We start from the raw sequence: 70027 nt of genomic DNA on the forward strand, positions 1-70027 counted from the left end.
TGGCTGAAAATTTTCAAAGTCCCATGCTGGCCAGAATTTTTTCAAAGTCTGACGCCTGGCCGAAAATTTTCAAAGTCCCTTGCTGGCCAGAATTTTTTCTAAGTCCGACCCCTGGCTGAAAATGTTCAAAGTCCCATGCTATCCAGAATTTTTTCTAAGTCCCATGCTGGCCAGAATTTTTTCAAAGTCTGACGCCTGGCCGAAAATTTTCAAAGTCCCATGCTGGCCAGAATTTTTTCTAAGTCTGACGCCTGGCCGAAAATTTTCAAAGTCCCATGCTGGCCAGAATTTTTTCAAAGTCTGATGCCTGGCTGAAAATTTTCAAAGTCCCATGCTGGCCAGAATTTTTTCAAAGTCTGACGCCTGGCCGAAAATTATCAAAGTCTCACGCCTGCTTGAAATATTTCAAAGTCCCATGCTGGCCAGAATTTTTTCAAAGTCTGACGCCTGGCCGAAAATTTTCAAAGTCCCATGCTGGCCAGAATTTTTTCTAAGTCTGACGCCTGGCCGAAAATTTTCAAAGTCCCATGCTGGCCAGAATTTTTTCAAAGTCTGACGCCTGGCCGAAAATTTTCAAAGTCCCATGCTGGCCAGAATTTTTTCTAAGTCTGACGCCTGGCCGAAAATTTTCAGTCTGACGCCTACCTGAAATATTTCAAAGTCCCATGCTGGCCAGAATTTTTTCAAAGTCTGACGCCTACCTGAAATATTTCAAAGTCCCATGCTGGCCAGAATTTTTTCTAAGTCTGATGCCTGGCTGAAAATTTTCAAAGTCCTATGCTGGCCAGAATTATTTTCTAAGTCTGATGCCTGGCCGAAAATTTTCAAAGTCCCATGCTAGCCAGAATTTTTTCAAAGTCTGACGCCTGGCCGAAAATTTTCAAAGTTCCATGCTGGCCAGAATTTTTTCAAAGTCCCATGCTGGCCAGAAATTTTTCAAAGTCTGACGCCTAGCCGAAAATTTTCAAAGTCCCATGCTGGCCAGAATTTTTTTCAAAGTCTGACGCCTGGCCGAAAATTTTCAAAGTCCCATGCTGGACAGAATTTTTTCTAAGTCCGACGCCTGGCTGAAAATTTTCAAAGTCCCTTGCTGGCCAGAATTTTTTCTAAGTCTGACGCCTACCTGAAAATTTTCAAAGTCCCTTGCTGGCCAGAATTTTTTCTAAGTCCGACCCCTGGCTGAAAATGTTAAAAGTCCCATGCTATCCAGAATTTTTTCTAAGTCCCATGCTGGCCAGAATTTTTTCAAAGTCTGACGCCTGGCCGAAAATTTTCAAAGTCCCATGCTGGCCAGAATTTTTTCTAAGTCTGACGCCTGGCCGAAAATTTTCAAAGTCCCATGCTGGCCAGAATTTTTTCAAAGTCTGACGCCTGGCCGAAAATTTTCAAAGTCCCATGCTGGCCAGAATTTTTTCTAAGTCTGACGCCTGGCCGAAAATTTTCAGTCTGACGCCTACCTGAAATATTTCAAAGTCCCATGCTGGCCAGAATTTTTTCAAAGTCTGACGCCTACCTGAAATATTTCAAAGTCCCATGCTGGCCAGAATTTTTTCTAAGTCTGATGCCTGGCTGAAAATTTTCAAAGTCCTATGCAGGCCAGAATTATTTTCTAAGTCTGATGCCTGGCCGAAAATTTTCAAAGTCCCATGCTAGCCAGAATTTTTTCAAAGTCTGACGCCTGGCCGAAAATTTTCAAAGTCCCTTGCTGGCCAGAATTTTTTCTAAGTCCGACCCCTGGCTGAAAATGTTCAAAGTCCCATGCTATCCAGAATTTTTTCTAAGTCCCATGCTGGCCAGAATTTTTTCAAAGTCTGACGCCTGGCCGAAAATTTTCAAAGTCCCATGCTGGCCAGAATTTTTTCTAAGTCTGACGCCTGGCCGAAAATTTTCAAAGTCCCATGCTGGGCAGAATTTTTTCAAAGTCTGACGCCTGGCCGAAAATTTTCAAAGTCCCATGCTGGCCAGAATTTTTTCTAAGTCTGACGCCTGGCCGAAAATTTTCAAAGTCCCTTGCTGGCCAGAATTTTTTCTAAGTCCGACCCCTGGCTGAAAATGTTCAAAGTCCCATGCTATCCAGAATTTTTTCTAAGTCCCATGCTGGCCAGAATTTTTTCAAAGTCTGACGCCTGGCCGAAAATTTTCAAAGTCCCATGCTGGCCAGAATTTTTTCAAAGTCTGACGCCTGGCCGAAAATTTTCAAAGTTCCATGCTGGCCAGAATTTTTTCAAAGTCCCATGCTGGCCAGAATTTTTTCAAAGTCTGACGCCTGGCCGAAAATTTTCAAAGTCCCATGCTGGCCAGAATTTTTTCTAAGTCTGACGCCTGGCTGAAAATTTTCAAAGTCCCATGCTGGCCAGAAGTCTGACGCCTGGCCGAAAATTTTCAAAGTCTAACACCTGCCTGAAATATTTCAAAGTCCCATGCTGGCCAGAATTTTTTAAAAGTCTGACGCCTGGCCGAAAATTTTCAAAGTCCCATGCTGGCCAGAATTTTTTCTAAGTCTGACGCCTACCTGAAATATTTCAAAGTCCCATGCTGGCCAGAATTTTTTCTAAGTCTGATGCCTGGCCGAAAATTTTAAAAGTCCCATGCTGGCCAGAATTTTTTCAAAGTCCCATGCTGGCCAGAATTGTTTCTAAGTCTGACGCCTGGCCGAAAATTTTCAAAGTCCCATGCTGGCCAGAATTTTTTCAAAGTCTGATGCCTGGCTGAAAATTTTCAAAGTCCCATGCTAGCCAGAATTTTTTCAAAGTCCCATGCTGGCCAGAAGTCTGACGCCTGGCCGAAAATTTTCAAAGTCTGACGCCTACCTGAAATATTTCAAAGTCCCATGCTGGCCAGAATTTTTTCTAAGTCTGACGCCTACCTGAAATATTTCAAAGTCCCATGCTGGCCAGAATTTTTTCAAAGTCTGATGCCTGGCTGAAAATTTTCAAAGTCCCATGCTGGCCAGAAGTCTGACGCCTGGCCGAAAATTTTAAAAGTCCCATGCTGGCCAGAATTTTTTCAAAGTCTGATGCCTGGCTGAAAATTTTCAAAGTCCCATGCTAGCCAGAATTTTTTCAAAGTCCCATGCTGGCCAGAAGTCTGACGCCTGGCCGAAAATTTTCAAAGTCTGACGCCTACCTGAAATATTTCAAAGTCCCATGCTGGCCAGAATTTTTTCTAAGTCCGACGCCTGGCTGAAAATTTTCAAAGTCCCATGCTGGCCAGAATTTTTTCTAAGTCTGACGCTTGGCCGAAAATTTTCAAAGTCCCATGCTGGCCAGAATTTTTTCAAAGTCTGATGCCTGGTTGAAAATTTTCAAAGTCCCATGCTGGCCAGAATTTTTTCTAAGTCTGACGCCTGGCCGAAAATATTCAAAGTCCCATGCTGGCTAGAATTTTTTCAAAGTCTGATGCCTAGCTGAAAATTTTCAAAGTCCCATGCTAGCCAGAATTTTTTCAAAGTCTGACGCCTGGCCGAAAATTTTCAAAGTTCCATGCTGGCCAGAATTTTTTCAAAGTCCCATGCTGACCAGAAATTTTTCAAAGTCTGACGCCTGGCCGAAAATTTTCAAAGTCTCACGCCTGCTTGAAATATTTCAAAGTTCCATGCTGGCCAGAATTTTTTCAAAGTCTGACGCCTGGCCGAAAATTTTCAAAGTCCCATGCTGGCCAGAAATTTTTCTAAGTCTGACGCCTGGCCGAAAATTTTCAAAGTCCCTTGCTGGCCAGAATTTTTTCTAAGTCTGACGCCTACCTGAAATATTTCAAAGTCCCATGCTGGCCAGAATTTTTTCTAAGTCCGACCCCTGGCTGAAAATGTTCAAAGTCCCATGCTATCCAGAATTTTTTCCAAGTCCCATGCTGGCCAGAATTTTTTCAAAGTCTGACGCCTGGCCGAAAATTTTCAAAGTCCCATGCTGGCCAGAATTTTTTCTAAGTCTGACGCCTGGCCGAAAATTTTCAAAGTCCCATGCTGGCCAGAATTTTTTCAAAGTCTGATGCCTGGCTGAAAATTTTCAGAGTCCCATGCTGGCCAGAATTTTTTCAAAGTCTGACGCCTGGCCGAAAATTTTCAGTCTGACGCCTACCTGAAATATTTCAAAGTCCCATGCTGGCCAGAATTTTTTCAAAGTCTGACGCCTACCTGAAATATTTCAAAGTCCCATGCTGGCCAGAATTTTTTCTAAGTCTGATGCCTGGCTGAAAATTTTCAAAGTCCCATGCTGGCCAGAATTATTTTCAAAGTCTGACGCCTGGCCGAAAATTTTCAGTCTGACGCCTACCTGAAATATTTCAAAGTCCCATGCTGGCCAGAATTTTTTCAAAGTCTGACGCCTACCTGAAATATTTCAAAGTCCCATGCTGGCCAGAATTTTTTCTAAGTCTGACGCCTGGCCGAAAATTTTCAAAGTCTAACGCCTACCTGAAATATTTCAAAGTCTCATGCTGGCCAGAATTTTTTCTAAGTCTGATGCCTGGCCGAAAATTTTCAAAGTCCCATGCTGGCCAGAATTTTTTCTAAGTCCGACCCCTGGCTGAAAATTTTCAAAGTCCCATGCTAGCCAGAATTTTTTCTAAGTCCCATGCTGGCCAGAATTTTTTCAAAGTCTGACGCCTACCTGAAATATTTCAAAGTCCCATGCTGGCCAGAATTTTTTCTAAGTCTGATGCCTGGCTGAAAATTTTCAAAGTCCCATGCTGGCCAGAATTATTTTCTAAGTCTGATGCCTGGCCGAAAATTTTCAAAGTCCCATGCTAGCCAGAATTTTTTCAAAGTCTGACGCCTGGCCGAAAAATTTTTAAGTTCCATGCTGGCCAGAATTTTTTCAAAGTCCCATGCTGGCCAGAAATTTTTCAAAGTCTGACGCCTAGCCGAAAATTTTCAAAGTCCCATGCTGGCCAGAATTTTTTTAAAAGTCTGACGCCTGGCCGAAAATTTTCAAGTCCCATGCTGGACAGAATTTTTTCTAAGTCCGACGCCTGGCTGAAAATTTTCAAAGTCCCTTGCTGGCCAGAATTTTTTCTAAGTCTGACGCCTACCTGAAATATTTCAAAGTCCCATGCTGGCCAGAATTTTTTCTAAGTCCGACCCCTGGCGGAAAATGTTCAAAGTCCCATGCTATCCAGAATTTTTTCTAAGTCCCATGCTGGCCAGAATTTTTTCAAAGTCTGACGCCTGGCCGAAAATTTTCAAAGTCCCATGCTGGCCAGAATTTTTTCAAAGTCTGACGCCTACCTGAAATATTTCAAAGTCCCATGCTGGCCAGAATTTTTTCTAAGTCTGATGCCTGGCTGAAAATTTTCAAAGTCCCATGCTGGCCAGAATTTTTTCAAAGTCTGACGCCTGGCCGAAAATTTTCAAAGTCCCATGCTGGCCAGAATTTTTTCTAAGTCTGACGCCTGGCCGAAAATTTTCAAAGTCCCTTGCTGGCCAGAATTTTTTCTAAGTCTGACGCCTACCTGAAATATTTCAAAGTCCCATGCTGGCCAGAATTTTTTCTAAGTCTGACGCCTGGCCGAAAATATTCAAAGTCTGACGCCTACCTGAAATATTTCAAAGTCCCATGCTGGCCAGAATTTTTTCTAAGTCTGACGCCTGGCCGAAAATATTCAAAGTCCCATGCTGGCCAGAATTTTTTCAAAGTCTGATGCCTAGCTGAAAATTTTCAAAGTCCCATGCTAGCCAGAATTTTTTCAAAGTCCCATGCTGGCCAGAATTATTTTCTAAGTCTGATGCCTGGCCGAAAATTTTCAAAGTCCCATGCTAGCCAGAATTTTTTCAAAGTCTGACGCCTGGCCGAAAATTTTCAAAGTTCCATGCTGGCCAGAATTTTTTCAAAGTCCCATGCTGACCAGAAATTTTTCAAAGTCTGACGCCTGGCCGAAAATTTTCAAAGTCTCACGCCTGCTTGAAATATTTCAAAGTTCCATGCTGGCCAGAATTTTTTAAAAGTCTGACGCCTGGCCGAAAATTTTCAGTCTGACGCCTACCTGAAATATTTCAAAGTCCCATGCTGGCCAGAATTTTTTCAAAGTCTGACGCCTGGCCGAAAATTTTCAAAGTCCCATGCTGGCCAGAATTTTTTCTAAGTCTGACGCCTGGCCGAAAATTTTCAGTCTGACGCCTACCTGAAATATTTCAAAGTCCCATGCTGGCCAGAATTTTTTCAAAGTCTGATGCCTGGCTGAAAATTTTCAAAGTCCCATGCTGGCCAGAAGTCTGACGCCTGGCCGAAAATTTTAAAAGTCCCATGCTGGCCAGAATTTTTTCAAAGTCTGATGCCTGGCTGAAAATTTTCAAAGTCCCATGCTAGCCAGAATTTTTTCAAAGTCCCATGCTGGCCAGAATTTTTTCTAAGTCCGACGCCTGGCTGAAAATTTTCAAAGTCCCATGCTGGCCAGAATTTTTTCTAAGTCTGACGCTTGGCCGAAAATTTTCAAAGTCCCATGCTGGCCAGAATTTTTTCAAAGTCTGATGCCTGGCTGAAAATTTTCAAAGTCCCATGCTGGCCAGAATTTTTTCTAAGTCTGACGCCTGGCCGAAAATATTCAAAGTCCCATGCTGGCCAGAATTTTTTCAAAGTCTGATGCCTAGCTGAAAATTTTCAAAGTCCCATGCTAGCCAGAATTTTTTCAAAGTCTGACGCCTGGCCGAAAATTTTCAAAGTTCCATGCTGGCCAGAATTTTTTCAAAGTCCCATGCTGACCAGAAATTTTTCAAAGTCTGACGCCTGGCCGAAAATTTTCAAAGTCTCACGCCTGCTTGAAATATTTCAAAGTTCCATGCTGGCCAGAATTTTTTCTAAGTCTGACGCCTGGCCGAAAATATTCAAAGTCCCATGCTGGCCAGAATTTTTTCAAAGTCTGATGCCTAGCTGAAAATTTTCAAAGTCCCATGCTAGCCAGAATTTTTTCAAAGTCTGACGCCTGGCCGAAAATTTTCAAAGTCCCATGCTAGCCAGAATTTTTTCAAAGTCTGACGCCTGGCCGAAAATTTTCAAAGTTCCATGCTGGCCAGAATTTTTTCAAAGTCCCATGCTGGCCAGAATTTTTTCAAAGTCTGACGCCTGGCCGAAAATTTTCAAAGTCCCATGCTGGCCAGAATTTTTTCTAAGTCTGACGCCTACCTGAAATATTTCAAAGTCCCATGCTGGCCAGAATTTTTTCAAAGTCTGACGCCTGGCCGAAAATTTTCAAAGTCCCATGCTAGCCAGAATTTTTTCAAAGTCTGACGCCTGGCCGAAAATTTTCAAAGTTCCATGCTGGCCAGAATTTTTTCAAAGTCCCATGCTGGCCAGAAATTTTTCAAAGTCTGACGCCTAGCCGAAAATTTTCAAAGTCCCATGCTGGCCAGAATTTTTTTAAAAGTCTGACGCCTGGCCGAAAATTTTCAAAGTCCCATGCTGGACAGAATTTTTTCTAAGTCCGACGCCTGGCTGAAAATTTTCAAAGTCCCTTGCTGGCCAGAATTTTTTCTAAGTCTGACGCCTACCTGAAATATTTCAAAGTCCCATGCTGGCCAGAATTTTTTCTAAGTCCGACCCCTGGCGGAAAATGTTCAAAGTCCCATGCTATCCAGAATTTTTTCTAAGTCCCATGCTGGCCAGAATTTTTTCAAAGTCTGACGCCTGGCCGAAAATTTTCAAAGTCCCATGCTGGCCAGAATTTTTTCAAAGTCTGACGCCTGGCCGAAAATTTTCAAAGTCCCATGCTGGCCAGAATTTTTTCTAAGTCTGACGCCTACCTGAAATATTTCAAAGTCCCATGCTGGCCAGAATTTTTTCTAAGTCTGATGCCTGGCTGAAAATTTTCAAAGTCCCATGCTGGCCAGAATTTTTTCAAAGTCTGACGCCTGGCCGAAAATTTTCAAAGTCCCATGCTGGCCAGAATTTTTTCTAAGTCTGACGCCTGGCCGAAAATTTTCAAAGTCCCTTGCTGGCCAGAATTTTTTCTAAGTCTGACGCCTACCTGAAATATTTCAAAGTCCCATGCTGGCCAGAATTTTTTCTAAGTCCGACCCCTGGCTAAAAATGTTCAAAGTCCCATGCTATCCAGAATTTTTTCAAAGTCCCATGCTGGCCAGAATTTTTTCAAAGTCTGACGCCTGGCCGAAAATTTTCAAAGTCCCTTGCTGGCCAGAATTTTTTCTAAGTCTGACGCCTACCTGAAATATTTCAAAGTCCCATGATATCCAGAATTTTTTCTAAGTCCCATGCTGGCCAGAATTTTTTCAAAGTCTGATGCCTGGCTGAAAATTTTCAAAGTCCCATGCTGGCCAGAATTTTTTCTAAGTCTGACGCCTGGCCGAAAATATTCAAAGTCTGACGCCTACCTGAAATACTTCAAAGTCCCATGCTGGCCAGAATTTTTTCTAAGTCTGACGCCTGGCCGAAAATATTCAAAGTCCCATGCTGGCCAGAATTTTTTCAAAGTCTGATGCCTAGCTGAAAATTTTCAAAGTCCCATGCTAGCCAGAATTTTTTCAAAGTCCCATGCTGGCCAGAAGTCTGACGCATGGCCGAAAATTTTCAAAGTCTGACACCTCCCTGAAATATTTCAAAGTCCCATGCTGGCCAGAATTTTTTCTAAGTCCGACGCCTGGCTGAAAATTTTCAAAGTCCCATGCTGGCCAGAATTTTTTCTAAGTCTGACGCCTGGCCGAAAATTTTCAAAGTCCCATGCTGGCCAGAATTATTTTCTAAGTCTGATGCCTGGCCGAAAATTTTCAAAGTCCCATGCTAGCCAGAATTTTTTCAAAGTCTGACGCCTGGCCGAAAATTTTCAAAGTTCCATGCTGGCCAGAATTTTTTCAAAGTCCCATGCTGACCAGAAATTTTTCAAAGTCTGACGCCTGGCCGAAAATTTTCAAAGTCTCACGCCTGCTTGAAATATTTCAAAGTTCCATGCTGGCCAGAATTTTTTCAAAGTCTGACGCCTGGCCGAAAATTTTCAGTCTGACGCCTACCTGAAATATTTCAAAGTCCCATGCTGGCCAGAATTTTTTCAAAGTCTGACGCCTGGCCGAAAATTTTCAAAGTCCCATGCTGGCCAGAATTTTTTCTAAGTCTGACGCCTGGCCGAAAATTTTCAGTCTGACGCCTACCTGAAATATTTCAAAGTCCCATGCTGGCCAGAATTTTTTCAAAGTCTGACGCCTGGCCGAAAATTTTCAAAGTCCCTTGCTGGCCAGAATTTTTTCTAAGTCTGACGCCTACCTGAAATATTTCAAAGTCCCATGCTGGCCAGAATTTTTTCTAAGTCCGACCCCTGGCTAAAAATGTTCAAAGTCCCATGCTATCCAGAATTTTTTCAAAGTCCCATGCTGGCCAGAATTTTTTCAAAGTCTGACGCCTGGCCGAAAATTTTCAAAGTCCCTTGCTGGCCAGAATTTTTTCTAAGTCTGACGCCTACCTGAAATATTTCAAAGTCCCATGATATCCAGAATTTTTTCTAAGTCCCATGCTGGCCAGAATTTTTTCAAAGTCTGATGCCTGGCTGAAAATTTTCAAAGTCCCATGCTGGCCAGAATTTTTTCTAAGTCTGACGCCTGGCCGAAAATATTCAAAGTCTGACGCCTACCTGAAATATTTCAAAGTCCCATGCTGGCCAGAATTTTTTCTAAGTCTGACGCCTGGCCGAAAATATTCAAAGTCCCATGCTGGCCAGAATTTTTTCAAAGTCTGATGCCTAGCTGAAAATTTTCAAAGTCCCATGCTAGCCAGAATTTTTTCAAAGTCCCATGCTGGCCAGAAGTCTGACGCCTGGCCGAAAATTTTCAAAGTCTGACACCTCCCTGAAATATTTCAAAGTCCCATGCTGGCCAGAATTTTTTCTAAGTCCGACGCCTGGCTGAAAATTTTCAAAGTCCCATGCTGGCCAGAATTTTTTCTAAGTCTGACGCCTGGCCGAAAATTTTCAAAGTCCCATGCTGGCCAGAATTATTTTCTAAGTCTGATGCCTGGCCGAAAATTTTCAAAGTCCCATGCTAGCCAGAATTTTTTCAAAGTCTGACGCCTGGCCGAAAATTTTCAAAGTTCCATGCTGGCCAGAATTTTTTCAAAGTCCCATGCTGACCAGAAATTTTTCAAAGTCTGACGCCTGGCCGAAAATTTTCAAAGTCTCACGCCTGCTTGAAATATTTCAAAGTTCCATGCTGGCCAGAATTTTTTCAAAGTCTGACGCCTGGCCGAAAATTTTCAGTCTGACGCCTACCTGAAATATTTCAAAGTCCCATGCTGGCCAGAATTTTTTCAAAGTCTGACGCCTGGCCGAAAATTTTCAAAGTCCCATGCTGGCCAGAATTTTTTCTAAGTCTGACGCCTGGCCGAAAATTTTCAAAGTCCCTTGCTGGCCAGAATTTTTTCTAAGTCTGACGCCTACCTGAAATATTTCAAAGTCCCATGCTGGCCAGAATTTTTTCTAAGTCCGACCCCTGGCTGAAAATGTTCAAAGTCCCATGCTATCCAGAATTTTTTCAAAGTCCCATGCTGGCCAGAATTTTTTCTAAGTCTGACGCCTGGCCGAAAATATTCAAAGTCTGATGCCTGGCTGAAAATTTACAGTCCCATGCTGGCCAGAATTTTTTCTAAGTCTGACGCCTGCCTGAAATATTTCAAAGTCCCATGCAGGCCAGAATTTTTTCTAAGTCTGACTCCTGGCCGAAAATTTTCAAAGTCCCATGCTGGCCAGAATTTTTTCTAAGTCTGGCGCCTGGCTGAAGATTTTCAAAGTCCCATGCTGTCCAGAATTTTTTCTAAGTCCCATGCTGTCCAGAATTTTTTCTAAGTCCCATGCTGTCCAGAATTTTTTCAAAGTCCCATGCAGGCCAGAATTTTTTCTAAGTCTGATGCCTGGCTGAAAATTTTCGAAGTCCCATGCTGGCCAGAATTTTTTCTAAGTCCCATGCTGGCCAGAATTTTTTCTAAGTCTGATGCCTGGCTGAAAATTTTCGAAGTCCCATGCTGGCCAGAATATTTTCTAAGTCTGACGCCTGCCTGAAATATTTAAAAGTCCCATGCAGGCCAGATTTTTTTCTAAGTCTGACACCTGGCCGAAAATTTTCAAAGTCCCATGCTGGCCAGAATTTTTTCAAAGTCCCATGCTGGCCAGAATTTTTTCAAAGTCCCATGCTGGCCAGAATTTTTTCAAAGTCCCATGCTGTCCAGAAAATTTTCTAAGTCTGACGCCTGGCCGAAAATTTTCAAAGTCCCATGCTGTCCTGAATTTTTTCAAAGTCCCATGCTGGCCAGAATTTTTTCTAAGTGATGCCTGGCCGAAAATTTTCAAAGTCCCATGCAGGCCAGAATTTTTTCTAAGGCTGACGCCTGGCCGAAAATTTTCAAAGTCCCATGCTGTCCAGAATTTTTTCAAAGTCCCATGCTGGCCAGAATTTTTTCTAAGTCTGATGCCTGGCTGAAAATTTACAAAGTCCCATGCTGTCCAGAATTTTTTCAAAGTCCCATGGTGGCCAGAATTTTTTCTAAGTCTGACGCCTGGCCGAAAATTTTCAAAGTCCCATGCTGTCCAGAATTTTTTCAAAGTCTGACACCTGGCCGAAAATTTTCAAAGTCCCATGCTGTCCAGAATTTTTTCAAAGTCCCATGCTGGCCAGAATTTTTTCTAAGTCTGATGCCTGGCTGAAAATTTTCAAAGTCCCATGCTGGCCAGAATTTTTTCTAAGTCTGATGACTGGCCGAAAATTTTCAAAGTCCCATGCTGTCCAGAATTTTTTCAAAGTCCCATGCTGGCCAGAATTTTTTCTAAGTCTGATGCCTGGCTGAAAATTTTCAAAGTCCCATGCAGGCCAGAATTTTTTCAAAGTCCCATGCTGGCCAGAATTTTGTCAAAGTCCCATGCTGGCCAGAATTTTTTCTAAGTCTGACGCCTGCCTGAAATATTTCAAAGTCCCATGCTGTCCAGAATTTTTTCTAAGTCTGACGCCTGGCCGAAAATTTTCAAAGTCCCATGCTGTACTGAATTTTTTCAAAGTCCCATGCTGGCCAGAATTTTTTCTAAGTCCCATGCTGGCCAGAATTTTTTCTAAGTCCCATGCAGGCCAGAATTTTTTCTAAGTCTGACACCTGCCTGAAATATTTCAAAGTCCCATGCAGGCCAGAATTTTTTCTAAGTCCCATGCTGGCCAGAATTTTTTCAAAGTCCCATGCTGGCCAAAATTTTTTCAAAGTCTGACGCAGGCCCAAACATTTTCAGTCTGACGCCTCTCCGAAAATTTTCAAAGTCCCACGCCTGCCCGAAAATTTTCAAAGTCTGACGCAGGCCCAAAATAATTTTAAGTCCACGCCTGTCTTAAAATTTTCAAAGTCCCACACTTGTCCGAAAATTTTCAAAGTCTGATGCAGGCCCAAACATTTTAAAAGTCCCACGCCTGCCCGACAATTTTCAGTCCCACGCCTGTCTGAAAATTTGCAAAGTCCCACACTTGTCCAAACATTTTCAAAGTCTGACGCCTCTCCAAAAATTTTCAGTCCCACGCCTGTCTGAAAATTTGCAAAGTCCGACGCAGGCCCAAACATTTTCAAAGTCTGACGCAGGCCCAAACATTTTCAAAGTCCCACACTTGTCCAAAAATTTTCAAAGTCCCACGCCTGACCGAAAATTTTCAAAGTCCCATGCAGGCCAGAATTTTTTCTAAGTCTGACGCCTGGCCGAAAATTTTCAAAGTCCCATGCTGGCCAGAATTTTTTCTAAGTCTGATGCCTGGCTGAAAATTTACAAAGTCCCATGCTGTCCAGAATTTTTTCAAAGTCCCATGGTGGCCAAAATTTTTTCTAAGTCTGACGCCTGGCCGAAAATTTTCAAAGTCCCATGCTGTCCAGAATTTTTTCAAAGTCTGACACCTGGCCGAAAATTTTCTAAGTCTGACGCAGGCCCAAACATTTTCAAAGTCCCATGCTGGCCAGAATTTTTTCTAAGTCTGATACCTGCCTGAAATATTTCAAAGTCCCATGCAGGCCAGAATTTTTTCTAAGTCTGATGCCTGGCCGAAAATTTTCAAAGTCCCATGCTGGCCAGAATTTTTTCAAAGTCCCATGCTGGCCAGAATTTTTTCAAAGTCCCATGCTGTCCAGAAAATTTTCTAAGTCTGACGCCTGGCCGAAAATTTTCAAAGTCCCATGCTGTCCTGAATTTTTTCAAAGTCCCATGCTGGCCAGAATTTTTTCTAAGTGATGCCTGGCCGAAAATTTTCAAAGTCCCATGCAGGCCAGAATTTTTTCTAAGGCTGACGCCTGGCCGAAAATTTTCAAAGTCCCATGCTGTCCAGAATTTTTTCAAAGTCCCATGCTGGCCAGAATTTTTTCTAAGTCTGATGCCTGGCTGAAAATTTACAAAGTCCCATGCTGTCCAGAATTTTTTCAAAGTCCCATGGTGGCCAGAATTTTTTCTAAGTCTGACGCCTGGCCGAAAATTTTCAAAGTCCCATGCTGGCCAGAATTTTGTCAAAGTCCCATGCTGGCCAGAATTTTTTCTAAGTCTGACGCCTGCCTGAAATATTTCAAAGTCCCATGCTGTCCAGAATTTTTTCTAAGTCTGACGCCTGGCCGAAAATTTTCAAAGTCCCATGCTGTACTGAATTTTTTCAAAGTCCCATGCTGGCCAGAATTTTTTCTAAGTCCCATGCAGGCCAGAATTTTTTCTAAGTCTGACACCTGCCTGAAATATTTCAAAGTCCCATGCAGGCCAGAATTTTTTCTAAGTCCCATGCTGGCCAGAATTTTTTCAAAGTCCCATGCTGGCCAGAATTTTTTCAAAGTCTGACGCAGGCCCAAACATTTTCAGTCTGACGCCTCTCCGAAAATTTTCAAAGTCCCACGCCTGCCCGAAAATTTTCAAAGTCTGACGCAGGCCCAAAATAATTTTAAGTCCACGCCTGTCTTAAAATTTTCAAAGTCCCACACTTGTCCGAAAATTTTCAAAGTCTGATGCAGGCCCAAACATTTTAAAAGTCCCACGCCTGCCCGAAAATTTTCAGTCCCACGCCTGTCTGAAAATTTGCAAAGTCCCACACTTGTCCAAAAATTTTCAAAGTCTGACGCCTCTCCGAAAATTTTCAAAGTCTGACTCAGGCCCAAACATTTTCAGTCTGATGCAGGCCCAAACATTTTCAAAGTCTGACGCCTCTCCAAAAATTTTCAGTCCCACGCCTGTCTGAAAATTTGCAAAGTCCGACGCAGGCCCAAACATTTTCAAAGTCTGACGCAGGCCCAAACATTTTCAAAGTCCCACACTTGTCCAAAAATTTTCAAAGTCCCACGCCTGGCCGAAAATTTTCAAAGTCCCATGCAGGCCAGAATTTTTTCTAAGTCTGACGCCTGGCCGAAAATTTTCAAAGTCCCATGCTGGCCAGAATTTTTTCTAAGTCTGATGCCTGGCTGAAAATTTACAAAGTCCCATGCTGTCCAGAATTTTTTCAAAGTCCCATGGTGGCCAAAATTTTTTCTAAGTCTGACGCCTGGCCGAAAATTTTCAAAGTCCCATGCTGTCCAGAATTTTTTCAAAGTCTGACACCTGGCCGAAAATTTTCTAAGTCTGACGCAGGCCCAAACATTTTCAAAGTCCCATGCTGGCCAGAATTTTTTCTAAGTCTGATACCTGCCTGAAATAATTCAAAGTCCCATGCAGGCCAGAATTTTTTCTAAGTCTGATGCCTGGCCGAAAATTTTCAAAGTCCCATGCTGGCCAGAATTTTTTCAAAGTCCCATGCTGGCCAGAATTTTTTCAAAGTCCCATGCTGGCCAGAATTTTTTCAAAGTCCCATGCTGTCCAGAATTTTTTCAAAGTCCCATGCTGGCCAGAATTTTTTCTAAGTCTGATGCCTGGCTGAAAATTTACAAAGTCCCATGCTGTCCAGAATTTTTTCAAAGTCCCATGCAGGCCAGAATTTTTTCTAAGTCTGACACCTGCCTGAAATATTTCAAAGTCCCATGCAGGCCAGAATTTTTTCTAAGTCCCATGCTGGCCAGAATTTTTTCTAAGTCCCATGCTGGCCAGAATTTTTTCAAAGTCCCATGCTGGCCAGAATTTTTTCTAAGTCTGACGCCTGCCTGAAATATTTCAAAGTCCCATGCTGTCCAGAATTTTTTCTAAGTCTGACGCCTGGCCGAAAATTTTCAAAGTCCCATGCTGTACTGAATTTTTTCAAAGTCCCATGCTGGCCAGAATTTTTTCTAAGTCCCATGCAGGCCAGAATTTTTTCTAAGTCTGACACCTGCCTGAAATATTTCAAAGTCCCATGCAGGCCAGAATTTTTTCTAAGTCCCATGCTGGCCAGAATTTTTTCAAAGTCCCATGCTGGCCAGAATTTTTTCAAAGTCTGACGCAGGCCCAAACATTTTCAGTCTGACGCCTCTCCGAAAATTTTCAAAGTCCCACGCCTGCCCGAAAATTTTCAAAGTCTGACGCAGGCCCAAAATAATTTTAAGTCCACGCCTGTCTTAAAATTTTCAAAGTCCCACACTTGTCCGAAAATTTTCAAAGTCTGATGCAGGCCCAAACATTTTAAAAGTCCCACGCCTGCCCGAAAATTTTCAGTCCCACGCCTGTCTGAAAATTTGCAAAGTCCCACACTTGTCCAAAAATTTTCAAAGTCTGACGCCTCTCCGAAAATTTTCAAAGTCTGACTCAGGCCCAAACATTTTCAGTCTGATGCAGGCCCAAACATTTTCAAAGTCTGACGCCTCTCCAAAAATTTTCAGTCCCACGCCTGTCTGAAAATTTGCAAAGTCCGACGCAGGCCCAAACATTTTCAAAGTCTGACGCAGGCCCAAACATTTTCAAAGTCCCACACTTGTCCAAAAATTTTCAAAGTCCCACGCCTGGCCGAAAATTTTCAAAGTCCCATGCAGGCCAGAATTTTTTCTAAGTCTGACGCCTGGCCGAAAATTTTCAAAGTCCCATGCTGGCCAGAATTTTTTCTAAGTCTGATGCCTGGCTGAAAATTTACAAAGTCCCATGCTGTCCAGAATTTTTTCAAAGTCCCATGGTGGCCAAAATTTTTTCTAAGTCTGACGCCTGGCCGAAAATTTTCAAAGTCCCATGCTGTCCAGAATTTTTTCAAAGTCTGACACCTGGCCGAAAATTTTCTAAGTCTGACGCAGGCCCAAACATTTTCAAAGTCCCATGCTGGCCAGAATTTTTTCTAAGTCTGATACCTGCCTGAAATAATTCAAAGTCCCATGCAGGCCAGAATTTTTTCTAAGTCTGATGCCTGGCCGAAAATTTTCAAAGTCCCATGCTGGCCAGAATTTTTTCAAAGTCCCATGCTGGCCAGAATTTTTTCAAAGTCCCATGCTGGCCAGAATTTTTTCAAAGTCCCATGCTGTCCAGAATTTTTTCAAAGTCCCATGCTGGCCAGAATTTTTTCTAAGTCTGATGCCTGGCTGAAAATTTACAAAGTCCCATGCTGTCCAGAATTTTTTCAAAGTCCCATGCAGGCCAGAATTTTTTCTAAGTCTGACACCTGCCTGAAATATTTCAAAGTCCCATGCAGGCCAGAATTTTTTCTAAGTCCCATGCTGGCCAGAATTTTTTCAAAGTCCCATGCTGGCCAGAATTTTTTCAAAGTCTGACGCAGGCCCAAACATTTTCAGTCTGACGCCTCTCCGAAAATTTTCAAAGTCCCACGCCTGCCCGAAAATTTTCAAAGTCTGACGCAGGCCCAAAATAATTTTAAGTCCACGCCTGTCTTAAAATTTTCAAAGTCCCACACTTGACCGAAAATTTTCAAAGTCTGATGCAGGCCCAAACATTTTAAAAGTCCCACGCCTGCCCGAAAATTTTCAGTCCCACGCCTGTCTGAAAATTTGCAAAGTCCCACACTTGTCCAAAAATTTTCAAAGTCTGACGCCTCTCCGAAAATTTTCAAAGTCTGACTCAGGCCCAAACATTTTCAGTCTGATGCAGGCCCAAACATTTTCAAAGTCTGACGCCTCTCCAAAAATTTTCAGTCCCACGCCTGTCTGAAAATTTGCAAAGTCCGACGCAGGCCCAAACATTTTCAAAGTCTGACGCAGGCCCAAACATTTTCAAAGTCCCACACTTGTCCAAAAATTTTCAAAGTCCCACGCCTGGCCGAAAATTTTCAAAGTCCCATGCAGGCCAGAATTTTTTCTAAGTCTGACGCCTGGCCGAAAATTTTCAAAGTCCCATGCTGGCCAGAATTTTTTCTAAGTCTGATGCCTGGCTGAAAATTTACAAAGTCCCATGCTGTCCAGAATTTTTTCAAAGTCCCATGGTGGCCAAAATTTTTTCTAAGTCTGACGCCTGGCCGAAAATTTTCAAAGTCCCATGCTGTCCAGAATTTTTTCAAAGTCTGACACCTGGCCGAAAATTTTCTAAGTCTGACGCAGGCCCAAACATTTTCAAAGTCCCATGCTGGCCAGAATTTTTTCTAAGTCTGATACCTGCCTGAAATAATTCAAAGTCCCATGCAGGCCAGAATTTTTTCTAAGTCTGATGCCTGGCCGAAAATTTTCAAAGTCCCATGCTGGCCAGAATTTTTTCAAAGTCCCATGCTGGCCAGAATTTTTTCAAAGTCCCATGCTGGCCAGAATTTTTTCAAAGTCCCATGCTGTCCAGAATTTTTTCAAAGTCCCATGCTGGCCAGAATTTTTTCTAAGTCTGATGCCTGGCTGAAAATTTACAAAGTCCCATGCTGTCCAGAATTTTTTCAAAGTCCCATGGTGGCCAGAATTTTTTCTAAGTCTGACGCCTGGCCGAAAATTTTCAAAGTCCCATGCTGTCCAGAATTTTTTCAAAGTCTGACACCTGGCCGAAAATTTTCAAAGTCCCATGCTGTCCAGAATTTTTTCAAAGTCCCATGCTGGCCAGAATTTTTTCTAAGTCTGATGCCTGGCTGAAAATTTTCAAAGTCCCATGCTGGCCAGAATTTTTTCTAAGTCTGATGACTGGCCGAAAATTTTCAAAGTCCCATGCTGTCCAGAATTTTTTCAAAGTCCCATGCTGGCCAGAATTTTTTCTAAGTCTGATGCCTGGCTGAAAATTTTCAAAGTCCCATGCTGGCCAGAATTTTTTCTAAGTCTGACGCCTGGCTGAAAATTTTCAAAGTCCCATGCTGGCCAGAATTTTTTCTAAGTCTGATGCCTGGCTGAAAATTTTCAAAGTCCCATGCTGGCCAGAATTTTTTCAAAGTCCCATGCTGGCCAGAATTTTTTCAAAGTCCCATGCTGTCCAGAATTTTTTCAAAGTCCCATGCTGGCCAGAATTTTTTCTAAGTCTGATGCCTGGCTGAAAATTTACAAAGTCCCATGCTGTCCAGAATTTTTTCAAAGTCCCATGGTGGCCAGAATTTTTTCTAAGTCTGACGCCTGGCCGAAAATTTTCAAAGTCCCATGCTGTCCAGAATTTTTTCAAAGTCTGACACCTGGCCGAAAATTTTCAAAGTCCCATGCTGTCCAGAATTTTTTCAAAGTCCCATGCTGGCCAGAATTTTTTCTAAGTCTGATGCCTGGCTGAAAATTTTCAAAGTCCCATGCTGGCCAGAATTTTTTCTAAGTCTGATGACTGGCCGAAAATTTTCAAAGTCCCATGCTGTCCAGAATTTTTTCAAAGTCCCATGCTGGCCAGAATTTTTTCTAAGTCTGATGCCTGGCTGAAAATTTTCAAAGTCCCATGCTGGCCAGAATTTTTTCTAAGTCTGACGCCTGGCTGAAAATTTTCAAAGTCCCATGTAGGCCAGAATTTTTTCAAAGTCCCATGCTGGCCAGAATTTTGTCACAGTCCCATGCTGGCCAGAATTTTTTCTAAGTCTGACGCCTGCCTGAAATATTTCAAAGTCCCATGCTGTCCAGAATTTTTTCTAAGTCTGACGCCTGGCCGAAAATTTTCAAAGTCCCATGCTGTACTGAATTTTTTCAAAGTCCCATGCTGGCCAGAATTTTTTCTAAGTCCCATGCTGGCCAGAATTTTTTCTAAGTCCCATGCAGGCCAGAATTTTTTCTAAGTCTGACACCTGCCTGAAATATTTCAAAGTCCCATGCAGGCCAGAATTTTTTCTAAGTCCCATGCTGGCTAGAATTTTTTCAAAGTCCCATGCTGGCCAGAATTTTTTCAAAGTCTGACGCAGGCCCAAACATTTTCAGTCTGACGCCTCTCCGAAAATTTTCAAAGTCTGACGCAGGCCCAAAATAATTTTAAGTCCATGCCTGTCTTAAAATTTTCAAAGTCCCACACTTGTCCGAAAATTTTCAAAGTCTGATGCAGGCCCAAACATTTTAAAAGTCCCACGCCTGCCCGAAAATTTTCAGTCCCACGCCTGTCTGAAAATTTGCAAAGTCCCACACTTGTCCAAAAATTTTCAAAGTCTGACGCCTCTCCGAAAATTTTCAAAGTCTGACTCAGGCCCAAACATTTTCAGTCTGATGCAGGCCCAAACATTTTCAAAGTCTGACGCCTCTCCAAAAATTTTCAGTCCCACGCCTGTCTGAAAATTTGCAAAGTCCGACGCAGGCCCAAACATTTTCAAAGTCTGACGCAGGCCCAAACATTTTCAAAGTCCCACACTTGTCCAAAAATTTTCAAAGTCCCACGCCTGGCCGAAAATTTTCAAAGTCCCATGCAGGCCAGAATTTTTTCTAAGTCTGACGCCTGGCCGAAAATTTTCAAAGTCCCATGCTGGCCAGAATTTTTTCTAAGTCTGATGCCTGGCTGAAAATTTACAAAGTCCCATGCTGTCCAGAATTTTTTCAAAGTCTGACACCTGGCCGAAAATTTTCTAAGTCTGACGCAGGCCCAAACATTTTCAAAGTCCCATGCTGGCCAGAATTTTTTCTAAGTCTGATACCTGCCTGAAATATTTCAAAGTCCCATGCAGGCCAGAATTTTTTCTAAGTCTGATGCCTGGCCGAAAATTTTCAAAGTCCCATGCTGGCCAGAATTTTTTCAAAGTCCCATGCTGGCCAGAATTTTTTCAAAGTCCCATGCTGTCCAGAAAATTTTCTAAGTCTGACGCCTGGCCGAAAATTTTCAAAGTCCCATGCTGTCCAGAATTTTTTCAAAGTCCCATGGTGGCCAAAATTTTTTCTAAGTCTGACGCCTGGCCGAAAATTTTCAAAGTCCCATGCTGTCCAGAATTTTTTCAAAGTCTGACACCTGGCCGAAAATTTTCTAAGTCTGACGCAGGCCCAAACATTTTCAAAGTCCCATGCTGGCCAGAATTTTTTCTAAGTCTGATACCTGCCTGAAATATTTCAAAGTCCCATGCAGGCCAGAATTTTTTCTAAGTCTGATGCCTGGCCGAAAATTTTCAAAGTCCCATGCTGGCCAGAATTTTTTCAAAGTCCCATGCTGGCCAGAATTTTTTCAAAGTCCCATGCTGGCCAGAATTTTTTCAAAGTCCCATGCTGTCCAGAAAATTTTCTAAGTCTGACGCCTGGCCGAAAATTTTCAAAGTCCCATGCTGTCCTGAATTTTTTCAAAGTCCCATGCTGGCCAGAATTTTTTCTAAGTGATGCCTGGCCGAAAATTTTCAAAGTCCCATGCAGGCCAGAATTTTTTCTAAGGCTGACGCCTGGCCGAACATTTTCAAAGTCCCATGCTGTCCAGAATTTTTTCAAAGTCCCATGCTGGCCAGAATTTTTTCTAAGTCTGATGCCTGGCTGAAAATTTACAAAGTCCCATGCTGTCCAGAATTTTTTCAAAGTCCCATGGTGGCCAGAATTTTTTCTAAGTCTGACGCCTGGCCGAAAATTTTCAAAGTCCCATGCTGGCCAGAATTTTGTCAAAGTCCCATGCTGGCCAGAATTTTTTCTAAGTCTGACGCCTGCCTGAAATATTTCAAAGTCCCATGCTGTCCAGAATTTTTTCTAAGTCTGACGCCTGGCCGAAAATTTTCAAAGTCCCATGCTGTACTGAATTTTTTCAAAGTCCCATGCAGGCCAGAATTTTTTCTAAGTCTGACACCTGCCTGAAATATTTCAAAGTCCCATGCAGGCCAGAATTTTTTCTAAGTCCCATGCTGGCCAGAATTTTTTCAAAGTCCCATGCTGGCCAAAATTTTTTCAAAGTCTGACGCAGGCCCAAACATTTTCAGTCTGACGCCTCTCCGAAAATTTTCAAAGTCCCACGCCTGCCCGAAAATTTTCAAAGTCTGACGCAGGCCCAAAATAATTTTAAGTCCACGCCTGTCTTAAAATTTTCAAAGTCCCACACTTGTCCGAAAATTTTCAAAGTCTGATGCAGGCCCAAACATTTTAAAAGTCCCACGCCTGCCCGAAAATTTTCAGTCCCACGCCTGTCTGAAAATTTGCAAAGTCCCACACTTGTCCAAAAATTTTCAAAGTCTGACGCCTCTCCGAAAATTTTCAAAGTCTGACTCAGGCCCAAACATTTTCAGTCTGATGCAGGCCCAAACATTTTCAAAGTCTGACGCCTCTCCAAAAATTTTCAGTCCCACGCCTGTCTGAAAATTTGCAAAGTCCGACGCAGGCCCAAACATTTTCAAAGTCTGACGCAGGCCCAAACATTTTCAAAGTCCCACACTTGTCCAAAAATTTTCAAAGTCCCACGCCTGGCCGAAAATTTTCAAAGTCCCATGCAGGCCAGAATTTTTTCTAAGTCTAACGCCTGGCCGAAAATTTTCAAAGTCCCATGCTGGCCAGAATTTTTTCTAAGTCTGATGCCTGGCTGAAAATTTACAAAGTCCCATGCTGTCCAGAATTTTTTCAAAGTCTGACACCTGGCCGAAAATTTTCTAAGTCTGACGCAGGCCCAAACATTTTCAAAGTCCCATGCTGGCCAGAATTTTTTCTAAGTCTGATACCTGCCTGAAATATTTCAAAGTCCCATGCAGGCCAGAATTTTTTCTAAGTCTGATGCCTGGCCGAAAATTTTCAAAGTCCCATGCTGGCCAGAATTTTTTCAAAGTCCCATGCTGGCCAGAATTTTTTCAAAGTCCCATGCTGTCCAGAAAATTTTCTAAGTCTGACGCCTGGCCGAAAATTTTCAAAGTCCCATGCTGTCCAGAATTTTTTCAAAGTCCCATGGTGGCCAAAATTTTTTCTAAGTCTGACGCCTGGCCGAAAATTTTCAAAGTCCCATGCTGTCCAGAATTTTTTCAAAGTCTGACACCTGGCCGAAAATTTTCTAAGTCTGACGCAGGCCCAAACATTTTCAAAGTCCCATGCTGGCCAGAATTTTTTCTAAGTCTGATACCTGCCTGAAATATTTCAAAGTCCCATGCAGGCCAGAATTTTTTCTAAGTCTGATGCCTGGCCGAAAATTTTCAAAGTCCCATGCTGGCCAGAATTTTTTCAAAGTCCCATGCTGGCCAGAATTTTTTCAAAGTCCCATGCTGGCCAGAATTTTTTCAAAGTCCCATGCTGTCCAGAAAATTTTCTAAGTCTGACGCCTGGCCGAAAATTTTCAAAGTCCCATGCTGTCCTGAATTTTTTCAAAGTCCCATGCTGGCCAGAATTTTTTCTAAGTGATGCCTGGCCGAAAATTTTCAAAGTCCCATGCAGGCCAGAATTTTTTCTAAGGCTGACGCCTGGCCGAACATTTTCAAAGTCCCATGCTGTCCAGAATTTTTTCAAAGTCCCATGCTGGCCAGAATTTTTTCTAAGTCTGATGCCTGGCTGAAAATTTACAAAGTCCCATGCTGTCCAGAATTTTTTCAAAGTCCCATGGTGGCCAGAATTTTTTCTAAGTCTGACGCCTGGCCGAAAATTTTCAAAGTCCCATGCTGGCCAGAATTTTGTCAAAGTCCCATGCTGGCCAGAATTTTTTCTAAGTCTGACGCCTGCCTGAAATATTTCAAAGTCCCATGCTGTCCAGAATTTTTTCTAAGTCTGACGCCTGGCCGAAAATTTTCAAAGTCCCATGCTGTACTGAATTTTTTCAAAGTCCCATGCAGGCCAGAATTTTTTCTAAGTCTGACACCTGCCTGAAATATTTCAAAGTCCCATGCAGGCCAGAATTTTTTCTAAGTCCCATGCTGGCCAGAATTTTTTCAAAGTCCCATGCTGGCCAAAATTTTTTCAAAGTCTGACGCAGGCCCAAACATTTTCAGTCTGACGCCTCTCCGAAAATTTTCAAAGTCCCACGCCTGCCCGAAAATTTTCAAAGTCTGACGCAGGCCCAAAATAATTTTAAGTCCACGCCTGTCTTAAAATTTTCAAAGTCCCACACTTGTCCGAAAATTTTCAAAGTCTGATGCAGGCCCAAACATTTTAAAAGTCCCACGCCTGCCCGAAAATTTTCAGTCCCACGCCTGTCTGAAAATTTGCAAAGTCCCACACTTGTCCAAAAATTTTCAAAGTCTGACGCCTCTCCGAAAATTTTCAAAGTCTGACTCAGGCCCAAACATTTTCAGTCTGATGCAGGCCCAAACATTTTCAAAGTCTGACGCCTCTCCAAAAATTTTCAGTCCCACGCCTGTCTGAAAATTTGCAAAGTCCGACGCAGGCCCAAACATTTTCAAAGTCTGACGCAGGCCCAAACATTTTCAAAGTCCCACACTTGTCCAAAAATTTTCAAAGTCCCACGCCTGGCCGAAAATTTTCAAAGTCCCATGCAGGCCAGAATTTTTTCTAAGTCTGACGCCTGGCCGAAAATTTTCAAAGTCCCATGCTGGCCAGAATTTTTTCTAAGTCCCATGCTGGCCAGAATTTTTTCTAAGTCTGACGCCTGGCCGAAATTTTCAAAGTCCAATGCTGTCCAGAATTTTTTCTAAGTCTGACGCTTGGCCGAAAATTTACAAAGTCCCATGCTGGCCAGAATTTTTTCTAAGTCTGACGCCTGGCTGAAAATTTTCAAAGTCCCATGCTGGCCAGAATTTTTTCTAAGTCTGACGCCTGGCTGAAAATTTTCAAAGTCCCATGCTGGCCAGAATTTTTTCTAAGTCCCATGCTGGCCAGAATTTTTTCTAAGTCTGACGCCTGGCCGAAATTTTCAAAGTCCAATGCTGTCCAGAATTTTTTCTAAGTCTGACGCTTGGCCGAAAATTTACAAAGTCCCATGCTGGCCAGAATTTTTTCTAAGTCTGACGCCTGGCTGAAAATTTTCAAAGTCCCATGCTGGCCAGAATTTTTTCTAAGTCCCATGCTGGCCAGAATTTTTTCTAAGTCTGACGCCTGGCCGAAATTTTCAAAGTCCAATGCTGTCCAGAATTTTTTCTAAGTCTGATGCCTGGCTGAAAATTTTCAAAGTCCCATGCTGGCCAGAATTTTTTCTAAGTCTGACGCCTGGCTGAAAATTTTCAAAGTCCCATGCAGGCCAGAATTTTTTCTAAGTCTGACGCCTGGCCGAAAATTTTCAAAGTCCCATGCTGGCCAGAATTTTTTCAAAGTCCCATGCTGGCCAGAATTTTGTCAAAGTCCCATGCTGGCCAGAATTTTTTCTAAGTCTGACGCCTGGCCGAAAATTTTCAAAGTCCCATGCTGTCCTGAATTTTTTCAAAGTCCCATGCTGGCCAGAATTTTTTCTAAGTCCCATGCTGGCCAGAATTTTTTCTAAGTCCCATGCAGGCCAGAATTTTTTCTAAGTCTGATGCCTGGCTGAAAATTTTCAAAGTCCCATGCTGGCCAGAATTTTTTCTAAGTCTGACGCCTGCCTGAAATATTTCAAAGTCCCATGCAGGCCAGAATTTTTTCTAAGTCCCATGCTGGCCAGAATTTTTTCAAAGTCCCATGCTGGCCAGAATTTTTTCAAAGTCTGACGCAGGCCCAAACATTTTCAGTCTGACGCCTCTCCGAAAATTTTCAAAGTCCCACGCCTGCCCGAAAATTTTCAAAGTCTGACGCAGGCCCAAACATTTTCAAAGTCCCATGCTGGCCAGAATTTTTCCTAAGTCTGATACCTGCCTGAAATATTTCAAAGTCCCATGCAGGCCAGAATTTTTTCTAAGTGCCATGCTGGCCAGAATTTTTTCAAAGTCCCATGCTGGCCAGAATTTTTTCAAAGTCTGACGCAGGCCCAAACATTTTCAGTCTGACGCCTCTCTGAAAATGTTCAAAGTCCCACGCCTGCCCGAAGATTTTCAAAGTCTGACGCAGGCCCAAACATTTTCAAAGTCCCACACCTGCCGGAAAATTTTCAGTCTGACGCAGGCCCAAACATTTTCAAAGTCTGATGCAGGCCCAAACATTTTCAAAGTCTGATGCCTCTCCGAAAATTTGCAAAGTCCCACGCCTTTCTGAAAATTTTCAAAGTCCCACACTAGTCCAAAAATGTTCAAAGTCTGACGCAGGACCGAAATAATTCAAAGTCCAACGCCTGTCTGAAAATTTTCAGTCTGACGCAGCCCCGAAAATTTTCAAAGTCTGATGCAGGCCCAAACATTTTCAAAGTCCCACGCCTGCCCGAAAATTTTCAAAGTCCCACACTTGTCCGAAAATTTTCAAAGTCTGACGCAGGCCCGAAATAATTCTAAGTCCAACGCCTGTCCGAAAATTTTCAGTCTGATGCAGGCCCAAACATTTTCAAAGTCTGACGCCTCTCCGAAAATTTTCAAAGTCCCAGGCCTGGCCGAAAATTTTCAAAGTCTGACGCAGGCCCAAACATTTTCAAAGTCTGACGCCTCTCCGAAAATTTTCAAAGTCCCAGGCCTGTCTTAAAATTTTCAAAGTCTGACGCAGGCCCAAACATTTTCAGTCTGATGCAGGCCCAAACATTTTCAAAGTCTGACGCCTCTCCAAAAATTTTCAAAGTCCCACTCCTGCCCGAAAATTTTCAAAGTCTGACGCAGGCCCAAACATTTTCAAAGTCTGATGCAGGCCCAAACATTTTCAAAGTCTGACGCCTCTCCGAAAATTTTCAAAGTCCCAGGCCTGGCCGAAAATTTTCAAAGTCTGACGCAGGCCCAAACATTTTGAAAGTCTGACGCCTCTCCGAAAATTTTCAAAGTCCCAGGCCTGTCTTAAAATTTTCAAAGTCTGACGCAGGCCCAAACATTTTCAGTCTGATGCAGGCCCAAACATTTTCAAAGTCTGACGCCTCTCCAAAAATTTTCAAAGTCCCACTCCTGCCCGAAAATTTTCAAAGTCTGACGCAGGCCCAAACATTTTCAAAGTCTGATGCAGGCCCAAACATTTTCAAAGTCTGACGCCTCTCCGAAAATTTTCAAAGTCCCACACTTGTCCGAAAATTTTCAAAGTCTGACGCAGGCCCAAAATAATTCTAAGTCCAACGCCTGTCTTAAAATTTTCAAAGTCTGACGCAGGCCCAAACAGTTTCAAAATCTGACGCCTGTCTGAAAATTTTCAAAGTCCCACACCAATCTTTTCAATAGCCTGGGTTAAAAGGGTTGCAGTAACCATATTTTTTATAACTATTATCGAAATCTATACACAGAAATTAATAGACCTAACCCTGAATATATTGAGGAATTCCTAAACAGCTTAAATATACCTCAGTTATCTATTGAACATAAAGATATTCTCGATACCCCGCTTACTATAGATGAGTTGTATCGTGCTTTAGACAGTATGCCTAATGGCAGAGCACCTGGTCCAGACGGCTTTCCGGCTATATTTTTTAAACATTTCTGGTTAATGTTTGCTCCATTATTTCTAAGAGTAGTAACTGAAATTAAAAGTAAAGGTGATATACGTCAAGATATGAATATAGCAGCAATTAAACTTTTATTAAAGCCAGAAAAAGACCCTACCCTCCCGTCAAGTTACCGACCGATATCACTAATTAATACCGATATTAAAATTATCGCTAAGGCCTTGGCATCTCGATTAGAGACGGTAATCTCGACAATTATTCATAGTGATCAAACAGGTTTTATTAAAGGTCGTCATTCTACTAATAATATTAGGAGACTCTTTAACTTGATTAGTATGTCACAGCGGTATGATAAAAAGGCAGTTGTTATTTCGCTGGATGCAGAAAAAGCATTCGATAAAGTTAACTGGTCCTTCCTCTTTGCTGTCTTAAACAAATTCGGCTTCGGGGAGTCATTCATTCAATGGGTCTCAATATTATATGATTCTCCTAAAGCTACAGTTACTACTAATGGGATTACATCACAGAGTTTTACTTTACAAAGGGGAACAAGACAAGGGTGCCCAATTTCTCCTTTATTATTTGCTATATTTATTGAGCCGCTTGCATTAGCTATACGTCAGGATAGACGGATCCAAGGAATCCACTCCGGGACAATAGAACATAAAATTAATCTATATGCCGATGATATATTACTCTATTTAGAAGAACCTGCTATCTCGCTAGGGGAAGCATTTAAATTAATAACTAAATTCTCTCACTTATCAGATTACTCTATTAACTGGACAAAATCAACATTATTACCTATTACAGAAAATTCATGGAATCCTACAAGTCAGGATCCACACTACTCCTTTCCTACAGGTAATTTAAAATACTTAGGTGTTAAAATTTCACCTAAGTTAACTGAATTAACTTCTTTAAATTTTTCACCATTATTGGATAGTATCCGTAGTGACCTGGAGCGCTGGAATAATCTTCCGATCTCTTTAATAGGACGGATAGCTACTATAAAAATGAAAGTTTTACCAAAGATTAATTATTTATTTTCAATGATTCCATTTAAACCTACGTCTAACTGGTTCCAATCGCTGGACTCTGCTATCATAAAATTCTATTGGAATAAAAAAAAAGCCAAAATTAGTCTATCTACTCTTCAGGAAAGTAAATCTAAAGGAGGTTTAGAGGCACCAAACTTTATGTACTATTATTTAGCTAATCAACTACAATATCTTGTGCTATGGACACAACCCAACAGAGATACTAACTGTTGGTTGGAATTGGAGCAGAAGGATTGTAATAATCTTAGACTGTCAGATTTACTCTTTATTACAAAATCAATAAGACGACATCATTGTTTTAAAAACCCAATGATAGCCGCCACCCTGACTGCCTGGTGGAAGGCATTAGAAATTACAAACTCCCAATTGGCACCCTGTGGGCTCTCTCCCATTTGGCATAACCCCGACTTTCAACTTAATAATCAGTCGTTCCATTTAAGCCTATGGGAGCAGAAAGGAATTACACACCTTCATCATCTTTTCTCAGATAATAAGTTTATATCGTATACAAACTTGGTCCAGAAATATGAAATAAAAAAGGGAAATTTCTTACATTATCTGCAAGTTAAAAATATGGTTAAGAAACAAATCCCAACACTTCAGGATACGCTCCAACTGCCTGTCTTAGCTAAAGATATTATAAAGCTTTCTCCAACAACAATAAAGAAAATATCAAAAATATATAAGTTATTTTTATACACAAATAAAACGTATTTACCGACTTTAAAATGGGAAAAAGACTTGTCTATAGTTCCGGAACCAGACTTTTGGACCCAAATCTGTGAAAATGTATTTAAAATGACCAAACAGACAAATTTGCAACTTATCCAATATAAGATACTTCATAGAACATATATTACACAATATATGATGAAAAAAATGTGACTCTCTGACTCCGACATTTGTCTCCAGTGCTCACAAAACACTGCCGATACTTATCTTCATGCTTTATGGTCATGTACTCCAGTGCTGCATTTCTGGACTAAAATCTTGGGAAAGCTCGCTGATATATTAAACTGTAGGCTTCCTTTATCTCCAAGATTGTGTTTACTAGGTGACTTAACAATAACTGAGCTACCATGTAAACAATCTCAATCTATATTTATAGCCCTTACTATTGCTAAAAAAATAATCCTTGTCAATTGGAAAAATAAACAATCTCTAAATATCGACCACTGGTTAAACTTACTAATAAATTATATCTCAATGGAAAAAATCTCTGCCTTAAATAAAAATCAAGTATCAAGATTTAAACAAATATGGTCTATGTACATAGAATATTTTAATCTCAATTTGGCAACTTAATCCTGCCAAGATTCTGCCTGTTAACGAGAGCCACCACATCGTTACAACTTCTGTTTTCGCTGCTCCTGTATTTGGTATTTTGTATCTGATTTTTTTTATTTTTATATAGTCAGGAACCTAGTTGATGCTAGTGGGCTCGAGCATACCACACTATACGACACTATACTCAATAACTCCTTAAGATCTATTTCTAGTGGGCACTAAGCATCAACACTTGGTGTTACTGCATGCTAATTAGTCAATTTTCTTGACGCCGTCCCCTGTGGTCGGGCGGGGGTGGGTTTGGGGCCTGCCCCACTCCGGTATAACTCCTGGCGCCCCGGGCGGGCTCCGGTGGCCGGTGGGCTGTCCGGTAGCCCTGCTGCGCTGGCTGTCCGCCCATTGTGGTGCCGGGTGGATGAGGTGGGGGGCGGCAGGGGGTGGGGGTGCTGGGGGGCGGGCGTGTCACCTACACCCGCCGGGTTGGGTGAGGCCCCGCTGGTCGCTCCTCTTACTCACTTCACTAGCTTGCACTATACACTTTGTAAATATACACATAGGGCACACAACACATTTCTTGGTGGGGTGGGGAAGGGTGGAAACACCGTCTTCACCCTTCAACTCCCCTCCAATTTTAATGCACCTCACGTCCAAGGGGAGGGGTGAGTTGGGGCGGGGAGCCATCAGAGGGGATGGACTGCAGTGCCTGGCAGCGCTGTGGTCCCCCCCATTTGGGTCCCTGCCCCACCACTTTGTCCCTCCATTCCCTTTTTTAATGCACCACACATATACATATTCATTTTTTTGGGGGGGATACGGGTGTGTCGGAGTAGGGGAAATTTTTTCCCTCTGCTCCGACTCACCTGCTCCCAATTTTAATGCACCACACGCACACACTTGTATATACACTGGGTGGGGCCACATTCACGGTGTAAGGGTAGAGCTCGCCAGTCGGCGAGCTGGCGGACTCAGTAACAGGGTTAGGTGTCACTAGTACTCTGGCGTGACGACCGGGGCCTCTCCCCACCGGGCTCGGTGTTCTGGTGTTCCGCCTTCTCCCCTGGTGCTTCCTCCTCTGCTTCCCCCCTCCCGCCGCTGTGCAAATCTCGCGCGGCTGGAGGTGGGGTGGGCACATCTTCCCTCTCTGCGCTGCTGCCCGGTGCCGGTTTCCGGGGGGGGGTGGGGGGTTCTCGCGGGGGGCCGGGTTCGCGGGGGGGGGGGGTGGCGGCCGTCGGGGGGGGGCGGCTTGTTTGGGGGGGGGGGTGGAGGTATGGGTGGGTGGGGGGTTGGGTGCTGGGGGTCGGGGTGTGTTCGGGGGTTTGGGGGTCGGGGGTGGTGGGGCCTGGGTCGTGGTGGATGGCGGGTTTGGGTGGGGTGCGGGGGGGTCGTGGGGGGATGGGGGCTGGGGACCGGTGGGGCGCTGTGGGGGCCCGCTGGGCCTCGTTCTGCGGCCTTGGGCTCGGGGGTGTGGGCCGGGGCTGGGGCGGGGGTGTTCCGGGTGTCTGGGTCGGCTCGCCGACCGGTGTCCGCTCGGGTGGCTTGGGGGTGGCCTTGGTGCTGCCGCGGCCTGGGGATTCCGGGGGGGGGGGGGGTGCTCGCTTTGCTGGACCGCGGTTGACGGCTTCTTTCTTTGGTGGTGGTCCTTATGCATGCCAGATCCGTCGCACCAGCATCTACTGAAACTCAACAGAAGTACCCTCTCCCTCCCACAGCCCCTTGAATCAGTTGGTGCTGGTGTCTGTGGTTCTCACTTTGCTTTATCTATCCTTCCCTCCTTCCTCTCTTTAGTTTTTCCTCTGGTCACTTGAGATCTTAATTTATTAGAAGTATGAGGTTTCTGGGGTTGGCATAAGACTCCGGTTTTGTAACCACGCAGGAGGGGTCTTGTTGGTGCTGGACTTCACTTTGATGGATTGGATGTACTGGCTTCTATTGATCTCACTCTGCCTTATCGATCCTTCCCTCCTTCCTCTCTTTAGTTTTTCCTCTGGGCTCTTGAGATCTCGCTAAATTTGCTGGAATTTAGAGGCTTCCGGGGTTGGCGTAAGACTTTGATTTTGTAATCATGGGGAAGGCAGGAAGTGTTTGGTCGGTGCTGGATGTCACTTTGATTTACCTTTCTTTTCTCTTTATTTCTTTTTTTTTCTGACCTTTTCTCTGGTCTCCTGACCATTTAAATCTCACGACTCTGGCAAGATTCTGAAGTACCTGGTTAAGGCGAAGGGTAATGGGATATTTATAAGGTTTTAGGTGAATGAATGAGTATAAATTTATACGTATTTGCACGCACGCACACGCACGCACGCAAACGCACGCACACGCACGCACGCAAACGCACGCAAACGCACACACGCAAACGCACGCACGCACGCAAACGCACGCACGCAAACGCACGCAAACGCACGCACACATACACACAAAAAAAAAAAAAAAAAAAAAGAGCAATGATGACAAGACGTTGAATCGGTAAGACTACCGAATGAACAATTCTGAGCTCTTCAAGGAAAAAAAAAAAAGAAAAAAAAAAAAAAAAAAAAAAAAAAAAAAAAAAAAAAAAAGGGTTGCAGTACCGCCGGCCACCATCGGGGGGCGCTGCAGATAGGGCACCCGGTTCCCTATCTGGGGACCTTTCCATCCAAACCGCAAAATGGAGTTGTCACGATTTCAGAAGGGAGCAATTTCAGACGAGGCACCTCCAAGGCTAAAAGGTTAAAATTCAAAAATGGATCTACCCCTTTTTGTGACGTCTCTGTGGCCCAATAGGTCAGCGCATTTGGCTGTTAACTGAAAGGTTTGTGGTTCGAGCCCACCCAGGGAAGTGGAACTCTTTTTCAGAAATTCCTTTTTGATTGGCTTGTTGGCTTGTTGAAATTCAAAAATGGATCTACCCCTTTTGGCGGCTCTGTGGCGCAATAGGTCAGGTCAAAAACGGAATCCACCCATCTATCCAGAGTCTCTGTGGCGCAAAAGGTCAGCGCATTTGGCTGTTAACTGAAAGGTTGGTGGTTCGAGCCCAACCATTTGCTTTGTACACTTTTTCAGAATTTCCGGTTTTATAGGCTTGTTGGCTTGTTTAAATTAAAAAACGGATCTACCACTTTTTGCAGCGTCACTGTGGCGCAATAGGTCAGAGCATTTGGCTGTTAACTGAAAGGTTGGTGGTTCGAGCCCACCCAGGCTCTTTGTACACTTTTTCAGAATTTCCATTTTGATAGGCTTGTTGGCTTGTTGAAGTTCAAAAACGGATCTAGCACTTTTTGCACCGTCTCTGTGGCGCAATAGGTCAGTGCATTTCGCTGTTAACTGAAAGGTTGATGGTTTGAGCCCGCTCAGGGACTTTGTACACTTTTTCAGAATTGCCATTATGATAGGCTTGTTGGCTTGTTGAAATTCAAAAACGGAATCCACCCAACTTTCCAAAGTGTCTTTGGTGCAATAGGTCAGTGCATTTGGCTGTTAACCGAAAGGTTGGTGGGTTGATCCCCCCCAGGCACTTTGTACACTTTTTCAGAATTTCCATTTTGATAGGCTTGTTGGCTTGTTGAAATTCAAAAACGGATCTACCCCTTTTTGCAAAGTCTCTTTGGCGCAATAGGTCAGTGAATTTGGCTGTTAACCGAAAGGTTGGTGGTTCGATCCCCCCCAGGCACTTTGTACACTTTTTCAGAATTTCCGTTTTGATGGGCTTGTTGAAATTAAAAAACAGATCTACCCCTTTTTGCAACGTCTCTGTGGCGCAATAGGTCAGCGCGTTCGGCTATTAACAGAAAGGTTGGTGGTTCGATCCCATCCAGGCACGATGTAGACTTTTTCAGAATTTCCGTTTTGATAGGCTTGTTGGCTTGTTGAAATTAAAAAACGGAATCCACCCATCTTTCCAGTTTCTCTGTGGCGCAATAGGTCAGCGCATTTGGCTGTTAAACGAAAGTTCGGTGGTTCGAGCCCAGCCAGGCACATTATATGCTTTTTCAGAATTTCCATTTTGATAGGCTTGTTGGCTTGTTGAAATTCAAAAACAGTTCTACCCCTTTGTGCAACGTCTCTGTGGCGCAATAGGTCAGCGCATTCGGTTCGAGCCCACCCAGGGACGATGTAGACTTTTTCCCGGCTTTCCATTTTGATAGGCTTGTCGGCTTGTTGAATTTCAAAAACGGATCTACCCCTTTTGGCAATGTGTCTGTGGCGCAATAGGTCAGTGCATTTAGCTGTTAATGGAAAAGTTGGTGGTTCGATCCCCCCCCAGGCACTTTGTTCACTTTTTCAGAATTTCCATTTTGATAGGCTTGTTGAAAGTCAAAAACGGATCTACCCATTTTTGCAACATCTCAGTGGCGCAATAGGTCAGCACATTTGGCTGATAACCGAAAGGTTGGTGGTTCGTCCCCTAACCCCCCCCCAAGGACTGTGTACAGTTTTACAGAATTTCCAGATAGGCTTGTCGGCTTGTTGAATTTAAAAAACGGATCTACCCCTTTTTTACGACGTCCCAGTGGTGCAATAGGTCAGCACGTTGGGCTATTAACCGAAAGGTTGGTGGTTCGAGCCCACCCAGGGACTTTGTAGACTTTTTCAGTATTTCCATTCTGATAGGCTTGTTGGCTTGTTGAAATTCAAAAACGGATCTACCACTTTTTGCAACGTCTCTGTGGCGCAATAGGTCAGCGTATTTGGCTATTAACTGAAAGGTTGGTGGTTTGGTGGCATGTTCTCCCCGTGCCTGCGTGGGTCTTTTCCGGGTACTCCTGTCTCCTCACACATTCCAAAGACATGCATGGCAGGTTAATTGGGCCCTCTGAATTGTCCCGAGGAGTGCTTGTGAGTGTGGATGGTTGTTTGTCTCTGTGTGCCCTGCGATTGGCTGGCAACCAGTCCAGGGTGTCCCCCGCCTACTGCCCAGAGCCAGCTGAGATAGGCGCCAGCACCCCCCACGACCCTTGTGAGGAATAAGCGGTCAAGAAAATGGATGGATGGTCTTTCATGTTACTTCTAACAGGGGTTACAATAGGCTTGTTGGAATTCAACGGATCTTCCCGTTTTTCTATCATCTCTGTGGCGCAATAAGTCAGCGCATTCTGCTGTGAACGGAAAGGTTGGTGGTTCGAGCCCACATAGGGACGTGGTATGTAAGTTTGGTTTAAGGAGGACAATGTGTGACCTGAGATTTCTGCCCATCATTAACATTGCAGGTGTTTGGTTTGTTGTTGCATGAACAGAGTTTCTGTAGACAAAGAGGAAACTGTCCACCTTGTGTTGAATTGCAATGTTGTCCTTGTCCATCGCCTTAATGGACTTTTTGAAGGTTTTAACAAATCTTTCAGCTAACACAGGGGTGGCAAACTGCGGTCCTCGAGGGCCGGAGTCCTGCAGGTTTTATAGATTTCCCTACTCCAAGTGCAGCTGATTCCAATTAACAAGCTCGTTATCAGGCTTCTGCAGAGCTTGCTGATGAGCTGATCATGAATCAGCTGTGTTGAAGAAGGGAAATATCCAAAACAGGCAGGACTGCGGCCCTCGAGGACCGGATCTCGCCACCCCTGAGCTAACCCATTAGTTGCTGGATGGTAGGGCGGTGTTTTGACATGCTTGATGCCATTTTTCTTCATGAACGTATTGAACTCTTCTGACGTGAACTGTGGTCCGTTGTCGCTCACAAGTTGTTCAGGCAAGCCATTTCTTGCAAAGATGGACCGGAGAGCACTTAGTCTTTTCTGATGTAGTTGACTTCCTCCGTATAACTTCAGGCCACATGGAATGAGCGACAACAGCGATCAGGAACATGGAGTTCATAAATGGCCCAGCAAAATCAACATACACACGTTGCCATGGCGCTGTCAGCCATTCCCAGGGGTGAAGAGGTGCTGGTGATGGTGCATTCTGGACTTGATGACACCCTGAGCAGCCCTTAGCTAGATTTTCTAATTGTTTGTCAATTCCTGGCCACCAAACGTAGCTTCTGGCCAGGCTCTTCATTTTAACTGTGCCCAAGTGTCCTTCATGTAGCGTTTCTAAAACTCTGGCTCACAGTTTTGAAGGAACAAGCTCGACAGCGCAACAGCGCGTCAAGTGGGTGCAGCGTCGACGCTAGGTTTGGAAGGAACTTGTGATAGTAGTTCACCAACCCTAAGTATGACCCCAGTTGTGACAGATTTTCAGGTTTTGGTGACTGAGGCACTGCATCCATCTTGTCTTGATATTTGTGTAACTCGTGCTTGTCGATGACATGTCCACAGTATGAGATCTTGCTCTTGAAAAACTCACACTTACTTCTCTTTGCACGTAAGCCGTACTCGCTCAGTTTGGCGAGCACCTTGCTCAGGTTTTCCAGATGTTCGTCGTCATCCTTTCCGGTTACGATGATGTCATCGAGATAACACTGTGTACCCGGAACACCTTGAAGCACTTGATCCATCGCTCTCTGCCATATTGCCAGCGCTGATGCAACACCAAAGACGAGCCTGTTGTATTGAAACAGTCCTTTATGGGTGTTGATGGTGAGGAGTTTTCTGTCGAACTCCTCCACTTCCATTTGTAGGTAGGCTTGGGCTAGATCGATCTTTGAAAACTTTTCGCCTGCAGCCAATGATGCAAAGATGTCATCGATGCGCGGCAGTGGGTACTGTACAGTACGTAGTGCAGGATTAACGCTCACCTTGAAGTCTCCACATATGCGAATACCGTCAGACTGTCTTTTCTTGGTCACAGGTACAATAGGCGTTGCCCAGTCGCTCCAATCAACCTTGGACAGGATTCCTGCGGCCACCAAGCTCTCAAGTTCAGCTTCCACCTTGTGACGCAGTGCATATGGTACTGGGCGTGCTTTGTGCAATTTTGGAGTTGTGCCTTCGTCCAACTCGATTCTTGCCTTTATTCCTTTTAATGTTCCAATTCCCTCAGCAAACACCTTTTTATGTGTTTCAAGCAGCTGCGAGAGTCTTTGTGTGGCATTGTTTGAGTTGCCCTTTTCTTTTCGTGCCACGTGTAGAGCCTTGATGGTGTGCCAATCCAGTCTGATCTTCCTCAACCATTCACGCCCGAACAGTGGAGGACCTCCCTTTTTCAGTACATAGAGCATCAGTTGTCGTGTTTCTCCTCTATGTGTAACTGGCACTTTAAATTTATCTACAGGCCTCACTTTTTCACCTGTGTAGGTTTTGAGCCGCACTGAGGTCCTCAGCAATGGTAGGTGGGAGAACAATCGCTTGTAATCTGCCTTAGAAATGACAGATAGGGCAGATCCTGTGTCTAGCTCCATCTTCAGTTTAGTACCAGACACATCTGGTGTGATCCAGATTACTTTCCTGTCATCTTCCTCAGTTACATCATGTAACTGTAAGAAACTCAATCCATTAGTGTCGGACTCTGATGTGGATTCACTTTCAGTTGCTGACACGTTATGCACTTGTTTTCCTTGGTATCTCGTTTTGTCCTTGCCAGATTTTTCTTTCTGAGTTGGCTTATTGCTGACTTTCTGTCCAGACTTGTTACACTTTCTACAATGTTCATCTTTGAACCAGCAGTCATTTGCATCGTGTCATGATTTACCACACCTGTAGCACTTTTGTTCTTGTCTTTTTGCATCGTTCACTGCCATCTTGTGTATGCCACTCTCCACTGCCCTTTTTTGTAATTGTAGAGCATCTTTAGCTGCTGTCTCCATTGATACTGAAATAGCCAGTGCTTTTTCCAGCGTGAGATCTTTTTCTGACATTAGTCTCTTTTGTGTGCTTTGGCAATGCATGCCACAAACGAGTATGTCACGTAATGCATCAGAAAGTCCTGCTCCAAATTCTCGGAATTGAGTCAGCTTACAAAGTTCAGCAACATAATCTGCCATGCTTTCATCTTTGGACTGGTTTCTGTTGTGAAACCGAAATCTTTCCGCAATCAGAAGAGGCTTTGGGTTCAGGTTGTTTTTCAATGTGTCCACAATGACTTCAAAAGTTTGTGCAGAAGGCTTCTCCGGGGCTAATAGGTTTCGGAGGAGGCTGTAAGTCTTTACACCCATCAGACTGAGGAGAGTAGGAACTTTCTTTTCATCTGTCACATCATTTGCCGTGAAATACAGTTCAATTCTCTCAATATATGAGTCCCAGTCTTCATTTGCGCTGTCAAACTCCTCTATTTTGCCGATGAAGGACATGCTGTGTCTACTTATTTACCTCGTCGGAGTTGTTAGCTTAGCTTAGCGCATTAGCTTAGCATATGACTCAAGGTGTTCTTTCCTCACGTCCGCAGCGCTCCGCCGTCTCCTCAAACAGACAGTGCAGTCGGGGTCCTTAGCAGGATAGACGGTTCATCCTTGTCGCCAATTTTGTTGTATCTTTAACAACTTAATGAGACCACTCGAAGCTTGGGTTTAATTCAACTCTTTACTGAAGCGGACTCGAGGCAAATCACAGACAACGGGCAAGATAAATCACTCCGCGCATGCATGCAGTGACGTGGTACTAGAGGAGCTGGCAACTACGCTCTAAAAGTAGATCCATACACTACACTCACTTTAAAACGTTATTTTATCAAATTGGACTAGAAATACAACAACAACAAAAAAACAAACAAAAAAAAACATCAATGAGCTCACCAATTCCCTTTGTCTTGCAAGCCAAATTGACAACTTTAAGCCTAATCTGTTATATCAACGCTTAAAAATGTCATACCACCAACCTTTAAGTCAAATGCGCTGCTGACCTATTGCGCCACAGTTACCCTACAAAGCGTGGTATTTACAGTTTTTTAATTTCAACACCTGCGACTGGCTGGCAACCAGTTCAGGGAGAACCCCGCCTACTGCCCGAAACAAGCTGGGATGGCTCCAGCACCCCCGCGACCCTTGTGAGGAGCAAGCGGTTAAGAAAATGGATGGATGAATGGATGGATGAATTTCAACACAAAAGCCAACAAACTCAAAATCAAAGTGAAATTCTGAAAAAGTGTACCATGTTGCTGGGTGGGCTTGAACCACCAAACTTTTGAATAACAGCCAAATGCGCTCTTATTGTACCACAGAGACAGTACAACGAAGGGTAGATTCCATTTTTACTGAATTTCAAGAGAAGCCAGCAAGCTTTCAAACCCAAAAGGAATTTCGAAAAAAAAGTGTACCATATGCCTAGGTGGGCTCAAACTGCCAACCTTTCAGCTAACAACAGAATGCCACAGAAACATCTTAAGAGCGATTGATGCATTTTTATTTTATTTTTTATTTCAACGCATAAGCTGAAACTGCAAAGGAATTTCTGAAAAAGTGTTCCACATCCCTGCGTGGGCTCATAGCACAAACCTTTCGATTAATAGCCGAATGCGCTGACCTATTGCACTAGATAGACATTTCAAGTAGTGGCATTTACAGCTTTGAATTTCAACACATAAGCCAAGCTCAAAATCAAAGGGAATTTCTGAAGAATTATCTTAGATCCCTGGGTGGGCTCAATCCAACAACCTTTCAGTTGCGCCACAGAGACATTACAAAGTGGCGTAGATTATGTTTTTGAGTTTCAACAATCCAACAAGCTTTTCAAAATGGAAATTCCAAAAAAGGGAACTACGTCCCTGGGTGGGAGTCAAACCATCACCATGTCAGTTAATAGCCCAATGCGCTGACATATTGTGCCAGAGAGACGTGACAAGTACTGGTATTTACAGTTTTGATTTCAACAACACATAAGCCCATCCATCCATCCATCCATCCATCCATCCATCCATTTTCTACCGCTTATCCGAGGTCGGGTCGCGGGGGCAGCAGCTTTAGGAGGGAAACCACCACCCTTTCAGTTAATAGCCAAATGCACTGATCTATTGCACTAGAGACGCTACAAGTCATGGCATTTACAGCTTTGAATTTCAACACATCAGCCAACAAGCTTTTCAAAATGGAAATTCCAAAAAAGTGAACCACGTCCCTTGGGTGGGAGTTAAAACCTTACAGTTAATAGCCGAATGCACTGACCTGTTGCGCCACAGATACATTACAAAGTGGGGTAGATTACGTTTTTGAATTTGGACAAGCCAACAAGCTCTCATCCAAAGGGAAATTCAGAAAAAGTACACCACAACACTGGGTGGGATTGAACCACCAATCTTCCATTTAACAGCCAAATGTACTGACCTATTGGTCCACAGAGACATTACCAAGAGGGGTTGATTCTGTTTTTGAATTTTAACAAGCCAACAAGCTTAAATGGAAATTCTGAAAAACTATACATCATACTTGAGTGGGCTCAAACCAACACCTTTCAGTTAATAGCCGAATGTGTTGACCTATTGTGCTAGAGAGACGTGGCAAGTCACGATATTTCAAAGAAATTTGCGGTGACGATATTTTTGACAATATTGGTAATCATTACTGAACAATAGATTTGTGATTGGCACTTCGGAATAATAGTACTTTTATTGCAGCAACAATATTTAAGCCACCATTTTTTTCCAGAATTGAAATGTAAACAAAGTGCAAATATACCAACTGTAAAGGAGAAAAAAAAAAAAAAAAAAAAAAAAAAAAAAGTCCATTCTCTCCTGTGTGGTTGGTCATCGTGTTGTAGGGGGGGATCGCCAATGATACGGTAGCAGCCAGTTTGTGGCGTCATGCTTTATACACCTCAGGCAAGTGTATTGTTAAAAAAAAAAAAAGTTTTCCCTGCGATTGTTTAGGCAGTGGTTATTTTTTGCTGCAACCGGCAACCCTCCTGCGAGTGTTATTTTGCCGTGAATGTCTCTGATTGAGTGTGAAGCGGCTGGGATGAAGATCAGCACCTCCAAATCCGAGACCATGGTCCTCAGTCGGAAAAGGGTGGCGTGTCCTCTCCGGGTCGGGGATGAGGTCCTGCCCCAAGTGGAGGAGTTCAAGTATCTTGGGGTCTTGTTCACGAGTGAGGGTAGGATGGAGCGAGAGATCGACAGGCGGATCGGTGCAGCATCTGCAGTAATGCGGACTCTGTACCGGTCCGTCGTGGTGAAGAAGGAGCTGAGCCAAAAGGCAAAGCTCTCGATTTACCGGTCGATCTACGTTCCAACCCTCACCTATGGTCACGAGCTGTGGGTCGTGACCGAAAGAACGAGATCCCGGATACAAACGGCCGAAATGAGTTTCCTCCGCAGGTTGTCCGGGCTCTCCCTTAGAGATAGGGTGAGAAGCTCGGTCATCCGGGAGGGACTCAGAGTAGAGCCGCTGCTCCTCCGCGTTGAGAGGAGCCAGCTGAGGTGGCTCGGGCATCTGGTTCAGATGCCTCCTGGACGCCTCCCTGGGGAGGTGTTCCGGGCATGTCCCACCGGCGGGAGGCCCCGGGGGCGACCCAGGACACGCTGGAGAGACTATGTCTCTCCGCTGGCCTGGGAACGCCTCGGGATCCAGCCGGAGGAGCTGGTTGAAGTGGCTGGGGAGAGGGAAGTCTGGGTTTCCCTCCTAAAGCTGCTGCCCCCGCGACCCGACCTCGGATAAGCGGAAGAAGATGGATGGATGGATGGATGGATGGATGTCTCTGATTGGTTAATCAGAGAAGCGAGAAAATGCTACTTGTAGACATTACTAGCGGGTATAAAAAAAACACAAATGTGCATGTTTAAGCCACTGTGCGACAGCAATGCACACTCCGTCTCGTTGAGAGTACGTTAGCTTAGCGGTCGGTTAGCATCACAAACTCACGTGAACAAGATGGCGAATTCCCGGTCACCGTAAAATAAACACCGTGGATTCTTTGTCTTGGCCAAACAATACGTGACCGCTTCAGTATTAACCAACCACCGTCTGTTTTTTTTGTTTTTTTCGTTTGTTTCTTTCCATAAGGAGTGCGTCTAATGAAGAGTGCTCCAGTAATTAATGAACTTTTGTTCACCCCCAACAACACAAGCTGCTTCGATGTCATCCTTGTCTTTAGCCTCCACATAGCCTACTCTTAACTTTACGGCAACAGTTTTCCTGCACAATTTGCAAACGATTGTTTTTTTTGTGTGTGTTTTTTTTTTTCTTCTTCTTTTTAGGACAGTACAAGGATGGGTAGATTCTGTTTTTTAATTTCAACAAGCCAACAAGCTTGCCAAAAGGGAAATTCTGAAACAGTGTACCTCATACTTGGATGGGCTCAAAGCACCACCCTTTCAGGTAATAGCCAAATGCGCTGACCTATTGCGCTGGAGAGACTCTACAAATCATGGCATTTACAGCTTTGATTTTCAACACATCAGCCAACAAGCTCAAATCCAAAAGGAAATTCTGAAAATGTGTACCACATCTCTGGGTGGGGTCGAACCACCAACCTTTCCGTTAACAGCCAAATGCGCTGACCTATTGCGCCACAGAGACATTAGAGAGAGGGGTAGATTCCGTTTTTGAATTGCAACAAGCCAACAAGCTTATCAAAATGGAAATTCTGAAAAAGGGTACGTCATACTTGGGTGGGCTCAAAACACCACCCTTTCAGGTAATAGCCAAATGCGCTGACCTATTGATCAAGAGAGACGCTACAAGTCATGGCATTTTCAGCTTTGAATTTCAACACATCAGCCAACAAGCTCAAATCCAAAAGGAAATTCTGAAAATGTGTACCACATCCCTGGGTAGGGTTGAACCACCTATTGCGCCACAGAGACATTGGAGAGAGGGGTAGATTCCGTTTTTGAATTGCAACAAGCCAACAAGCGTGAAACCGGAAATTCTGAAAAAGTATACCCCATATTTGGGTGGGCTCAAACCAGCATCCCTTCAAGTAATAGCACTGAGCTAGAGAGACGCTACAAGTCATGGCATTTACAGCTTTGAATTTCAACACTTAAGCCAACAAGCTCAAATCCATAGAGAAATTCTGCACCACATCCCCAGGTGAGCTCGAACCACCAACCTTCAGTTAACAGCCGAATGCGCTGACCTATTGCACCACAGAGATGTTGCAAAGTGGGGAAGATTCCATTTTTGAATTTCAACAAGCCCATCAAAATGGAAATTCTGAAAAAGTGCACCTTGTACTTGGGTGGGCTCAATTCACCACCCGTTCAGTTTACAGCTAAACGCGCTGACCAATTGCGCTGGAGAGACATGAGAGTGGGGTAGATCCGTTTTTGAATTTCAACAAGCCAACACCCCATCAAAATGGAATTTCTGAAAAAGAGTACCACGTCCTTGGGTGGGCTCGAACCACCAACCTTTCCGCTAACAGCCAAATGCTCTGACCTATTGCGCCACAGACATGTTGCAAAGTGGGGAAGATTCCATTTTTGAATTTCAACAAGCCAACAAGCTCATCAAAATGGAAATTCTGAAAAAGTATACCTCATACTTGGGTGGGCTCAAACCACCAACCCTTTCAGGTAATAGCTAAATGCGCTGACATATTGAGCTCAAGCAGTGTTTCTCAATTCCGGTCCTCAGGCCCCCTTAGCCAGCCTGTTTTCCATGTCTCCCAATTCAAGATGCAGCTGATTCCAATGACAGCTAATCAGCCACATCTGGAGAAGCCTGATAATGATCCTCACCTGTGTTGCAAATGGGAGACATGGAAAACAGGCTGGCTTGGGGCTCCTGAGGACCAGAATTGAGAAACACTTAAGTTAAAGAGACGCTACAAGTCATGACATGACATTTACAGCTTTAAATTTCAACACTTAAGCCAAGCTCAAATCCATAGAGAAATTCTGTACCACGTCCCTGGGTGGGCTCAAACCACCAACCTTTTGGTTAACAGCCGAATGCGCTGACCTATTGCGCTACAGAGACGTTGCAAAAAGGGGTAGATCCGTTTTTGAATTTCAACAAGCCAACAAGCTTATCAAAATGGAAATTCTGAAAAAGTGTACCTCAAACTTGAGTGGGTTCAAACCACCACCCTTTCAGGTAATAGCAAAATGCCGTGACCTATTGAGCTAGAGCAGGGGTGCCCAAGTCCAGTCCTCGAGAGCCCCTGCCCAGCCTGTTTTTCATGTCTCCCTCTTTCAGCACAGCTGAATCTAATGATCAGCTCATCAGCCAATTTTAGCAGTTTTTTGTCATCAGAAGCCTGATAACAATCCTGATCATGAATCAGGTGTGTTAGTGGAGAGAAACATGGCAAACGAGCTGGATAGGGGTTCTCGAGGACCGAACTTGGGTACCACTGAGCTAGAGAGACGCTATAAGTCATGGCATTTCCAGCTTTGAATTTCTACACATAAGCCAACAAGCTCAAATCCAAAAGGAACTTCTGTACCACTTGCCCAAGTGGGCTCAAACCACCAACCTTTCAGTTAACAACCCAAAGCGCTGACTTATTACGCCACAGAGATGGTAGAAAGAGGGGTAGATTCTGTTTTTAAATTTCAACAAGCCAATAAGCTTATCAAAATGGAAATTCTGAAAAAAAGTGTACCACATGCCTGGGTGGGCTCGAATCACCAACCTTTCGGTTAACAGTCAAATGCGCTGACCTATTGCTTCACGGAGACGTTAAAAAGAGGGATAGATTCCGTTTTTGAAATTCAACAGGCCAACAAGCTTATCAAATTCTGAAAAAGTGCACCTTGTATTTGTGTGGGCTCAATTCACCACCCGTTCAGGTAATAGCCAAATGCACTGATCTATAGGAGGATCCTTCGTTGACATTTTTAGCGCATGCGCGGATAGCTGTGTGGCAGAAAACATGGCGGACTGTATAGAAACACCATACACGAAGAAAGTTAGCGGGCGAATCGCCGTTATTTCAGCACGTTAACGGCCGAAGGGTGGAGGAGGTTTACGGAGATGTATTGGCGACAATTTGAAACTATTGAAAGCCCACATGAGACATGGGATTATGACAGAATTTGCTCCGACTCACCTGTTTCCTGGTCACACATCTGCTTTGGGGACAAATTGCTCTTTAATACAAAGCCCTGTGCAAAACTGGGTAATTATTCTTCATTGAAGTGTACATCCGTGTGTGCTATAAGTCGCGCCGGGAGTGATGTCATGCCACCGACAAATTCGCCCTTCGGAGGACCCAGCCTTGTGAATTTGGACACAGGCAGACTATCGCATTACATTTAAGTTTGTGGAACGCCACTCCAAACCAACCCCTCAAAACCATCAACGTGCAGTCAACAATCAATAGCTCCATGGGGGAATTATGTCAACGAGCACCACAGCTTATTCTTGCTTTATTTTGGTAAATGCAGTGACTTTAGTACAGTGAGACTTGTCCTGTGTGGGAGAATTTCCATGGCATGTGGTCTAGTTTTAACAACTGAATATCAGAGCTGACAAAATTCTTCTTTTCAAATCCAGTCTTGGAGAAACATGCACTCATTCGACGTAGCATACTAGCATTGTAGCACCTTTAATGGAGCTGTCAGGATGGAACTTAGAACTATAGATACTGCGTATACACAAGGGGTGAGATTGGCAGGTATCAAAACAGATGCAGAATGCATTATTTATTCGGAGAAGATGAACATGTGGACCAGTATAAAACGAGGCACTTTCCCCCTCCCCCACTTCTCATTTATAGAAATCCATAACACAATTCTGATCCAATTCTGCTTCTCTTAATCCTCCTCCAAATGTGCGAAAGCATCGAACTCCATGCAACACGTTGGTTCCTGGCACTCATTTCCCATGATGCAACGCGCGGAACATAAACAATACATCACACAGGATCCTCCTATTGAGCTCGAGAGATGCTACGTCATGGCATTTACAGCTTTGAATTTCAACACATAAGCCAACAAGCTCAAATCCAAAAGGAAATTCTGTACCACGTGGGCTCGAACCACCAACCATTCAGTTAACCTTTCAGAATGTGTCGTCCTTTTAAAGTGTGATTTACACAAGTCAAGTTGAACTTTCAAGTCTGTGTATTGTTTTTGTCTTTGGTGTTCAGAACAGTATTTTTAGAGTAGGCTATTATTTATTTACACTTGGAAGAAAATAAAATAAAGTATTAAAAAAAGCAAAGAAATAATAAAAGCCTCTCTCATGGGTTGAAGAACGACCTCACGATCTGCAGCTTCTGCTTTGACTGCCGTTTGCAGGAAGATTCCGGCTGACCAGCGATATACTAATACACATCACTGATGTCAGGAGCTCCGTGGCCGATCATGAAAAGCAGCTGTCTCTCAAACTGAAGGTCGTGAGTTTGCAAAATTGTGTTTTAGCAATTGGAAAAAATTGTATAAAGCATTTTAAATTGCTGTATACAAAGGGGCATATTCACTAAGAATGCGCTGTGTCCAGTAAAAGCACGAAATATTGCACCACAACTGCACCCGCAGTCTGCGCCCAGTTACCCACCTATTCACTAAGGATATTGCTCTAATCATATACTGGCGCAAACATGCCCACAAAACTGACAGCTTGGAGCAAATTTGCACCTGATTTACCACACATGGGAATGGATTTGCGCCAACAACATGGTTGTTATAGTAACAATTGCGAGAAAGATGACATCAGAAAGCGAGGTTGGACCGAGAGTAAAGGCCTCAGTATGCTTCTGCAAGAGGGTCGCGCGGAGGCGTTACGGCGTAGCTCCGCTCGTGCGTTTGCCTTCCAACTTGTGCGCAATACACATCGATGTCTGCTGGAGTTTCACACCAAGTCCCGCTGTCGCGATGGCTGGGACGCCACAGAGTGGTGATTCCTCTGCATTTTATGACGGATTCAGGAAGATCAATTTAATTCAGAAACACGAAACAAAGCCGGGGGGAGAGTAAGTTCATCACCGTGGCAATTAATTATTGCCAATTTGCACCGGTGTCGGCCGTAAACTCGCCAAAACACAACAGCCATGCGCTTAGCGAACACAGTTTTGTTTTGTTTTTTTATGTTATTGTTGTTTTCCGCCTCTCCTCCCAGGCACATATCTACATGCACAGCCGTGGTCTCCAAGCAGGAAGTCGATTTGCGCCGCCAGTTGCCTTCACGGAAACTATCTTTAGAGAGAGAAAAAGGAAAAAAAGAAAAAAACGCCATCGAACGGACCAATCAGAAGCGAGCTACGCCATCTACGGCGTTCAAGGATTGGCGACGTGTGCACCGCAGCCGGCCACGAGCGACGCGGCACTTAAAATTTATGACCTACGGCGGTCATCAACGCGAGAGCAAACGTGCAGGCATAAATTAGGCTTAAGCGTTTAGAGCGCCATTAAACAGAGAGGACGACAACGACGTAATTCATTCATAAAGTACAAATTATTGGTGCGATCGTTTTTTAAAAATATATTATCAGAGGTTGGCATGGGCGTACAGTAAGAATGATCGTAAAATGCCTCCCCGCCATTGACGATTAGCCCGGGTTACGTTATGTCCTAAACTAACACGGAAATATTTCCCCCTCTCTCGAGGTGCGTCAGGTATACATGCTTTCCAAAAACGTTATTTGCGTCACGCAAACTCGGTGTAGCTATTTGCGCTGGCGTTAGTGAATTAGACGCTGCATATCAATGAGGCTCATTTGCATTGGGGTGAGCATATTTTGCATCAAATGTATGCAAATTACCTAATTTACATACGTGCAAATAACACTGGCGCACCGTGACGCAATCTGTTCGGCCGCTCACTTAGTGACGGATTTCCCCATCTGCGCGTGTTTAGTGAATTAGGCGCTCGCAGATTGCTCAATTTTTGCCGGTTAGCGCGGTGCAAAGGTGACACAAACCTTTAGTGAATAGGCCCCAAAGTGCTGTACATGGAACAGAAATTGGTCATGCAGTAAAGAATAAGATAAGTAAAACAAGAATAAAACTAACATTTTAAGTGAGTATCAAATAGTGCTGTCCAACGATTAAAATTTTTAATCTGATTAATCACCCTTTTAAATTTTGATTAATCACGATTAATCAGCTAAATTACTCGCGTATTTGCGTAATATAAAATAAATACAAAAAAGAAAAAGAAAAAAGAAAAAGAAAAACTTGTTTATCTGTGGCACTTTTTATAGTGCATTGCTTATACTTCCTGATTGAGGTGCTAACAATTAACCACTGAGGTGTTTGGCCAGGAGGCACGTATATTAGCCAATTAGCTCATGTATTGTGATTTTGAATGGCAGTGTGTTGCAATGGCAAACATGTGACCTTAAGTCAGATTGCTGTGTCTTATGCAGGTGAATCATGTTCAGTGCATTTAAAAAGTGCCAATTTTAATTGGAAAATGTGTGTGAAGCAGAAAATGTGTTTAGAGATTTGGAACCTTGAGAAGAGGTCTTGCTCTCTGTGTGCCAATTTAAATAATTGTGCTATGCAAGTCATTTTAGTGTTTTAGAGCTGGTAGAGGATTTTATGGCCAAGACAGCAACTTTCAATTTTTATTATTATTATTATTTTTAATCACTCATTCATACATACATACACACACAAGCTCACTTCATGGGTTATCCACATGGGTCTCCCAGGCAGAGGAGCGAACCCACGCCAACCGGCACCAAAGGCAAGTGAACGGTTCCACTCCTCCACCTGGAGCCCCCAGCAACTTTCAAATTAAATCAAAGCAACCTTAGTTGATGATGTCATCAAGCATGGGCTGACAATGCGATGCGAGAAACTGCCTAATTTTTGGTTTTGGATGGATGGATGGATGGATGGATGGATGGATGGATGGATGGATGGATGGATGGATGGATGGATGGATGGATGGATGGATGGATGGATGGATGGATGAATGAATGGACGGACGGACGGATGGACGGACGGACAGAAGATAGATAGATAGATAGATAGATAGATAGATAGATAGATAGATAGATAGATAGATAGATAGATAGATAGATAGATAGATAGATAGATAGATAGATAGATAGATAGATAGATAGATAGGGATATTTTTTCCTGCAATTTTCTTTGTCAATTTACTGTTTTGTGAACGTATATTTTTCACTTCAATGTAAACAAATCTGCTGTGCATATGTTGCACTGACTTGTGAAAAATAAAAAAAAAATTAAATTGTTAAAAAGTTTGAACAGCATGCAGTATATTCAAATATGTCTGTGCTTGTGAACAATCGAAAGAATGTTCTAGTTTGAACTATTTCAGTATTATGGCAAAGCATACTAAAGATGACAGTGCTGTGCATTATGCCCAACAGTGGGTAGTTGATGAGACATAAATCTGATGACATGAATGAAGTGTGTGTCACTTGGTTCAAGAGTTTGATTTTGGCAAAGCTATATGTAGTTTTGGTTGCAGTGCTTCATTTTGGAGGATATGAGAGGGGTTTTGCAATTTGGGTGTGTAGTTTTGTAAATTGTGTTATCGTTTTGATAAAACGAGCCTTATTTGCAAAATTGTGTTTTAGCAATTGTAAAAAACTGTAATGAAATTGTAAAAAACTGCAAATGTTTCTTACGTGACCTACTACTAATTGTATGAATTGAAATTAGCATGTCTTGTTGCAAGTTGCTATGTATCACGTTCTGATGGTGCATGTTGATCATGCATTACTCGTACATTCACTGTGTCCCTAGTTCAAGTACTATGTTTGATTTTTTATACCCCTGCGATTGGCTGGCAACCAGTTCATGGTGTACCCCACCTACTGCATAAAGCCAGCTGAGATAGGCTCCAGCACCCCCCACGACCCTTGTGAGGAATAAGCGGTCAAGAAAATGGATGGATGACACTAGTGCTGTCAAACGATTACAATTTTTAATCTGATTAATCACACTTTTTAATTTAGATTAATCACGATTAATCAGCTGAATTACTCGCGTATTCATGTAATATAAAATAAATAGAAAATACCGTAATATTTTGACATTAACGCATTTTATGATCTGAATGTCATTTGCAAACATTGATTAAATGCATGTACGCAATTGCATGCATGCGCGTATTGCTCAAAACGTAACAGCATCATATCAATTGGGTACAATTCAGCAATTATTAATTATTAATTAACACAAATTAAACGCAAATTACTTTTGTTTTATCTCAAGTCCCGACAGGGCGTTTTTTTTAAAGCAAAATTTACCACAGAGCACAAAAACTGGAGACCCCGCTCATTTTGGAACAAGAGGCGTAGGAAATGCCGTGCATTGACCTCATCACTGACCTGCGCAGCCTTCAATGGAACCATCCGCGGTTACGTTCAAGGCTCAAGTGCGGTAAAAAAAAATAAAAAAATAGTGCGATTAATCTGCGTTAATACGTGATTAATGCGACAATTTTCTGTGATTAATTAATCTATTAACGCTTTAACTTTGACAGCCCTAATTTACACATCGGTGCTAATTGCTCCATTCTTTAGACTATTTATCCCCACTTCTCTTTACTTTGGAAGAATGTGTTAATTGGTATTGTTGAATATAAGAATATAAGTCTGTCCTTCACAATTATTTTTCAAAATATTCAACAATATATTAAGAAATTCTAATTTCAGCATGCGTGTTGTGTGTGGACAAGACCATAACAAATGGGCCAATGTTTCTTTACCTCATTACTAAAACTGTAGTTAACATCTGTCAAAGTTCTTCAGCTAGAAACTGGATGGATGAAGTGTACGAGGTGTGTTTGAAGTGTAATGGGACTGGGTGTGCTGTATGAGCTATGGGCAAAAGAGGGATTAGCAAATTGTGTTGTCATCTAACATGATATCTTGGGAATGTGTAACTGTAATCTCAACTTTCTGCAACCTTTACATTTTTTACATGATTTTGTATACAACTCATCTCTTTTATGTTTTTTGTTGCACTCCTCTTTACACCACTTGTGCAGCTCAAAAAACATGCTTGTAACATTTGGTGTTATTGTCATACATTAGCTAAAGGATTTCAAGTGTTTCTGACGATGTTTTCCCCAAGCAAACTAAAAATTTCAGATCGCTTTTGTTGCTCAGTATTCATCGCTGAAAACAGAACGAGCTGTACACAAAAGCATGTTTAAAAAAAAGAAGGTGTCAGACAACTAAAATTACAGTTACACACTCCCAAGATATAATCGTTAAATGCATGCTAACACAATTTTTCAGACACACTTTGTATTTCATTTCATTGGAAATGTCTTTAATTTTGTTGGTGATGTGTCAGGTGAAAGCAGCAGTCACCAATCAGTGTGCAAGTGACGTCAGTTAATTGTGGGCGGGGCCTGCAGCTATATAAAGGCTCTCAAGTCGAACTCATGCAGAGCAAGTTATCTGTTGTGACTAAATACGGATCCTTGCTTTGTGGCATGGCACGCTGGTTGAACAACCTTCTGATTTCCTTTTCCAGGATGAGCTGGAAGAAGTTTGTGCTGCCGCTGATGCTGTTGTGCGTGTGTGGGCTCCAGGAGGAAGGAGCACAAGCTTGCACCTGTTTACCAATTCATCCACAGCAGTTGTATTGCCAAACAAACGTTGTTGGTAAGTTGATTAGTAATCAAATCTGTCATTTGTTTTTGCTTTTACGGGGTTTTAAGTGAGGAGTGTTTTTCTTGTAGGTAGTTATGACTACACAATTCTTGTGTAGTCTTCCTGAGGTTAGGGCTAAGGTTACTTACTTTTGGTCTATAAAAATTTCGTCCACCCCCCCAAAAAAAACTATTGTAAACTACATATCCTATACTACTACAGGAATTTTCTCCATAATTGCATGTAGGGTTTACTTTAGTTCCTGATTGTAAAATGCCCACAAGGGGGCAGCAGCTGGCTGACCTTGAAATAGGCCTGTTATCTGCCCGATACCAACTGGTATTGTTACTCTGCCATCCCTAGTTTAAATGCTATGTTGCACTGTACACAATTTAAGGGAGTTTTCATTCTATATGACATTTTGCCCCTAGGAATTTCTTCCTGCCCATCACCAGACTGCTGGCTGCTACTTTGACAAAATTTTAAACAGGCTTTTAGCGTTTTACAGTTAACGAGACTTAACGAAAACAGTCACTCAGTATGGAATTGCTGGTGTTGGAAGTTGTTTTTTTTTGTTTTTTTTCTGAGTTTAAATATGGTTTTTGAGCAGTGTATGGGTGTACTGCTAAACAAAATCCAAACTATTAAGGGAACTTAACTTTATTTTATTTTTTTAGAAATGATGATGATGCATCTTTTGAAAATCCCTTTAGTAATCAAGGCCAAGATTCTTGGGGTGATGCCTGGCACACAAGGTCGACCTATAAAGTATGACATTGAGCACATTAAGGTGAGATGCTTAATCTATAAATGCATGCTTTATGGACAGTATTCATTAGACATGAATCTTTGCTTTTCAGACCTTCAAGGGTGTTGAAAAGCTGTTTGGTGCCATCTACACTGGACCCAACTCTGCAGCATGTGGAATCATGCTGACCAAGGGCACTGACTATCTACTCATGGGTATTAAAATTAAAAATGAAAAAAAAAAAGCTAGAATTTTCTTACAAGCATTCGTAGTGAAACCATTAATAGCATTCAAATATAAGAATTTGCTTCTTGCCGAAGGATTATGAAATGCTGATTTTTTTTTTATTTTTTTTATTTTTTTTAATATAATCTTTAGGGTTATTGTCCTTTTGTTTTATTGTGGCTGTTCTGAGGCATGCTCCTTTCGTTTTCTGCAAATGCAGGCAAGCTGCAGTCTGATGGCACGCTGCATGTCTCCCTCTGTGACTTTTATCAGCCATGGGATGCCTTGAGCGATGTACGCAAGAATGTGTTGGACCGCTATGGAGAAGGCTGTGATTGCACGGTAGGACTTGTTTGTGCTGCTCTGGAGAAGTCATTTAACAGATGTCAACTTCGGCATAAGCTGCAACTGCATTGTCTATTAGCAACCTAGTAGTTTGGTGTGAACATGTTGCTGAAATCACTTTCATTCGTCTCTTGCAGATCAGGTCCTGCTTCAACTACCCATGCTGTATGATGAGCCTAACAGAGTGCTTGTGGACAGACTTCCTGCCAGGCAAATTGAGCAATGGTGTCCTCCAGGCCCAAAACTTTGCTTGCGTCAAGAGCAGCAATGGATGTTGTGACTGGTACAGCGGGGCTGTTGGGTCTGAAAAAATTACATGGCATTAAAGGCTATAATGCAAAATAAATTAAATGATCAAATCAATGCCGCTTGTTTTTCCTTTGAAATTGTGAATGAATTAAATGCAGCAACATTGGTAACATATTTACCAATAAAATTGTTTCTAAACTGGTAAATGCACTGAAAGATGTGATTACCTATCTTTTCAGTTTTCCAGTATTGCACTGAAAAGTAATGCAAATCTATACAACAGAAATGAGATTAAGAATGTACTATTACAAGTGAGGTCTAGAGAAAACCCTAAGCTGTTGTGTGCTTATTAAGGGTTGGATCCCAGAATGCAGACAATTGAAAATGTTCTCCATTTATTTGCATTGAGACGCAGTACCCCTGACAGTCTTAAATAATCCAGCAGCCAACATTTCTCAGACTGTACCAACAGACAGTGAATCGTAAAGCACTAAAGAATAGCATTACATATGTCCAGACTCCACCGAAAGGTTGACTTCACATATCGTACCTAAACGGACACAACAGGTCATGAACTCTGGCGCAGGCCATGACAGTAGCCCCCCTGACAAGACGATCGTGCTGCGTCGCTCCCCAGATAGCAAAAGATGTTTAATCAACGTTGAATTAGGGTTAAAATGGATGATTTTTGGTTACGGTTGAAGATTGATTGGTCAATCAACATTGATTCAACAGCATTATGTTAACATTGAAGTTTGTGTTTAAAAGATAACATTGAATCAACGTATTTTGGTTGAATTAAAACGTTTGAAAGGTCAATGTTTAATTAACGTTGAATCTATGTTTGCCCTTCTCGTTTTTTTTTTTTTCCTTCAGCTGAGAAATTGACTAGGAGAGGGGGAGGGGCAGCAGGACTTTGGTGTTACTGTCAAGCATTGGCTGCGTTTTGCTCATGAGCGTAACGGTGGCATCCCAAGCAATGCTAGTGCCTTGGACGCAACTGCGAACGCAAGTCAAATTTAGTGTGTCTTTTTATGGACTGACGTACAGTCAAAGTGAAATGGTTACCGCTTTATACACTGATGTTCCTACAGTTCATTTCATGTGTATTTCATTCCTTTGTCAAGAAAAAGAATAATACAATAAAAACAAACATTATTTGAGGCAGAAACCAAACGGGTGTTATTTTCTTTGCCTCCATTCTCCCCAGAATTCAGTTACAAAGTACTGTGTTTTGATTTCTAATAAATGTTTGAATATTAAACATATTTTCTGTCCTAAGATTTTCATACATATGGGGAAGTATGGTTAAGGAAATCAACAAGCTAATAATACATCCAAGTAAGTTGTAAGACATCTGCAGAAACACTAGGTGAAAAACATAGGGTAACTTTTTTTTTTTCTAGTGGACTAACCCAATATTTTTTTTTAGTTTAAAAAAGTAGTTCTATATTAATGTGCATGATAATAGTAATAATAATAATGTACATTTAGATGTAAATTCCAATGTAAATGATGATTAACTTAAAACATTTATTCCTCACATTAATTCACTATAAAATGCATGTAGGTTCTGATTCAGATGGTAGTTGAAACGACATTGATATTGTGTGATATATGGTTACAAAGCAAACGTTGACTCAACATTTTATAAACCTTGCACTTTCTGTATAATTTAAATGTTAGAATTCAATGTAAAATCAACCAAAGATACATGTAGATTCTGATTTAGATGATGGTTGAAACGACATTGATATTGTGTGATTTATGGTTGAAAAGCAAACGTTGACTCAACATTTTATCAACCCTGCGCTTTCTGTTTAATTTAAACGTTAGAATTCAATGTAAAATCAACCAAAGATGCATGTAGATTCTCATTTAGATGATGGTTGAAACGACATTGATATTGAGTGATATATGGTTGGAAAGCAAACGTTGACTCAACATTTTATCAACCTTGCGCTTTCTGTATAATTTAAACGTTAGATCTCAACGTAGATTCAACACTTAAGCCGAACTATATTTCAACGTTGATTCAACCACATTTTGCTATCTGGGTCGTGGCCGGCCGACGTGCACACGTCGCCAATCCTTGGACGCACGTCGATGGCGGGGCGTCGCTCGCTTCTGATTGGTCCGTTCGATGGCATTTTTTCTTTTTTTTTCTCTCTCTCTCTCTCCCCGCCCAGATAGTTTCCGTGAAGGCAACTGGCGGCGCAAATCGACTTCCCTGCTCGGAGACCACGGCTGTGCATGTGGATATGTGCCTGGGATGAGAGGCGGAAAACAATAAAAAAAATAAAAAACTGTGTTCGCTAAGCGCACGGCTGTTGTGTTTTGGCGAGTTTACGGCCGAGACCGGTGCAAATTGGCAATAATTAATTGCCACGGTGATGAACTTACTCTCCCCCCGGCTTTGTTTCGTGTTTCTGAATTAAATTGAACTTCCTGAATCCGCCATAAAATGCAGAGGAATCGCCACTCTGTGGCGGCCCAGCCATAGCGACAGCGGGACTTGGTGTGAAACTCCAGCAGACACCGATGTGTATTGCGCACAAGTCGGAAGGCAAACGCACGAGCGGAGCTCCAACGTGACGCCTCGACGCGAGCCTCTCGCAGAAGCATACTGAAGGCCTCAGTATGCTTCTGCGAGAGGCTCGTGCGTTTGCCTTCCGACTTGTGCGCAATACACATCGGTGTCTGCTGGAGTTTCACACCAAGTCCCGCTGTCGCTATGGCTGGGCCGCCACAGAGTGGCGATTCCTCTGCATTTTATGACGGATTCAGGAAGTTCAATTTAATTCAGAAACACGAAACAAAGCCGGGGGGAGAGTAAGTTCATCACCGTGGCAATTAATTATTGCCAATTTGCACCGGTGTCGGCCGTAAACTCGCCAAAACACAACAGCCGTGCGCTTAGCGAACACAGTTTTTTTTATTTTATTTTTTTGTTATTGTTGTTTTCCGCCTCTCGTCCCAGGCACATATCCACATGCACAGCCGTGGTCTCCGAGCAGGGAAGTCGATTTGCGCCGCCAGTTCCCTTCACGGAAACTATCGGGGCGGGGAGAGAGAGAGAGAAAAAAAAGAAAAAACGCCATCGAGCGGACCAATCAGAAGCGAGCGACGCCCCGCCATCAACGTGCGTCCAAGGATTGGCGACGTGTGCACGTCGGCCGGCCACGAGCGACGCAGCACTTAAAATTCATGGCTCGCGTCGATCATGTGATCGACGGCGCTCATCGACGCGAGAGCAAACGTGGAGGCATAAATTAGGCTTCAGAAGCGAGCGACGCCCCGCCATCGACGTGCGTCCAAGGTTTGGCGACGTGTGCACGTCGGCCGGCCACGAGCGACGCAGCACTTAAAATTCATGGCTCGCGTCGATCATGTGATCGACGGCGCTCATCGACGCAAGAGCAAACGTGGAGGCATAAATTAGGCTTGAGGCCTTAAAAAACTATAGCGGGGAGCGCATACTGGTTGAGCGCCGCCGGAAGCCGCTGGTCGAAAGGCCGCGCTGGCTAAGCGCCGTCGGAGCTGAAGCAGGGGAAAAGTGACACAAAGTCGAGATGGCTGCTAGCCAAACGCGTTGTCCGAAACTATAGCCGGGGTTGAGCGCCGCTGGTCGAAATGCCGTCGTCCTCCCCGCTGGACCAGTGAGAGGACATGGAGAAGAGGGGACAACTGCCGAACGCTGTCGTCCGGAACTCGAGCAGGGGGCGGGACGCTGGCTGAGCGTCACCAAAACAGGAGCGAGTTGGCCGCTGGCCGGACGCGAGCGGGGGCGGTATGGCGTTAGATTTGTGCCACAATTCCGTGCGTAACAAAATGTGTTTCGTACGTACAAAACAGTCCTCGCGCACGCTTGCTACGTCTCTCCTCAACACGTACGAAACTTTGATTTACGCTTGCGATGCAAGGGTCGAGGCGTGATATTTGTGCCACAATTCTTAACCAATCAGGAGTCGGGAAGCAGGGCCAATCCCTATTGGCTGATTACTATCCAATAGCATTTTATATAAGATGTCCCGGAAGCTTCAACATTCAACTCGATAGAAGTTTCGGGAATTCGTCTGATTTCTAACACAAGACTTTGCCATTCTGGTTGTTGAATTATATTTAAAAATATTCTATCTATTTTGTAGGGAGCAGAGTAATGCTACTTTTGAAATCCCAAAATTCAGTATTGGTTATATTGTATCAATGTAAACAATTTATTAGATCCTTGTCATTTTCACAGGACCAGCTGAGGCAACAGTTGTTGGAGAGACTTCTTCATAAACTGCAGTCAGCCTTAAACCAGCAACCATTGAATTTGGATTTTCTTGAGTTCCTGACTCGTCATGATCTTATTTTGTTTGACTCATTCTCTGGACAGATAGACAATTTATCTGAGATTACAGAAGCCTTGAGAGACCTCTATCATGCTGTTCAGAGGGAAATCCGAGAAACCTCTATGACTACAGTGGAACAAGAGCTAGAAGTAGGACCTGGACCTGGTCATCCCAGAATTGTATTGGAGAGTGAAAGACTGAAGTATTTGTTGGACACACATCTTCCAGTTTCCTGTATTGCAAAATGCCTTGGTGTTTCAAAAAGAACAATTTACAGAAGGATGCAAGAATTTGGCTTGTCTGTAAGAGGACAATACAGCACAATGACTGATGATGATCTTGACCACATAATCTCAGTTGTTAAAGGTCAGATGCCAAATGCTGGATATAGAATGGTACAAGGTCATTTAGTTTCGATGGGCATTCGTGTACAGTGGTGGAGAATGATGGCGTCCATGCACCGTGTTGATGCTGCAGGGATCTTCAACCGGATGACGGAGCTGGGATGTGTTATGCGAAGAAGTTATTCCGTGCGCGGCCCTCTCTCCTTGGTCTACATTGACACAAATCATAAACTCATAAGGTAATGTAAAATAAACTTCCTGTGATTATTAAAATAGTTCTATTTTATTAACCCCCTTCTTTTCCCCAGGTATAACATTGTGGTGTTTGGTGGAGTCGATGGTTACTCAAGGAAGGTAAGGATATGTTCAGAGTCTTAACCCCTTGCTGAAAGTTTTTAATGTGAATAAAAGTTGGGTAATGGTATGTCACAAAAAAGTAATTTGTTTTGTTTTACTAACCCCTGGTGGGGATAAGTGATACTGCATAATTCACTACACTGACAGCTCAAAACAGTAGACATTTAAGTGTAGTACAGGACTTAAAGTTTATGTACAATTTTCTGTCATAAATTGCAGATCTTGTACTTGGATGCTGCGACAAATAACAGATCATCAACTGCTTTCTCATTCTTCATGAGAGCAATCCAGCTTCATGGCTTACCATCCATCCATCCATCCATCTTCTTCCGCTTATCCGGGGTCGGGTCGCGGGGGCAGCAGCTTCAGGAGGGAAACCCAGACTTCCCTCTCCCCAGCCACTTCAACCAGCTCCTCCGGCGGGATCCCGAGGCGTTCCCAGGCCAGCCGAGAGACATAGTCTCTCCAGCGTGTCCTGGGTCGTCCCCGGGGCCTCCCGCCAGTGGGACATGCCCGGAACACCTCCCCAGGGAGGCGTCCAGGAGGCATCCGAACCAGATGCCCGAGCCACCTCAGCTGGCTCCTCTCAACGCGGAGGAGCAGCGGCTCGACTCTGAGTCCCTCCCGGATGACCGAGCTTCTCACCCTATCTCTAAGGGAGAGCCCGGACACCCTGCGGAGGAAGCTCATTTCGGCCGCTTGTATCCGGGATCTCGTTCTTTCGGTCACGACCCACAGCTCGTGACCATAGGTGAGGGTTGGAACGTAGATCGACCGGTAAATCGAGAGCTTTGCCTTTTGGCTCAGCTCTTTCTTCACCACGACGGACCGATACAGAGTCCGCATCACTGCAGACGCTGCACCGATCCGCCTGTCAATCTCCCGCTCCATCCCACCCTCACTCGTGAACAAGACCCCAAGATACTTGAACTCCTCCACTTGGGGCAGGATCTCATCCCCGACCTGAAGACGACACTCCACCCTTTTCCGACTGAGGACCATGGTCTCGGATTTGGAGGTGCTGATCCTCATCCCAGCCGCTTCACACTCGGCTGCGAACCGCTCCAGTGAGAGCTGAAGGCCCCGGCCTGATGAAGCCAACAGCACCACATCATCTGCGAAGAGCAGAGATGCAATGTTGAGGCCACCAAACCGGAACCCCTCCACGCCTCGGCTGCGCCTAGAAATTCTGTCCATAAAAGTTATGAACAGAATCGGTGACAAAGGGCAACCTTGGCGGAGTCCAACCCTCACCGGAAACGAATCCGACTTACTGCCGGCAATGCGGACCAAACTCTGGCAACGGTCGTACAGGGACCGAACAGCCCGTATCAAGGGGCCCGGCACCCCGTACTCCCGAAGCACCCCCCACAGAACTCCCCGAGGGACACGGTCGAACGCCTTCTCCAAATCCACAAAACACATGTGGACTGGTTGAGCGAACTCCCACGCACCCTCGAGGATCCTGCGGAGGGTGTAGAGCTGGTCCACTGTTCCACGGCCAGGACGAAAACCACACTGCTCCTCCTGAATCAGAGATTCGACCTCCCGACGGACCCTCCTCTCCAGCACCCCTGAATAGACCTTACCAGGGAGGCTGAGGAGTGTGATCCCTCTGTAGTTGGAACACACCCTCCGGTCCCCCTTCTTAAAAAGGGGGACCACCACCCCGGTCTGCCAATCCAGAGGCACTGTCCCCGATGTCCACGCGATGTTGTAGAGGCGTGTCAACCACGACAGCCCCACAACATCCAGAGTCTTGAGGAACTCCGGGCGGATCTCATCCACCTCCGGGGCCCTGCCACCGAGGAGCTTTCCAACCACCTCAGTGACTTCGACCCCAGAGATAGGAGAGCCCACCCCAGAGTCCCCAGACTCTGCTTCCTCAAAAGGAGACGTGTTGGTGGAATTGAGGAGGTCTTCGAAGTATTCCCCCCACCGCTTCACGACGTCCCGAGTCGAGGTCAGCAGCACCCCATCGCCACTATAAACAGTGTTAACGGTGCACTGCTTTCCCCTCCTGAGACGCCGGATGGTGGACCAGAATTTCCTCGAAGCCGTCCGAAAGTCGTTTTCCATGGCCTCACCGAATTCCTCCCATGCCCGAGTTTTTGCCTCAGCAACCGCCGAAGCCGCGTTCCGCTTGGCCATCCGGTACCTGTCAGCTGCCTCCGGAGTCCGACAGGCCAAAAAGGCCCGATAGGACTCCTTCTTCAGCTTGACGGCATCCCTTACCGCTGGTGTCCACCAGCGGGTTCGAGGATTGCCGCCACGACAGGCACCGACCACCTTACGGCCACAGCTCCGATCGGCCGCCTCAACAATGGAGGCGCGGAACATGGCCCATTCGGACTCAATGTCCCCCGCCTCCCCCGAGACAAGGGAGAAGCTCTGCCGGAGGTGGGCATTGAAACTCCTTCTGACAGGGGATTCCGCCAGACGTTCCCAGCAAACCCTCACAATACGTTTGGGTCTGCCAGGTCGGACCGGCATCTTCCCCCACCATCGGAGCCAACACACCACCAGGTGGTGATCAGTTGACAGCTCCGCCCCTCTCTTCACCCGAGTGTCCAAAACATGCGGCCGCAAATCCGATGACACGACTACAAAGTCGATCATCGAACTGCGGCCTAGGGTGTCCTGGTGCCAAGTGCACATATGGACACCCTTATGCTTGAACATGGTGTTCGTTATGGACAAACCGTGACGAGCACAGAAGTCCAATAACAGAACACCGCTCGGGTTCCGATCAGGGGGGCCGTTCCTCCCAATCACGCCCCTCCAGGTCTCACTGTCATTCCCCACGTGAGCGTTGAAGTCCCCCAGCAGGACGAGGGAGTCCCCAGAGGGAGCGCTCTCCAGCACACCCTCCAAGGACTCCAAAAAGGGTGGGTACTCTGAACTGCTGTTTGGTGCATATGCACAAACAACAGTCAGGACCCGTCCCCCCACCCGAAGGCGGAGGGAAGCAACCCTCTCGTCCACCGGGGTAAACCCCAACGTACAGGCGCCGAGCCGGGGGGCAATAAGTATGCCCACACCTGCTCTGCGCCTCACACCATGGGCAACTCCAGAGTGGAAGAGAGTCCAACCCCTCTCAAGAGGACTGGTACCAGAGCCCAAGCCGTGTGTGGAGGCGAGTCCGACTATGTCTAGTCGGAACTTCTCTGCCTCACACACCAGCTCGGGCTCCTTCCCTGCCAGAGAGGTGACATTCCATGTCCCAAGAGCCAGTTTCTGTTGCCGGGGGTCGGTCCGCCAAGGTCTCCTCCCTTGGCCGCCACCCAGCCTACACTGCACCCGACCCCTTTGGCCCCTCCCACCGGTGGTGAGCCCGTGGGAAGTTCATGGCTTACCATCACGGTAATATACCTGGTCACAAAGCAATTCATTTTGTAATAACGTATAAGTATATCCTTTATATATATATATATATGTATTATTAACTTAAGTTATAAATTACCTTTGCCTAATGTATGTTTTTTTTCTTTTTAGAGTAAGAGCAGATCAGGGTGTTGAGAACCTAGACATCGCACATTTCATGTTTGCCACAAGAGGAACAGGGAGAGCAAGCTTTATCTCGGGAAAGAGCGTTCACAACCAGAGGTTAGTTTTGTTGATTTGTTGCTGGTAACAACAGTGTTGTAGCTGTTCAATGTAATGGTTTTTAGTCCTTTCAATTTTCAGTTTAGAAATTGAAGTCAATCTTTTTATTTTGTTGCAGAATAGAGCGACTTTGGAGATGTCTGGGTAGCAGTCACAAACAAGTACTATGATGTTCTCCACTCTCTGGAAGAAGATGGAGTACTGGACATCTCTGATGAAGTTCACCTTTTTAGTGTGCACTACATCTATGTACCTCGACTGAAAGCAGACCTTCACTCCTTTCTCAGAGGGTGGAATAATCATCCACTACGAACAGAGGGAAGTCTCAGCCCTGAACAGCTGTGGTGTATGGGACACTTTCAAGATCTTGATGAAGGAGAGAGGCTTGAGGTACATTTTGTGTTAAGACAATCTAATTTTCTTTTTTTTCTTTTTTTAAATACAAAACATCCAGCCTGAAATTGGTGTCACTTAAGAGATGCACTTTTTTTCTTCTTCTTTTTTTTTAAATACAATGCACTCTAGTTGTATATGTTTGGGGGTTTTTAGGCAAATCTAAAACTGCTATAGACAGTATGTTGACAATGGTAGAATTCTATTTGAGTCAGTACATCGGTTTTTACAAAATGTGTTTTTATTTCTAAAACGATTAACATACAAAACATTGACTCGTAATATAAAACAATTAACATACAAACACTGACTTGGAATGTATTTTTATGTAGGAAGTCCAAGACCCAGGGATTAACTGGGAGAGTGCCATACTACAAAGCGAAGACACTACTAGTTCCATTGTGGTTCCAGAAATATTCTGCCCACTTGAGGATGATGCCCTGCTACAACTTCAGAGAACAGTTAACCCTTTTCAACATTCTGAGTCCTGTGGTCGTGACCTGTACATGCAAGTTTTGCATTTTCTAGCAAACCAACAATGACATTCAAATATAAACATGAGGTAACTCTTGTTTTTGTAAAACTGAGCAGCAAGTTTACTGTAGAACAAGTACTGGTATATTATATACAGTACAGGCCAAAGGTTTGCACACACTTTCTCATTCAATTAGTTTGCTTTATTCTCATGACTATTTACATTGAAGATTCTAACTGAAGTCGTGGAAACTATGAATAAACACATGGGATGCTATGTACGTAACAAAAAAGGTTAAATAACTGGAAAAAAAAAAGTTTTCTCACCTCTGGAAACTCCTTAGACTGTTAGAAAAAAAATTCTCTCGAAGCTTGTCGAGAGAATGCCAAGAGTGTGAGGGGGAAAAAAAAAAGGATTCAGAGCAAAGGGTGGCAATTTTGAAAACAACTATAACCCCCCCCCCCCCCCCCTTTTTTTTTTTGTTAGTTATTTTTACTTTACTTAAATAAAATCATTAAAAAAAAAAACCTAATCATGATTTACTTATTTATACTCCTGCGTGTTCATTATACCTGACATTTCTAACTCCTGTAAAAAATCTTGGAGAAAGTTTATTATCTTCCTCTCAGTTGTCTCCTTGGATGTCCCTTTTTCACTGAAACGTGGTTGGCAGTTCATCATGATGAAATCAGCATCAGGCTACAAAAATAGTGCAGAATTATTTTTGTGTTCAACTCTGCATGCTTGGATGACATGCACAACTGAATAGTTGGACAGTGTAAGACCAAGATATTTGAGAGTTAAAATCAATACTTTGGTGTTTTTCCCAGGAACAAACAGGGAGTGGAAAGCATCAGTGTTTCCAGACATCTGATCCAGCAGGCCGTATAGTTCCAGGCCCTTTCTATTTCTAATTTGCTGTAGCATTGGGATCAGTCTTGTTGTAGAATGTAAGACAATTGCTCTTTAAAAAAAAACACACAATAAGCATTGCGATAAACAACAGTATTCATAAAACAAGAAAATACATACTCAGGCAGTGATATAAACAAGGATTGTATGCCGAGAAGCACTTACCGAATTATTTTGTCTCTGTTGTCTAGTTTGATATGGCTTGTGTATCCACAGGCTACAATATCATCTGATAACATCATGAGAGACTGGGAATCTGCGGCATTTTCTACCTGGAAACAAGTAAAACTTCAAAATCAAGTTTTATTCATACTCATTCGAATGTTTACCTTGCTGATAAGCAGACAAGAAACGAGGTCTGCCACATCCACTGTGGACAGGTTACTGAAGTCTACCTCCCCGGTACAGATGAAGTTGTAGCACCACTCTTTCATGAAAGCAGGTGGTGGACCACCTTGTGCTAGGCTGACTGCCATTATTTCACCAACAGTTCTGTATGGAAGATAGGTAATGTCTTGAAGTCCATAATTAAAAAAAAATAAAATAAATCATATAGCCCTGTATGAATTAAAAACCATGTGATACCAACCTGAAGTTGTCATTATCAAGGTCTGTCAAAGAGTACTTGGGACTTTTTCCACATAGGTCATCTCCTTCAAAGAATCGGTTTTCAATTCCTGAAATCATATCTAACATATAAGAGCAGATAACAAATTTAGGTCAAATCACTTGGGACTTTCACATCAAAATGAAACTGTTAAACACCTGAACCAGCATACCCGTCAAAAACTCTCTTCTCAGTGCTCCTGTATCAACGCCTGACTCTCCAATATACACTACCTTAAGGGTACTAACAGGAGATGCAGATTTTTTCCTTTTCCATTGAATGATACCCCTGTCAGGAAGCTCATTTCTATTTACACACAATTTGAACTCTGTTTTTCTCTTTTCAAAGTTTGGAAGATATATTGTGCATCCTACAAAATCAAGTTGACACCACAACAGACATGGTTTATTAAAAAAAAAAAAAAAAAATGACAGTATCAAGCAATATATTTGTGCAACTGCACTTAAAATTAACTTGCCTCTTTTTTTTGTATGAATACTGGAGTTTGAGAAGATGTACTTGCAATTTGGTCATCTGCTACATTAGTGGATCCACTGTCAAAGCTTTGTGGAAACAACAACCAGTTTGAAGGGAAAACACTCATTTCTTAAACTTAGTAGTACTAATTAAAAAAAAAAAATCATATCAAATAGCTTACCTCTCTCCACATAGGCTGGCATGGTGTGATCTCATCCTCTGGAAATTCTTTCAAACAAATTGGACACACCTGGATCTGGAATGTGAAAAGATGAACTGCTCTATAGTACAAATACATTTAAGTCAATTTATGAGTAATTTACAATTATTACCATATGCTCTACATTTCCCTTGTCCACAATAGACAGCTGATCAGAAGACTGCAGATTTAAAAACAAAAAAAGTAATATTGCGTATTGTTTTATACAAATTTAACAAAGAAGGTACTCTTACCTCATCACCCATTTCATCAAAGAATTCATTGCCTTTACATGTCTTGATGTGTACAGCAAGCATTTGCAATGGCATGCCCTTGTTACACTGGTAACAGGTCTGTTTCGGCATTTTTGTAAAGTGCTGTGAGTCAAGAGGCAAGGGAGATGTGTCTAATGTCTCCTGAAGAGGTACAATATAAAAAGTGTTTTTTCCATTCGCTGATATAGCACGTAGAGCTTTGGTAGAGTACCCCTCCGTTTCCGGTGGAATGACTACAAGCTTTCGTCGGCCACCACCACCTTTATTGAAGAGAATATGTACACAGCAAGAACTTAATGCAATGTGCAAGTTTGTGGATAGGGAAAATAAGGACATCAGTAACTGTAAAACACAGTTAAACCTAAAGGAAATTATGAAATGGTGGAAGTGTTACTAACCTGTAGATTTATACAAGAGCCATCCTCCACTAAGATCCCTCATTTTGGGAAATGTTTCAGCCAGTAGTCTTGAAATCTTATTTTGTAGGCCAAAGTGAAAATGAAGGGAGAGAAGGTAAGTACAATATCTGAAGACTTTGGATTCAGTAAAATTTTCAAAAAACTTAACACAACAGGTAATTTAAATAAACTGACAACTCTACCTCATTGTGGTCACCATCTTCAGGTAGAGTCACGGTTTGTCTTCCCATGCCTGCCTGGAGAAGTTCAAGTTCCTCTATTGGCAATGGTGTATGTGAAGTATGTTTTGGCAGGAGGTAAAAATGAAGTGTAGTTTGCCTGATGGTGTCATGGTTCGGTTCTCAGCCCTGTTGTGCTCTTGTGTGTGTGTTTTCAGTGCCAATTACGAGGGGGGCGTTTCCCAGCCCCACACCTGCATCAAGTTGGCAATCAAGACTTTAAAAGGACTCCGAGCAGCACTGCACGCTGTCGGATTATTATTTGCTCACCTCCGTGTCCAAGTGTTCTCCGCGTTTCCCTGTTGGTAAAAGTTTTTTGAATCTGCCGTCGTCTTTAGTTTACTTGTATTCACGTGTGTGTTTCCGCGTCGCCTTTTGTTTGATATACTCGTGTTGATTGATTCCGTGTACATTTCGTGTCGTCCTTGCCGGGTGCAAGTGAGTTATGTTTTTCTTGTCCTTGCTGTTAGCAAGTGTTTTTTGGTTATGTTAGTTTTCCTTGCAGTTGCAAGCGCTTTTTGTTACATTCGTGTTCCCTGCCTTTTGCGGGAGTTTTGTGTTTTCCAATTCCTCCTTGCCTTTTGCAAGTGTCCTTTGTTACTGCCGTGTCCCTCGCCTGTGTGCAGGGGCACCGCTGAAGATTTCGTTGTCTTGCCTGCGCGCAAGCTTTGTGATTTCGGTTTTTCCAAGAGAATAAATCGAGGTTGTTTTCCTCCTCCGAGCCTGCCTTTTTGGGATCTGTTCTTTATCGACTCAATCGAGTCGTCACAGAATAATCCGACCTTGGATCCCGCAGACTCGGAGAAGGTGAGACGGGCGTTGGCCAGCCAGGGGCAACGGGTTGGGCAAACTGAGACCACCTTGGTGGGACTCCAAGAGGTGGTAGGCAGGCTTGCTCACCGGTGCGAGGAGATGTTCGCGAGGCTCGAGCAGCTCGGTTCCCGCGGAGTGCTAAACTCGGAACTTCCGCGAACAGACTCAGCCACGTTGGCACCCCCAGCAGCTCCTAGGGAACCCGTTTTGCCCCATCCGTCGCGCTATGACGGACAGCCGGGTGGTTGCGGTCAGTTCTTGCATCAATGTTCGCTTATTTTCGATCAGCAACCGTACACCTACGCTCGTGATCAATCTAAGATTGCTTTCATTATGAGCCTCCTGTCTGGTCAAGCCGCTACCTGGGCGATGGTGGTGAGCAACTCACGACCAGACCTCCGGTCCTCCTTCCCGACTTTTGTTTCAGAATTTCAACGTGTGTTCGACCATCCAGTCAGGGGGAAGGAGGCCGGAGGTCGGTTGTTAGACTTAGTGCAAGGAGAAAGATCAGTCGCGGACTACTCGATCGCGTTTCGAATTCTGGCCGCGGAAAGCGGATTTGATGACTGTGCTTTACGAAGCATTTTCCGTCGTGGATTGAACACTGTACTTAAAGATGAGTTGGCGATCCGTGACGATACGAACTCTCTCGAGGGACTTATAGAACTCACCATTCGGTTGGACAACCGCTTACGTGAACGGCACCGAGAGCGTGTCTGTGAGCGGCATGGGCCATCCGTCAACCACCGCATGACTGGACTCAGCCTCGTCGACGACGCAGAAGCACGTTCCCTCCCGGGCGCCCCAGCTGACATAGGGGGGCTCATGCAGGTCGGAGGTGGACGTCTGCATCCCGAGGAGCGTCGCCGTCGATGGCTCACGGGAGCCTGTCTCAACTGCGGTCAACCAGGGCATCGGGTGGCTTCCTGCCCGGCGAAACCACCACGTCGGACGCGACCAACCACCCGACTGGGGGGTCGGGCCAAGGAGACCCAGGAGTCTGGAATTGACTCGAACCAGGGTAAGCACTTGCCGGGGGGAACCGAACCTAGCCTTGCGAGTAGGACTAGCTGTGATGTTCAACGGTTAGAATTGACAGGGGAGTTGTCCGATGGCGGTATGAATCTTAAAATTAAGGCACTCATAGATTCGGGGGCCGATGATTGCTTCGTCGACCCGTGTGTGGTCGAGGCGTTAGGGAGTCCGATGGAACCATTAGAGAAGGTTAAGGAGGTTTTCGACCTCGATGGGCGGTTATTGGCGCAGGTCCGACATGTTACCGGACCACTTACTTTGAAGCTTTCGGGGAACCATGTTGAGAGAAGGAGCTTTTTCATTATGCCATCCCGTTCTGCTCCTCTAGTGTTGGGCCTGCCGTGGTTAAAGACTCATAATCCCGATATTGATTGGGAGAAGCCGGCCCTAGAGAACTGGAGTCCCTTCTGCCATGCTCATTGTTTGAAGTCGGCAGGAGGGGCTACCACAGTACCAGTTAGCCTAGCTCCAGAACCCGTTTGTCTTGATCATGTCCCCGAGGAATACCATGACCTAAGTAAGGTTTTTAGCAAAGATCGCGCGCAAGCATTGCCGCCCCATAGGCCTTATGATTGTGCGATAGAGTTGATCCCAAATGCGCCATTGCCGGGTTCACGCCTTTATCAGGTGTCCCAGCCGGAACAGGACGCCTTACGGGAATATATTTCGTCTTCACTAGCAACCGGTCAGATCCGACCGTCAAAATCACCCGTAGGTGCGGGGTTTTTCTTTATCGAGAAAAAGGATAAAACTCTCCGTCCGTGCGTAGATTATCGAGGCTTGAACGACATTACCATAAAAAATAAATATCCGCTTCCCCTGTTAGACTCAGCATTTGCCCCGTTACAGTCCGCTAGAATTTTTACAAAGCTCGACCTGCGTAGTGCCTACCATCTGGTGAGGATACGGGAGGGGGATGAGTGGAAGACCGCCTTCAAGACCCCACTCGGGCATTTTGAGTATTGCGTAATGCCATTCGGTTTGACTAATGCCCCAGCGGTGTTCCAATGTCTGATTAATGATGTCCTTAGGGACATGCTGAACATTTTTTGTTTTGTCTATTTGGACGACATCTTAATTTTCTCACGCGATGTGCACGAACACCGGCAACATGTCCGCTTGGTTCTCCAGCGCCTTCTTGAGAACCGGCTCTACGTTAAGGCGGAGAAGTGTGAATTCCACTCTAAGTCGGTTCAGTTCCTGGGCTTTATCATTGAGGGAGGGCAACTTCGAGCGGATCCGGTCAAGACCCAGGCCGTGGTCGATTGGCCGAGCCCCAAGACACGGAAACAGCTGCAACGTTTTTTGGGCTTCGCCAATTTCTATCGGCGTTTTATTAGGAATTATAGTTTACGGGCAGCCCCACTTACCAAGCTGACTTCGAGTAAAGTCCCGTTTAGGTGGACACCTAGTGCCGAAGAGGCGTTCCATGATTTAAAACAGTTGTTTGTCAACCCACCTGTACTGGTCCACCCTAATACCGATGTTGCTTTTGTGGTCGAGGTTGACGCGTCGGATTCAGGAGTGGGGGCGGTCCTGTCCCAGCGGTCGCCAGAAGACGGGAAGCTCCACCCCTGTGCCTTCTTCTCCAGGCGACTGAGCCCCGCTGAGGCCAACTACGACGTCGGGAACCGGGAGCTGTTGGCAATTGTCCTGGCGCTACAGGAATGGCGACACTGGCTGGAGGGCGCCAAGGAGCCCTTTGAGGTTCTGACGGATCACAAAAACCTGGCGTACCTCCGGGCCGCCAAGAGACTCAACTCACGGCAGGCACGCTGGGCCTTGCTGTTTACACGATTCAACTTTGTCGTGAACTATCGCCCGGGTTCCCGGAACCAGAAGTCCGACGCTCTGTCCCGAATGCATGATGCTGCAACTCCCGAGGTCGGGACAGAACCGGTCCTGCCAGAACATTGCTTTGTGGGCGCGCTGCGTTGGGAGATCGAAAGAAGAGTCCTGGATGCTCTGGAGGGAATCACTATTCCTGGGGAATGCCCGGCCGAGAAACTATTTGTTCCTGTCCCGTTGCGGGCGGAGGTCCTGCAGTGGGGTCACAGCTCACGAGTGGCATGTCATCCGGGAATTAACAGGACTCTTGCCCTCGTCAGCCAGCGTTTCTGGTGGCCAGAAATGAAGAAGGACATTGTCGAATTCGTCAAGGCCTGTACCGCTTGTGCATGCGGCAAATCCTCCCACCAGCCTCCGGTGGGTCTACTACGGCCGCTACCCATCCCGTCGCGGCCATGGTCCCACATCTCCCTGGACTTCATCACAGGCCTCCCTAGGTCGAGAGGAAACACAGTGATTATGACCGTGGTAGACCGGTTCTCTAAGCTGTCTCACTTTGTCGCCCTCGCCAAGCTACCGTCATCCTGGGAGACAGCACAGCTCCTCATCCGTCACGTATTTCGGCTCCACGGCATTCCGATGGACTTGGTATCAGACCGTGGGCCGCAATTCATCTCCCAGGTCTGGAGAAAGTTTTGCAAGCTGCTGGGGGCCACCGCCAGCTTGTCTTCTGGATATCACCCCCAAACAAACGGCCAAACAGAGAGGGCCAACCAGGACCTCGAAGCAGCCCTCCGATGTGTTTGTCTACACAATCCTGAATCCTGGTCTTCTCACCTCTCTTGGATCGAGTACGCCACCAACACCCTGCCGTCATCAGCGACTGGACGCTCACCTTTTATGGCGGCTTATGGCTATCAGCCACCCCTGTTCCCGTCACAGGAAGGTTCCATTGAACTGCCCACGGTCCAGCATCATCTTCGGCGGGCCCACAAGGTATGGCGGGAAACCCGAGCGGCGTTGTCCCGCACGGCGGTCCGCAACAAAGAGATCGCGGATCGCCGGCGGCGTCCGGAACCCTCCTACCAGCCAGGAGACAAAGTCTGGCTCTCTTCCCGGGACATGCACCTTGCTGGGTGCTCCAAGAAGTTGGGTCCGCGTTACATTGGACCTTTCGAGATTCTCTCAATCATTAATCCTGTTACAGTGAAGCTCAGACTACCGCCCTCACTCAAGGTGCATCCGGTGTTCCACGTCTCCCTCCTCAAGCCAGAGACCCCCAGCCCTCTGCATCCTCCTGAACCAGCTCCGCCTCCTCCCCGGTTGGTCGATGGAGATCCCGTCTACACGGTCAAAGAAATCTTGGACTCGAGGCCCAGGGGCCGGGGCTTCCAGTATCTGGTCGACTGGGAGGGCTATGGACCCGAAGAGCGCCAGTGGATCCCCCGCTCCTGGATCCTGGACCCGTCATTGCTCGAGACCTTCCATACTGCACACCCAAATAAACCAGGTGGTCCGCCAAGGGGCGTCCGTTAAGGGGGGGGTACTGTCATGGTTCGGTTCTCAGCCCTGTTGTGCTCTTGTGTGTGTGTTTTCAGTGCCAATTACGAGGGGGGCGTTTCCCAGCCCCACACCTGCATCAAGTTGGCAATCAAGACTTTAAAAGGACTCCGAGCAGCACTGCACGCTGTCGGATTATTATTTGCTCACCTCCGTGTCCAAGTGTTCTCCGCGTTTCCCTGTTGGTAAAAGTTTTTTGAATCTGCCGTCGTCTTTAGTTTACTTGTATTCACGTGTGTGTTTCCGCGTCGCCTTTTGTTTGATATACTCGTGTTGATTGATTCCGTGTACATTTCGTGTCGTCCTTGCCGGGTGCAAGTGAGTTATGTTTTTCTTGTCCTTGCTGTTAGCAAGTGTTTTTTGGTTATGTTAGTTTTCCTTGCAGTTGCAAGCGCTTTTTGTTACATTCGTGTTCCCTGCCTTTTGCGGGAGTTTTGTGTTTTCCAATTCCTCCTTGCCTTTTGCAAGTGTCCTTTGTTACTGCCGTGTCCCTCGCCTGTGTGCAGGGGCACCGCTGAAGATTTCGTTGTCTTGCCTGCGCGCAAGCTTTGTGATTTCGGTTTTTCCAAGA

The 70027-nt window shown here is 44.3% G+C and overlaps 2 protein-coding genes and 3 non-coding genes across 9 annotated transcripts in view; 2 read left to right on the top strand and 3 right to left on the bottom strand.

Annotated features, from left to right (window-relative positions):
- The first annotated feature begins 33300 nt into the window (after positions 1-33300).
- trnan-auu (transfer RNA asparagine (anticodon AUU)) lies at positions 33301-33374 on the top strand. Its single transcript has one exon. It is a non-coding gene; the product is annotated as a tRNA-Asn (tRNA).
- A 7664-nt stretch (positions 33375-41038) lies between these two features.
- Positions 41039-41112, bottom strand: trnan-guu (transfer RNA asparagine (anticodon GUU)). Its single transcript has one exon. It is a non-coding gene; the product is annotated as a tRNA-Asn (tRNA).
- A 1333-nt stretch (positions 41113-42445) lies between these two features.
- trnan-guu (transfer RNA asparagine (anticodon GUU)) lies at positions 42446-42519 on the bottom strand. Its single transcript has one exon. It is a non-coding gene; the product is annotated as a tRNA-Asn (tRNA).
- Positions 42520-49848: 7329 nt separating this feature from the next.
- LOC144003639 (metalloproteinase inhibitor 2-like) lies at positions 49849-51755 on the top strand. The gene is made up of 5 exons (XM_077500150.1): positions 49849-50086; positions 50788-50864; positions 50935-51037; positions 51268-51389; positions 51530-51755. The coding sequence occupies exons 1-5, from the start codon at positions 49864-49866 to the stop codon at positions 51716-51718; spliced, it is 714 nt and encodes a 237-aa protein (XP_077356276.1). The 5' UTR covers positions 49849-49863; the 3' UTR covers positions 51719-51755.
- A 9876-nt stretch (positions 51756-61631) lies between these two features.
- LOC144002032 (G2/M phase-specific E3 ubiquitin-protein ligase-like) overlaps positions 61632-70027 on the bottom strand; it is a 10017-nt gene continuing 1621 nt past the window's right edge. For 2 of the 5 annotated variants that reach the window (XM_077496846.1, XM_077496838.1), the window contains 10 exons: positions 64225-70027; positions 64022-64097; positions 63603-63883; positions 63482-63529; positions 63331-63405; positions 62655-62754; positions 62395-62557; positions 62231-62337; positions 61967-62117; positions 61632-61852 (listed from right to left, as the gene is read on the bottom strand). The exon at positions 64225-70027 is cut by the window's right edge and continues 164 nt beyond it. In XM_077496846.1, the coding sequence (XP_077352972.1) occupies positions 61697-61852; positions 61967-62117; positions 62231-62337; positions 62395-62557; positions 62655-62754; positions 63331-63352 (699 nt within the window). In that variant the 5' untranslated portion in view covers positions 63353-63405; positions 63482-63529; positions 63603-63883; positions 64022-64097; positions 64225-70027 and the 3' untranslated portion in view covers positions 61632-61696. Of the gene's footprint in view, positions 61853-61966; positions 62118-62230; positions 62338-62394; positions 62558-62654; positions 62755-63150; positions 63236-63330; positions 63406-63481; positions 63530-63602; positions 63884-64021; positions 64098-64224 lie in introns of all 5 variants that reach the window. The other 3 variants (XM_077496865.1, XM_077496856.1, XM_077496876.1) reach the window with 3 other exon arrangements.

Source organism: Festucalex cinctus, chromosome 1 (assembly GCF_051991245.1).
Source record: "Festucalex cinctus isolate MCC-2025b chromosome 1, RoL_Fcin_1.0, whole genome shotgun sequence".
Classification (NCBI taxonomy): domain Eukaryota; kingdom Metazoa; phylum Chordata; class Actinopteri; order Syngnathiformes; family Syngnathidae; genus Festucalex; species Festucalex cinctus.

What these genes read in the sequence shown, in the direction of transcription:
- LOC144003639 (XM_077500150.1), top strand. Translation starts at nt 49,864, where the DNA reads ATGCAGAGCAAGTTATCTGTTGTGACTAAATACGGATCCTTGCTTTGT. An exon ending in TTGCCAAACAAACGTTGTTG is followed by an intron (nt 50,087 to 50,787) that starts GTAAGTTGATTA and finishes AAATCCCTTTAG; the next exon opens with TAATCAAGGCCAAGATTCTT. An exon ending in GAGAAGGCTGTGATTGCACG is followed by an intron (nt 51,390 to 51,529) that starts GTAGGACTTGTT and finishes CGTCTCTTGCAG; the next exon opens with ATCAGGTCCTGCTTCAACTA.